Below are 71,795 nucleotides of genomic sequence, written 5' to 3'. Positions count from 1 at the left end.
TTCCTTTCCTTTTCTTGATATACCTAGATTCTGATACAGTTGCTTATAGTCAAGAGCCCTGAGTGATACAGTAAGAAAGGAGAGTCAGAAGATGGTAACTAGAGGGGATCAAGGAAAGAAAAGGAGATTTTGCTTTGTCTTAAGGGAAAGACTTGAACTTATCAGCAGGTCATTTAACTTTCTTAACGGCCGGCTGTGATGGTGAATGGCTTCACTTTTCACAGCAGCCTGCTAGTCAAAATGCTAGCGTGGGCAATTAGGTAGGTTCTAACAGGAGACCTGGATGTCTGCGACAAGGAAGTCCTGGCCAGCTACCGGGAAAGCAAGAGGCCTTCCTGGAAGCCCTCCACCAGAGCCAGATCAAACCAGACAGGCCTCAGACTGCGGCCATGACAGAAACCCCTGAACAATAAGGAAGAAAAAGTGCAAAACCCTGCTTCCTGCCCCAAAGTAATGACTATTCTACCCCCTAGTTAACAACTCAAAAAACACTAAAAACTCAACCCTAGGGGTGAGCAGGGGCCATCTTTTGAGCTCACAGGCCCTCACATCTTGAGAGTGTAGTTTTCACTTTAATCAACTTTCCCCCTTGTGTTGCTTGTTCACTGTGCTGTCCGTCCTTGAATTCTTCCTCTAGGGGAGACCAAGAACCTTTGGTGACATCTTTGGGATAGGCTGGGCTGAGGCCCCAGAGCCTGGGATCTCCCCAGTTCACTTGGCAACAAGAACAGTTATAAGCACCCCCCAAATCAAGAGTAGGAGATACAGATCCATCTCTTGATGGAGAGAGTGTCAAAGAATTTGTAGCCATGTGTCAATAATGCCACAGCTAGTGACTTTAGTAACTTCTGGAGGATTTCCTGATCCTTTGAGGGTATGGTGATTAGAGCAAAATCTTTAAAATAGAGTCTCTGTGGACATGTGTGAGAGACTGTAAAATAGAGGGAAGGAAAGAATTTTCATCTTCTCCAAGAACAATCATAGGAAGAAGGGAGATGGTTGCTTTTAACTGGAAAGAAGAAAGCCAGACAGACATTACCCAACCCTCCCTCCCAAGAGTTTGGGTACAATTATAATAGCAAGGAAACAGCAGACCTCAGGGCGCTTTCTTAGCTCAGCGCTGTGGTGCAATTGCTGAGATATCCAGGAAACAAGGACTTCTTGAACTCGGATCCATAGGAACCTCTGAGTTCTCTGTAACTCAAAAATTGCTATGACTCAGTTGACTTAACAAGTATAATATGACGTACAATGACGGTTTAACACTAACCAATATCCATCGTTCCTCCTTCCTAATACGGTGCTGATTTGATTCAGGAGCTCACATCATCCCATAGACAGAAGTGGATCCTGATTGGTCTCAGCCATGAGGGGATAGCATTCTCCTGGCTCTTATTGGGTAAGTGAGGGAAGAGGGGACATTCTCCAAAAGATTCAATCGGGCAGAAAGGACTGGCTTTATTTTATTTTATTTTTTAATATTTTATTTGTCAGAGAGAGAGAGCACAAGTAGGGGGAGCGGCAGGCAGAGGGAGAAGCAGGCTCCCCACTGAGCAGGGAGCCTGATGCGAGGCTCCATCCCAGGACCCCGGGATCAGGACCCAAGCTGAAGGCAGACACATCACCGACTGAGCCACCCAGGCGTCCCAGGACAGGCTTTAAATGTCATTGTTGGGAGAGAGGGCGTCTCTCTTGCATCAGATATGAAGGAGGGCTCGTTATGTCTCAAGGTTTGCTGGCAGCTATTGGTAAGACTTTGAGGGCGGCCAGTATGAGGCCCAAGCCAAAGTACCCAGGAGGGCAGACAGGAAGGGAGGGGTAGAATGTGGCCTTGTCACCGAACTCCTGGGGCAACCAGCCCAGATTTTCATAATTTGAGATACATTTCTTTATTGTTTAAGCCTGTTTAAGTCAGAGCTTGCTGCTGGAGACAAAGGCATCCTAATGGATACGTAGGTATTTACAGAGTACCAACTAAAAGGACACGTAACTCTTTCTGGAAAGAGCTACTCGTGAACAGGGGAGAAAACTTGGCATTTAATGAAGAGAGAATACTGGCAGGGAGGCCAGGAACTCTAGACCTACCTTCTGTGACCCTGAACAACTCACCGAATCCCACCAGAACTCAGTCTCCACATCCAGGGGAGGAGAAGGTGGACTCTATGTGTGCTAAGATTCCCTCAGACAATTCCCTTAAACAATTCTGCCTTAGTGAGTGTCAACTAGAGGAAAGATGACTCCTCACTTTTCAGTCGGCATCACTGATCCACGATGAAGTGAACAATGAAAGCCCAAAGAGAGGAAAAAGAAATGTAATTGTCTTTTGAAGGAAACATTCTACTTGTTCATTTTTTTTTTAAAGATTTTATTTATTTATTTGACAGAGATAGAGACAGCCAGCGAGAGAGGGAACACAATCAGGGGGAGTGGGAGAGGAAGAAGCAGGCTCACAGCGGAGGAGCCTGATGTGGGATTCGATCCCATAACGCCGGGATCATGCCCTGAGCTGAAGGCAAACGCTTAACCGCTGTGCCACCCAGGCACCCCTACTTGTTCATTTTAATAGCAAAATATAGTAATCTCTGGACTGTAAATACAATCGATATCAGAGTCATTTAATAAAAAAGATACACTGTTACACGTCCAGTAAAGTGAGGGAAAGAAACAGAAAAGGAAACTGGCAGAATCGAAGAGAAGGTGGTGGCGGGTGGGCGGGGGAGAGGCAGAGAATGAGACACAAGGGAGCAGAAGGTAGAGAAAACCCTGGAAAAGTAAAACGTAACAGGAAAGGTACCTGAGTTCACAGACCCGGAGTCTCAAACGTAGTTGGAAAACACACACAGCAGAAGACACGCACACAGAGGTCTGGAAACACAACCTACAATGACATATACAGAGTTGGTTGTGGGGAAAGAGGAAAGCCAACTCCAAACAACAGGAAGTCATAGGTGCAAGGGGGTCGGGGGGAGAAAACAGCACAGAAATAAAATTGGTTTTGTGGTGTGACTTTAAGCTACAGCCTGTTTACTTTGGGTGTGCTCATTAACATGATACAGCTTATTGCCATAAAAGAGGGTTCTAGAATTTTGATGCTGTCTGCTAGAGCGACTTATAAATGCCCTACCTTGTTATCCCTGTCGGAACACAGAGTTGCCCCTTGCAACCATTTAAAGTTTCAAAAGAAGTGTTGATGATGTGGTTTTGGGGAGGACATTGGCCAAGGAGGAAGGAAATCCAGGTTTCGGTTTCAGTAGGACCACTGCTAGCTGTCAAGCCACTTCTCTTCCCTAAACCCCTGTTTCTTTATTCCTCAAGTGAGGTAATGATTATTTCACGCTCCTTCTATCTCAAATAGGCTGGCTTCCGATGGTAATTTCAGACACTGCAGAACGCAGTAGACTTTGTCTTCTAAAAATCCCAAAGAAGGCCATTGGGCAACTCCGGGGAACTAAAGGAATTTTCTAGCAGAGCTAGCAAATTAGTACCTCTAAGATGTAAAAATTAATCAGAAAACCTGAACTCATGCTTTCACTCCCATGAAGACTAGTCAGTCCCCAGGAAAATAAAAGGCAACACCAAAAGAAGGTTTGGAAAAACCATTTGGTTTCATTACTCGGTGCCTTCTGTCCCTCTGGAGATGAGGGGGTTTGGAGGCCTCAGCAGGGATGTAAGCGGAGCCTGGAACCAGCCCTGGAGATTCAGTCCTTGTCCCTCTCATCAATGTTTGGTTGTTGTCCGCTTTCAACATTCCTGTTTGAAAACGTGCACATGAATTGATAATACACCCTTGGTACTAAAGAAGTGAAGCACTTCAGAGTTAATAAAGCAAAAGTGAAAGTGATTCTTAATGACCTTTCCTCCCTTCCTCAGGGGTAACCACCGAGAACATTGTGTCCTTCCAGAACTTGCCCCATGCATCCATATTTGTGTAAACACATAACTGTATACATCTCTATATTCTGTTCATTTGTTGCTGATACTGTTTACATATTGTATTGGAAGAGTTTTCTGCAACTTGATTTTTTATGGTAATTCCACGTGCACATAGTCACACACTACTCAACATTTTTCACATTTTTTTTAGTTGGAGAAAAAAATGTTAAATATTTTCAAGGAATGTGTGGAGAGGAAGAGACAGTGTTAGTCCTTTGACTTTATTCTTAAAAGACTCAGGTCATGATCGACACCAGGACAGGGGCTTTCTCCCGGAAGGAGGCTGCCTGCCCCACAGCCGTTTCTCCCTTGCTAACCGAACATGAGTTTGTTCAGATAGATGGAGGCCAGACCTCTTCCCAGCTTCTTCCCAGCCTCAGGAGGTGACCTTTAGTTCATGTAAGTCCATACTTCTCAAATCTGAGCTGCACCAGAGTCATCAGGAAGGCTTATTAAAGTGCAAACTCATGGGCCTCACTCAAGATTTTCTGATTGTGGTGGGCCTGAGAATTTGCATTCCACCCTCCCTTCCTTCCTTCCTTCCTTCCTTCCTTCCTTCCTTCCTTCCTTCCTTCCTTCCTTCCTTCCTTCCATTTATCGTTTTAGTCATCTCTACACCCAACCTAGGGCTTGAACTCACTCATGACCCTGAGATCAAGAGTCGTATGCTCTACCAACTGAGCCAGCCAGGCGCCCGAGTTTGCATTTCTTTTTTTTTTTTTCTTAAAGATTTTATTTATTTATTTGACAGAGATAGAGACAGCCAGCGCTTCCTTCCTTCCTTCCTTCCTTCCATTTATCGTTTTAGTCATCTCCATAGCAGAGAAGCCTGATGTGGGGCTCGATCCCATAATGCCGGGATCATGCCCTGAGCCGAAGGCAGACACTAAACCGCTGTGCCACCCAGGCGCCCCCCGAGTTTGCATTTCTAATATGTTTCCAGGTGATGGTGATCTTGCTGGTCCCAGAACCCACTTTGGGACCTTCTTCACTTGCCGGAGAGAAGCAGACCCCTTGCTGAGCATGGAACCTCAAGCAGAGCTTGATATCCAGACCTTGAGATCATGACCTGAGCCGAAATCAAGAGTTGTAAGCTTAACTGATTGAGCTGTCCAGGTGCCCCTCACATTCTCTTTATTAAGTTTGTAATTTTAATTCCAGTATAATTAACATACAGTGTTGTATTAGTTTCAGGTGTGCAATAGAGTGATTTAACAATTCTATACATTACTCAGTGCTCATCACGATAAGTACTGTTTATCCCCATCCCCTGCCCACCCCCACCCCNGCCCACCCCCACCCCCACCCCCCCTGCGGCAACCCACAGTGTGTTCTCTATAGTTAAGAGTCTTGCTTGGTTTCCTTCAACCCTCATCCCCCCTTTGTTCGTTTGCTTTCACATTCTTTTTCTACTCTTTGGTAACTTAGTGGATGAGAAATGGGATCTCATCATTTTAACTTGCATTTCTTTGATTACTAGTGCATCTGAACAGTTCCCATGTATTTACTGGCTGCATTTCCTCTTTTATATTTCTATTCGATTGGGAGCACTTAAGACAGTGTCTGGCACACTTAGACATTTAATGTCTGTTTAACCAAATGTCTTTGGATGTCTGTTGGTACCCCCACATCTGCCTATTGCTCAAGACTCTGTATTTTTCTCCTTACACTTGATCTTAGCCAAAAGGCCAAGAAGCAATCTATATTTTTCTCCTTAATGGCTTGTATAATAAAAATACCTCTTTGGGGGGCATAATTAAAATTTTTTTTTCAAAATTTGCAGTTGGTAGTTTATTTTAAGCTGACTTTAGTTTTGTATTACTCAGAAATTTAAAAGTTTTATGAGTATCTTTCCCTCCTCCCCCCTACCCCCAGGCTTAGAAATCTTTTTCTTCCTTGAGAGAATTTGATCACCGTTCAGCTCTATTATATTCCAGGTTTTCTATAGCTTGGTTCTTGTGGTTCACCCTGTGATCCTTCTGAAATGTATTTGTGAGTTTTGATGTTTGTCTAACAGCTTGCTTTATTAAGCTCCCTACTTTAAGAAAAAATTGTGGTGAGAAACACAGAGCATAAATTTATCACCTTAACCATTTTATGGCGTACAGCAGTGTTTAATCTATTCGCATTGCTATACAACAGATCTTTAGAATTTTCTCATCTTGCAAAACTAAAACTCTATGCCCACGGAACACTAATTCTCCCAAGTCCTAAGCAACCACTTTGTACCTTCTCATTCTATGATTTTGACTACCTTACTTACTTCTTTTGAGTGGAATCATACGGTATCTGTCCTTTTGTGACTGACGTGTTTTGCTTAATTTAACATCCTTGAAGTTCATCCATGAGGTCGCATGTTGGAGGATTTCCCTCTTTTTTAAGACTGCCTAATATTCCACCAAATGCATATGTCACATTTTTTTAGGTACTTATCTGTTGATGGGCATTTGTGTTGTTTCCATGTCTTGGCTATTGTAAATAATGCTGCAAGGAACACAGGAGTGCAGATAAAACTTCACAAACCTGTTTGAATTCTTTGGCTAAGGTGATGGTGGTGGGGTTGAGATATTCAGCAAGGAGAACTAGCAAAATTAGATGTGGATTATGAAAAAGAGGAAGAAAGCCACGATGATACCCAGATTTCTGCCTTAGGACGTGCCACTTCTTGAGGTGGGAAATATGGTGGGAAGGAATTTAGCTGGGATGTCACTGAGGGGACAGGATAAGTCCAGGTTGGGAGACTGTGGGTCTGAGGTCCCCGCGGGACACACCGGTGAGTTATCAGGATCGTTGGATATCAGGAAGGAGGGGGCTGGGCTAGAACCAGAGACACAGACTCGAACTGAATCGTGCTTTAGGAAAATAACTGGAAGCTGTAGAAGTGATTCCTTCATTTGCTGAGGCCTTGAGGTAGATGTATTTCCAGTGATAGGAAGAGAATTTTGAATCACTTAGGATCTCCTTTACAGTTCTTCAAACGTTCTGGTGGAATATTCACTTGCTACTGATCAGGGCAGCTTCCCTCTCCCCAGAAGCAACCCTCAGCATGCTTGGCTTAAGATGGTATTCCGCCCCCCCCCCCCCCACCCCCGCCCCTGAAACTTTACCCTCGCTGGAGACCCATGCCCTTGACACTTGGACAAAGGACAAAGCAGGTCTGAGCTGCAGGTTCTGAGCTATATGAGCTGCAGACCTTAAATGTTGGCCTCTAATTCCTAATTTTCTGCTCCAATTTCAAATCCTACCATCACCCCTAAGGACCCAAAGCCAGAGTATTTCTGAAAGTCTGATGTCAGGAGTCACTCAAGCTGAAAAGCAGAGCAAGTGGCTTTAAGTAAGAGAGTTCTCGGGTTTTCCTTGCTCCTGAACCTGATTCATTCTTACTTCGCTAGTCCCTTAGACTGGCTGTTTTTTGTGTTAAACCACTCACTCGGATCTTTCTTTCCTTTCCTTTTCTTTTTAATATTTTATTTATTTATTTGAGAGAGAGCAAGCAAGAACGATGAGAGGGGCAGAGGGACAAGCAGGCTCCCCGCTGAGCAGGGAAGCCCGACCGGGGCTCAATCCCAGGACNAGAACGATGAGGGGGGGGGGGGGAGGGGGGACGGGGGATTATGACCTGAGGCACCCAGGCGCCCCTTTCTTTAGTTTTCTTGAAAACGGAGTCTCTTTGTCCTGCCGCTGAGACTCGCATTGCCCACGTTGTTTCAGCAGAGGGCAGCAGAGAGCAGCTAACAGCTTACATTTAGAAGCTCAGCGAAAAAGTCCATTTACATCATTCCAATGTCCAGGTCCCGAAATATGGCACATTAGGCTTCATGTGTTCATGAGTGCGAGAGATCTTTGTGGAGGGAGGGAAGTCCCTGGAGAGTCAGCAACTCTTAGATGATTCCTCCTCTTGCAAACAGCAGTTTATCTCTCAGCAACTCATGGAGGGCTTTATGAAGGAGTTTGGCCTTGAAGAATGCATATGAGTTGGGGCATAGCTTTGTTCACAGAAAATAGCATGGGCAAAACATGGCAACATGTGGCAAATTTAGGGAACAGAAAGAAGGTAGGTATCAGTGGAGCACAAGATTGGTGTGGGGACAGCCGCTATAGATAGGCTCTCAGAGGCTCTGGGCTACCCTGGCGGGTACAGAGGCCATCTTGACTATCATCCTGAAGACAATGGGAAGTCACGGAAGGATCTGGAGCAGGGCGGTGACTTGATCTGTTAGCCAATTTTGGTTTTGTTTTTAACTGCGGTAGGCACTGCTAGTGTCATTTTAACTTCTAGCCCACCTGGTGGTCTATAGGGATATCTCATTGTATTTTTTTTTATTTCTTTTTATTTTTTTATTTTATTTTTTTTAAACAGATTTTTTTTTTTTAAAGATTTTATTTATGTATTTGACAGAGATAGAGGCAGCCAGCGAGAGAGGGAACACAAGCAGGGGGAGTGGGAGAGGAAGAAGCAGGCTCACAGCAGAGGAGCCTGACGTGGGGCTCGATCCCATAACGCCGGGATCACGCCCTGAGCCGAAGGCAGACGCTTAACCGCTGTGCCACCCAGGCGCCCCCTCGTTGTATTTTTAATTTGCATTTCCCTGGTAAGTAGTGTTGGATATTTTTTCCTGTGCTTATTTGGCCGTGTGGATATCCTCTTCTGTGAAGTGTCTGTTTAAATCTTTTGCTCACTTTTTAATTGTGTTGTCTGTCTTCTTCCTGATTTGTAGGAGTTCCTTACGGATTCTAGATATAAGACTCCTTTGTCCAATATACCTGTTACAGATATCGTCTCCTCGTTCATGGCTACTCATTTGTTAAATGATGTCTTCCGATGAAAAAGCTTGAGAAGTGTTTTTGGATAAGGAGAGAAGATGGATTGGAAGGAGGGAAGCTTGGTTAAGATTGTGTTTCAGGGATTTAGGCAAGGACGGATGAGGACATGAAATAAGACTTCTACTAATTGTAATAATAGCAGCCAGTACGGACATGGCGCTTTCTACGTGCAGGCTTTGTACTAAGCCCTTAAACTTATTTAATCCTTCCATCAACCCTGTGAGGTAGTTGAACTACGACCGTCCCTATTTCACAGATGAGAAAACCAAGGCATGGAGAGAGTGACTTGCTCAAAGTTTTATGCTGCGAATAACCGGCAGGAGGGAAAGAACCTGAGAGCATTTAATTATTGGTTGGATAGGAATGGAGAGTAAGGGACCTAGGATAACTTGAACGATTTGGACTTCAGTAACAGAGTAGATCATAGGGAAAGAAGTGCCAGTTTGGAGGAACAGGTGAATTTTTTTTAGAAAAAAAATGTTGAAGAGGCAATATCTAATAGGTAGCTGAATATACTTCTCTAGACTTCGGGAGAAAAGTGTTGAGTAAAAATAAAGATTTGAGAGTCTTCATCAGCCTGTAGGGAGCAGGGCAGGGTTCTGACCTCAGCACTCTTGACATTTGTGGCCAAGTCTTTGTTGTGGGGGCCCCTTTGTCCGCAGGAGAATATTCCTTGGCCTCTACCCAGTATAGGACTTGGTTTGTAATAACCAAAAAAGGTCTCCAGACATTGACCAATGTCCCCAGGGGGGCATAATCGCTTCAGTTAAGAACTACTGTGTGGAAGGAGCCATGAGTGTGGATAAAATTATCTAGAAGAAATAAGAAATGTACAGGATCAGAGTGCCTGGATATCTTAGGGAAGTGTCTGACTCTTGATCTCAGCTCAGGTCTTATCTCAGGGTCATGAGTTCAAGCTCCGTGTTGGGCTCCACCCTGGGCCTGGAGCCTATTAGAAAAAAAAAAAGGACACCTGGGTGGCTCAGTCCGTGGGCGTCTGCCTTTGGCTGGGGTCATGATCTGGGGGTCCTGGGATGGAGCCCAGTGTTGGGTTCCCTGCTCAGCAAGGAACCTGCTTCTCCCTCTCCCTCTGCCCCTGCCCCCACTCATGCTCCCTCTTGCTTGCGCATGCTCTCCCTCTCTCAAATAAATAAATAAAATCTTAAAAAAAAAGAAAGTACAAAATCATGTTTCTCAAAAGAAATTTTTTTAAGGGGCGCCTGGGTGGCACAGCGGTTAAAGCGTCTGCCTTCGGCTCAGGGCGTGATCCCGGCGTTATGGGATCGAGCCCCACATCAGGCTCCTCTGCTATGAGCCTGCTTCTTCCTCTCCCACTCCCCCGCTTGTGTTCCCTCTCTCGTTGGCTGTCTCTATCTCTGTCAAATAAATAAAGAAAATCTTTAAAAAAAAAAAAAAAGAAAGAAATTTTTTAAAGACTTTTTAAAAAGTAATCTCTGATGTGGTTTTGGAATATAGGTGAGGTTTGGTGGGGTAGAGTCCAGAGCCCACAACCAAGAAAGAATTCTTGAGACATTTTTGGTGCAAAATGATGGTTTATTAAAGCACGGGGACAGGACCGGTGGGCAGAAAGAGCTGCTGCCCGGGTTGTGAGGGGTGGCTGATTATATACTATGGGGTTGGGGGAGGTAAGGAAAGAGGGAGTTTTTGAAAGAACTTTCATATGATAAAGAAGACTCACAGGATACTGGAGGCTTTGGCATTGTCTAGTTAAGGTTGTTTTTCCCTCTAGCAAGGCATTAACGTTAAGATAGTTGGGAACTTCCTGGAGCAACATTACACTTCAAGTGTCTGTCAATGGGCTGCAGATTATAAGGACATTGAATTGTATCTACATTCCCTTCCGGAAGCTAGGTTATTGGTAGAAATGCTTTGTTTTTGTAAATTGCTAAGACATTTGTAAACTGAGGGAGACTCATGTCTTGCAGGATTGTGATCTCTTTAAGTTAACTGTCTTTCCTTAGCTTTAGGGCTGCCAGGAGTGCATGAAGAATGTCACATAGATCCCATCTGGGGGGTTGCCAGGTGTCAGCTTCTGCTTTGTCCTCAGCTTGCCTTCTGTTCCCTCCTCAATCTCTACACCCAATGTGGGGCTTGAACTCACAACCCCAAGATCCAGAGTCACAGGCTCCACTGACTGAGGCAGCCAGGTGCCCCTCTCCATTCTTTTAAGCCCACTGTCAAATATTTTAAACAAATTTTTCATCTTCCTTTAATTTTACCTTAAATTTCAAAATTGGTTTGTCAAATTTACAAGTATAAAAGTATAATAATGCTGAATAAGCTTTCCTCTACCTCTCGTTGCCCTTCCTATTCCGATACAGGTCCTGGGGGAGTCTCTCCCCAATTAGGAAATCACTGGAAGAGAGAGAAGTACATTGAGGACGGAAAGCTGAACAGACACCAATATTTAACAGATGGTAAAGACAGATGAGCGTTCAGGGAGAGTAACAAGAGTTGTCAGCGGGGCAGCAGGAACCCTAAATCACGATGAAGGAGGTGATGAGCAACATCGAAGTATTTTGGTCCTGAAAAATGCAATGAGATGTCACAAAGGACTGTCTCCTGCTCCTGGGGTTCCTAAATCACTTGTTAGACAAGTGGGAGGATTCTGAAGACGTCCTGAGCTTCAAATGGAAGGAGCCTTTCCAGTGACAGAACCCAAGGCAGCGTCTAGGACAACTCAGCAGGAGGAACCTTTGAGCTTCAGAAAGAAAAGGGACTTGCCTGTGGCTCAGTCAGTGAAGCGTCTGCCTTCAGCTCAGGTCATGATCTCAGGGTCCTGGGACTGAGCTCAGTGGGGCGTCTGCTTCTCCCTCTCCCCCTGACTCGTGCTTCTCAAATGGATAAATAAAATCTTAAAGAAGAAAGAAAAGAAAAGAAAAGAAAAGAAAAGAAAAGAAAGAAAGAAAGAAAGAAAGAAAGAAAGAAAGAAAGAAAGAAAGAAAGAAGAAAAAGAAAAGGGACTTCCCCTCCAAGGCAAAAGGGAAAGAAGGCAGCCTTCCCGCAGCCAGCTAGAGCCAGAGAGGACCTGAAGTCTTCATCTTGAAGGGAAGGCTGGAAAACAAAGTATGGCCAAACTGGAAGGAGACTATTGTGTGGCATGCTCTACAAACTGGACTCTGCCATTCTAATTTTGCTAGTTTCTATTTTTTTTTTAAGATTGTATTTATTTGTCAGAGAGAGGGGGAGAGAGCACAAGCAGGGGGAGCAGCAGGCAGAGGGAGAACCGGACTTCCCACTGAGCAGGGAGCCCAACGCTGGACTCGATCCCAGGACGCTGGGATCATGACCTGAGCCGAAGGCAGACCCTTCACCGACTGAGCCACTCAGGCATCCGTTCATTTCTATTTCTTAAAAAATTTTCTTTTTAAACCTTCTAGACAATTGTGAGTTGGCCAAGAGAAGGATTTAGATGTCTTGATGTCTACGATAGCCTCTGGAGCAGTTATGATGAGGTTGGGGAATATACGTGAGGTTCAGTGGGGTGGGGTCCGGAGCCCGATGACCGAGAAAGAATTCTTGAGGCGTCTTTGGTGCAAAATGGTGGTTTATTAAAGCACGGGGACAGGACCCGTGGGCAGAAAGAGCTGCTGCCCCGGGGTTGTGAGGAATGGCCTATTTTATACCCTCAAGTGAGGAGGGGGCTAGGGATAGCGGAAGTCTCTAAGGAATTTTGGAAGCAAGGTTTCCAGGATCCTGAGGGGGGCTAGCTACTGTTGGGAAAGGGTCATTTATTACTGTCTAATAAAACCTGAGTCATGAGACCCTTCAGATGTATATCGGTGGGCCATATGCTTGGGGATGATTGCCAACACGTATCTTGGAGGGTTAGAGATAAAGGAAGTTTCCAAAGGAATTTCTATAGTTAAAGTAGACTTACAGGATCTTGGTGGAGGGGAGAGGGTCAGGGCAGGACCAACTTTTGCCCTTAGCAAAGTATTAACATCGAGGCAGCTGAGTTCCTAGAGGAATGTCACCATGCCTGTTTCAAGGACTTGTCAATGGGCTGTAGGTAGTAAGGACTGTTCTTTGTCCTTTAGGGGAGCCAGGAGTGCCTGAGGAATATTGCATACATCCCATGGGGGCGAGGGGGTGGGGTGTTTGCAGGGTGTTAGCTTCTGCTTTGTCCTCAGCTTGCCTTCCATTCCCTCAATTGGCCGTTGGCTAGTGGCCCGATATCCTGGCTCTCTACAATTTTAAAAAGAAAGGTCTACTAGTATTTTAATGACCTTCTCTTTCTCCTTGGTTTTCAGGAGTTTGGATAGGGTGTGTTTAGGTGGTGTGTGTGTGCTTAGTCTGCCTACGGTTCTCTCAGCACCTTGGATCTCTTGTTTGATCCATTATCTCTTCAAATGTTTCCTCTGCCCATTCTTTCTTCTTTGGAATTTTAATTATACATACATTAGAGCATTTTATATTGTTCCAGATTTCTTGGATGTTCTATTTTCCTTTTTTTTTTTTTTCTTCACGTTCTTTTCCTTTTGAATTTCAGCTTGGTAAATTTCTATGGACCCATCTTCAAGACGATGATTATTTCTCAGCCGTTTGGGGTCTGCTGATGAGCCTGTCGGATATATCCTTCCTCTCTCTCGCCATGTTCACAATTTCCTTACATTTCCATTTGACTCTAATAGTTTCTATCTCTCCACTGAAATTTCTTTTTTTTTAATTAAAGATTTATTTATTTGCTTATTAGACAGAGAAAGACAGCCCACAAGAGGGGGAACACAAGCAGGGGGAGTGGGAGAGGAAGAAGCAGGCTCCTGGTGGAGGAGCCTGATGTGGGGCTCGATCCCGGAATGCCGGGATCACACCCTGAGCGGAAGGCAGACGCTTAACGACTGCGCCACCCAGGCGCCCCTCCACTGAAATTTCTTATCTGTTCATGCAGGTTGTCCATGTTTTCCACCAGAGCCTTTAACATATTACTTATATTTTAAATTCCTTGTTTGATAGGACTGTATCTGGATTATCTCTGAGACAGTTTCTCTCGCTTGCATTGACTTTTGACCCGGCTGTTTTTTATCCTTTTTGTGTGGTTTCATAATTTTTTTTAAAAAAAGATTTTATTTATTTAAGAAATCTCTACATCCAATGTGGGGTTCGAACTCACAACCCCAAGATCAAGACTTGCATGGTCTACCGACTGAGCCAGCCAGGTGCCCATGTAGTTTCGTAACTTTTTATTGAATTCTGAACATTAGATATAGGAGCGTAGAGACTGCAGTAAATGCTCTTTATGCTTGGAAGCGAGCACCCCTTCTTCTGTTAAGCTAGGAGCTGTGGAGGATTGAGGCAATTTAGTCAGGAGTAGAGCTGGGCTCAGTTTTCTTGTTGCTGTGGTTAGCTTCAATTCTTCTAGTGTTCCCTTTGCTTGTGGTGAGGGGCTGGATCTCCTGGAGGGTTTTTCTCAGTGTCTCTGCTCCATCCTCCACTTTAGGCTTGCTTCTGTGCCTGTACCCCAGGCAAACTCTCCGCAGGGGTGGAGGGCTGTTGCTTCTTATTCAGCACTTGCTAGCCTGGGAGGTGGGGACGGGATGTCGCTGTTGACTTGGACTTTGGACTTGCCTCAGGCTTAGGCAGGCTCTGTGTCCCTGGAACTTGAGTGTAGGACTTTGTCCATGATCCTGCACCCTTTGCGATGGAAGAAGCCTTCTTGAGGTCTGGTCCTGGGATGGTTTCGAGGCCCTCCCCCAGGGGTAGAAGTTTTCTTTTTATTCCCCTTTTTCGGGTGTAATGGTTTTTTACCTATGTCCTAGGCCCTTCTCCTAGTGATGGAAGGCTGCTGTTCCTTACAGAGAAGGGGTCAGGTGGGCTTCTTCCCTTCCCACGGTGGCCCCTGCTCCTGTTATTTAGCATGTGCCACCAGGGAAGCTTTCTCTGATCTCCCTCCCGGCCCCTATTCTTTTCATGAGCACCAGGTGACTCCACAGGGAGGACCCTTCAAGTGGCTGTGAACTCCTCTTGCATCAGCAGCTCTCAGCTCTTGGCCATGCCTGGCTTCTAGCCGTGTGTTCACAATTTTAGCTGAATTTTTCTAACCCATTCTTCTGGCAGCGCCATCTTCCTGCCACGCTCTGGTATAGGTGACCCTGCACTCAGGCCCCAGCTCTCCTTTTTGAAAGTACCTCCTTCATTAGATTTCAGCCCTCTGTCACTCAGCACTCTGATCGGTTCAAGAACTATTCTAGGTATTGTCATCTGGCTTTTTTTGTGGCTCTAATCAGGGTAATTTAATGTGGCTTGTTTTCGAAGCTGCGTTTACACCACTCAACCAAAATGGCCAAGTCCAAAATGAAAAATCACCAGGATGGCCAGGCACGATGAATTTAGGCACAGGAATTAGATGAGCATATCTGTTTCTTATATGACTTGGTAATCTGAAAAGCTAAAAGTGAAATGTTTTGTAAAAATTGAAATATATGTGACATATAACATCATATAAATTGAAGGTATATAGCATGTTAATTTCATATTATATTATAATTTTATATATTATAATATGATTGCCATTGTAGTGAGGATTATCACCTCTATCATATTACATAATTATCCTTTTTAGGGTAATTTTTAGGGTAACCCCCCTATTTAGAGCACCTGGGTGCTCAGTTGGTTCAGCAACTGCCTTCGGCTCAGCTTGTGATCCCAGGGTCCGGGCTCCATGTCAGGCTCCCTGCTTAGCGGAGAGTCTGCTTCTCCCTCTCCCTCTGCCCCTCCCCCCACTCATGCACTCTCTCCTCTCTCTGTCCCTATCAAATAAATTAATTAAATATTTTTTAAAAATTATCCTCTTTAGTAGTTGGAATAACTAAGTTCTAGTCTTTTATCAAGTTTGATGATTATAATACAATATTTCTATCTATATTCACCGTATTGTGCATTAGATCTCTAGGGCTTTTTCACTATTCATTGTAAGTTTGTACCCTTAAATAACATCTGTCTCAATTCCTGTCTCCACCATTTTACTGTTTTTATAAGTTTGGCTTTTTAAAATTCCACATATAAATGATATCACACGGTACTTGTCTTTCTCTATCTCACTTAGCATAATGTGCTCAAGGCCCATCCATGTTGTCACAAATGTCTGGATGTCCTCCTTTCTCATGGCTAAATGTTATTCCATCATGTGTGCATGCATGCATGTGTGTGTGTGTGTGTGTAGCACATCTCTATCCATTCATCCATTGATGGGCACTTCAGTTGTTCCCATGTCTTGGCTATTGTGAATAATGCTGCAGTAAACATGGAAGTGCATATATCTCTTCAAAATTCTTTCATTTCTTTTGGGTATTTGGCCAGAGGTGGAATTGCTCAATCATACGGTAGATCTATTTTTAATTTTTTGAGGAAACTTCATATTGTTTTCCATAGCAGTTGAACCAATTCGCATCCCCACCAACAGTGTATAAGTGTTCCCTTTTCTCCACATCTTCAGCAGTGCTTGTTATCTCTTGTTTTCTTGATGAAAGCCATTCTAACAGGTGTAATGTGATATCTCTCTATGGTTTTGATCTGCATTTCCCTGATGATGAGTGATGGTGAGCATCTTTTCATGTCCCTGTTGGCCATTTGGAAATCTTCTTTGGAAAAATGTCTGTTTAGTTCTTCTGCCCATTTTTAAATCAGGCTGTTTGGGTTTTTTGTTTTGTTTTGTTTTGTTTTGTTTTTGCTATTAAGTTGTATGAATTAGTTGTATGTTTTGGTATTATCCCCTTATCTGATATATGGTTTGCAAAATTTTTCTCCTATTCTGTAGGTTGCCTTTTATTTTGTCCATTTTTTTTTTTTTTTTTTTTTTTTTTTGCTGTACAAAAGCTTTTAGTTTGATGCAGTCCCCCATTTGTTGATTTTTGCTGTTGTTTTTTGGGCTTTTAGTGTCATATCCAAAAAATCATTTCCAAGGCCAATGTTGAGCGGCTTCTAAGTTTTCTTCTAGGAGTTTTATAGTATCTGGTCTTATGTTTAACCCCTTGATCCATTTTGAGTTAATTTTTGGGAGTGGTGCAAGATAGTAGTCCAATTTCATCACTCTGCATCTGTTTGTCCAATTTCTCAGCACCATTTGTTGAAGACAGTACCCTTTCTCCATTGGGTATTCTTTTTTTTTTTTTTAAGATTTTATTTATTTATTCGACAGAGATAGAGACAGCCAGCGAGAGAGGGAACACAAGCAGGGGGAGTGGGAGAGGAAGAAGCAGGCTCATAGTGGAAGAGCCTGATGTGGGGCTCGATCCCATAACGCCGGGATCACGCCCTGAGCTGAAGGCAGATGCTTAACCACTGTGCCACCCAGGCGCCCCCTTTTTTTTTTTTTTAAAGATTTTATTTATTTATTTTGACAGAGAGACAGCCAGTGAGAGGGGGAACACAAGCAGGGGGTGGGAGAGGAAGAAGCAGGCCCTCAGCAGAGGAGCCTGATGCGGGGCTCAATCCCAGAACACCAGGATCACGCCCTGAACTGAAGGCAGACACTTAACAACTGAGCCACCCAGGCACCCCTCCATTGGGTATTCTTGACTGTGTTGTTAAATATTAGTTGACCATACAAACAAGGGTTTAATTCTGGACTCTCTTGGTCTATGTGTCTATTTTTGTTCCAGTACCATACTGTTTCTATTACTATAGCTTTGTAGTATAGTTTGAAATCAGGAACTGTGATACTTCCAGTTTTGTTCTTTTTCCTCAGGATTGCTTTGGCTGTTTGGGGACTTTTGTGGTGACATACAAATTTTAGAATTTTTTTTTCTTTTTTAATTCCTGTGAAAAATGCCATTAGTATTTTGATGGGCATTGCATTGAATCTATGCATGGTTTGGGGTAGTATGGATATTTTAACACTATTAGTCCTCCTGATCCATGAACATGGGATGATTTTCCATGTTTATGTCTTCTTTGATTTCTTTCAGGAAAATCTTGTAGTTCTAGTTGAACAACCTTTCACTTCCGTTGTTGACTTTATTCTTAAGTATTTTGTTGTTTTTGATGCTAACATGAATAGGATATTTTTCTTTATTTCTTTTTCAGATGTTTCATCAGTTGTGTATACAAATGCAACTAATTTCTGTATGTTGATTTTGTATACTGCGACTTTACTGAAATTACTGATTAGTTGAAATAGTTTTATGGTTGAGTCTTTGGCATTTTCTATATGCAAAACATCAGCTGCAGATAGCAACAGTTTTAATTCTTCCTTCCTGGTGTGGATGCCTTTTATTTCTTTGTCTTGATGACTTGCTGTGGCTAGGACTTCCAGTACTACACTGAATAAGAGTGGAAAGAGTGAACATCCTTTCTTGCTCTTCATCTTAGCGGAAAAGATTTTTAATTTTTCTCCATTGAGTAGAATGTTAGCTATGGGTTTGTCATATATGGTCTTTATTATGTTAAGGAGTGTTTCCTCTATACTCAATCTACTGAGGGTTTTTATCATGAAAGAATGTTATCTTTTGTGAGATGCTTTTTCTGCATCTATTGGGATGATCATGTGATTTTTATCTTTCATTTTATTAATGCAGTATATTACATTTGTATGTGATTTGTATGTGTTGAACCATCCTTGCCTCCCAGGGATAAATCCCACCTGGTCATGATGTATAATCCTTTTTATGTGTTCTTGAATTTGGTATGCTAATATTTTGTTGAGAGTTTTCACATCTATATTCATCAGGGATACTGGTCTAAAGTTTTCTTGTGGTGTTCTTATCTGGCTGGGTAATGCTGGCCTTGTAGAATGAATTTAGAAGTGTCTCCTCCTCCTCCTCAACTTTTTGAAAGAGTTTGAGAAGTATTGGTGTTAAGTTCTTTGAATGTTTGGTAGAATTTTCCAGTGAAGTGGTCTGGCCCTTGGGTTTTCTGTGTTGGACAGTTTTTGATTACTGATTCAATTTCTTTACTTGTTACTGTTCTGTTCAGATTTACTATTTCTTCCTAATTTAGTCTTGGTAAGTTGTGTGTTTCTAGAAATGTATCCATTTCTTCTAGGTTATCTAATTTGTTGGCATATAATTGTTCATAACAGTCTTTTATGGTCTTATGTATGTCTGCAGTATCAGTTATAATGTCTCTTTTTTATTCCTAATTTTTTTAATCTGAGTATTCTCTCTGTTTTCTCTTGTTAGTCAGATAAAGGTTTGTTAATTTTGTTTATCTTTTTGAAGAACCAGTTTTTAGTTTCATTGCTCCTTTCTGTTTTTCTGATCTCTATTTCATTTATTTCCACTCTGATCTTTATTATTTCCTTCCTTCTAACTTTGGGCTTAATTTGTTCTTTTGATAGTTCCTTGAGGTGTATAGTGAGTGAGTTATTTGAGAGCTTTCTCATTTATTAATATTTGCTTTTATTGCTATAAACTTTCCTCTCAAAACTGATTTTGCCACATCCCATAAGTTTTGATATGGTGTATTTACATTTTCATTTGTTTCAAGGTTTTTACTTCCTTTTTTGTTTCTTCTCTGACCCATTGTTGTTTGGAAGTGTGTTGTTTAATGTTTTATAATTGATACATGTCAAGGTTCTCCACATAAAATGATTTAAAAAGTTTCACCAAAGAGGGATGTATTTCTTGCTTATATTTTGTTAATAAAATGATCAAATGCTCATTGAAAAAAAAGAAGTGTGTTGTTTAGTTTCTACATATTTGTAACTTCCCAATTTTTTTCAGTTGTTGATTTCTAGTTTTTTTCCATTGTGGTCAGAAAGGATAGTTGGTATGACTTCCGTCTTCTTAAATTTGCTAATATTGTTTTGTGTCCTATCATATGATCTATCCTGGAGAATGTTCCATGGGTACTGGAGAAGAATGTGTATTCTACTACTGGATGAAAAGTTCTGTGTGTACTTGTTAAATTTATTTGTTCTAGGGTATGGTTCAATTCCAAGATTTCATTGTTGATTTTCTGCCTGGATGACCTATCCATTGCCAACGGGGATATTGAGGTCCCCTACTATTATTGTATTATTGTCTATTTCTCTCGTTAGATCTATTAGTATTTACTTAATACATTTTGGTGCTCCAATGTTGAGTGCATATATGTTTATGACTCTTATATATTCTTGTATTGACCCTTTCATCCTTGTATAATGGCCTTCTTTGCCTCTTGTTACTGTTTTTGGCTTGAAGTCTGTTTCAACTGATGTAAGAATAGCTATGCCCACTTTCTTTTGGTTTCCACATGCATGCAATAATTTCTTCCATTTCTTCATTTTGAGCCTGTATGTGTCTTTAGAGTTGAAATGGGTCTCCTGCAGACAGCATATAGTTGGGTCTTTTTTTTTTTTTAAGTTTTAATATTTTTAAATAATCTCTACACCCAGCATGGGGCTCAAGCTCACAATCCGAAGATAAAACGTAACATGCTCTACTGACTGAGCCAGCCAGGCACCCCAGGTCTTGTTTTTTAAAATCTATCTAGCCACTCTCTACCTTTTGGTTGGTGAACTCAATCTACTTGTATTTAGAGTAATTATGGACATGTAAAGACACTACTGCCATCTGTTGTTTGCCTTCTGGTTGTCTTGTATCCCCATGTTCCATTCTTCCTGTTTCTGTGTAGAAATGGTGTGTTTTATAAGTCCTCATCCAGAGGTGCCTGCGTGGCTCAGTCAGTTGGGCACCTGACTCTTGATTTCAGCTTAGGTCATGATCTCAGGGTCATGAGATTGAGCCCTGTGTTGGGCTCCAAGCTCGGCACAGGGTCTGCAGGAGATTCTCTCTTCCCTCTCCCTCTGCCCCTCCCCTGCCGCTCATGCTTTCTCTCTCTTTCTCTCTAAAATAAAGATAAATAAATAAATAATCATCCAAAGTGACTAAGAGTTATTCCCCAATTATGACTAGGAGCTTATGCGAGCAGGAGTCATGCTATGGTGGTAGGCTTTTCTGTATGTTCCTCTCATCACTATACGTTCAGTTTGCAGTCTCTCCTATGCTAAGCTCTCACCACTGCATGATATTGGTATTTGTTTTCCCCGAGGCTGTGTTGTTTGTAATATAAACATAATGTCAATTTTATGACCACCCTAACATAAATGGTCCAAGCCTCTCTTAGCTACTGTGTTCTTCAGGGTTTTCTTAGATTTATGTTATTACCGCTTGATACTCAGACCTACCTTGCAGCTAACCTGTAGATGTGCCCAAAATCAAAACCCTTTTGGTGAAATACTTTGATTCTCTGATCAATAATCATTTTTGCTAACATTCATACTTTCCCTCGATTTTTGATTCAGTCATAAATTCAAAGTTCCTTTGTATTCTGCTAATACAGGTGAAGGATAGGATGTATTCATGCTGTTTTTATATCTGTCTCCTGCATGCATCATCTCTTCCCCATTATACTGAGAATTCCTCAGGGCAGAGACTGTTGTCTCTTATTTCTTCATCTCCTCCTCCCTCCCCCACCGCACCTCTTTTATGAGCATAATGTCAACACAGGGTTAGAGGACTGGGTATTGACTGAGTCACTCGGATTCTAGTAAACACCCTTGGGCAAGTTATCCCTTGCTCAGCATTTGTTGTTATTGCTAGCCTTAGTATCATTTCCCTCCAGTGGTTCCAGAAGACTAGCTTCACTTCCGCAATTCTGCCAGGGTTCAAGTTCACTCTAGCCTGCCCACCTGCCCTGCACCTTCGCCAGAGTAAACTCTTTTCCTGGAACTTCTACTGAGACTGGGTGCCACAAGAACTGATGCTGAGCAGGTGACTACCACTGTCTTATTCAAAATGACTTGTCCCAGTTTCTAGCCTAATAAACTAAAGCCGACTGGAGGTACTTTTCCTGAAGTCTCCTCAATGAACAACAACATACCTTTTATATTTGCAATTTCGCTCAACTGCTATGGTCAGAAGAGATCTTCATTTACAATCCTGTCCTTTTAGGATTTGTCCTTTCCTAGCAATCCTCCAATCAGTGCATAAAAAGAATGAATTGTGGGACCTTTGTGTTGATAAGATTTGTTCCAGACTGAGTCTAGACCCACCACACTTCCATTTGTTTCTGATTCTTCATCCTCCAGTACTTTTGCCCTAGAGACCTCATTAAGGGGCTTCTCTGGCACCAGACTTTTCTGCTTTCTGTCCAGGTGATGGCATACATCTTCCCTCCTGGCTCAGTGCCTGTTTAGCTCTCCTAGTAAGTGGTATCTTAGTTCCCACCCTTCTGTTTGTGGCCTCAGAAGACAGCCTGCCTGGGTGTGATCTGGGATCCCAACTCTCTCTTGTTCCCAACAGGTTATGAAAAATTGGTCACTGTCAGGCTGGGAATCAACATTAGAGAAAGTCGAGTCTGGAGCCTATACTGGGTAAAGTTGGAAATGAGTGTAGGGGAGCAAAATATGCATCCCAAAACGTGCCTCTTTGGCATGTGGATTATTTTATGCAAATTACTTTTAAGAAACAGAAGGCTCAAGCAGAACCTTTGACCTTACACTACCTGCCTAAAGGAATTTAGACAGAGTAACTTCTCCAGGAAGGGAGCTATCACCATAATTTTCTATAGTATAATATGAGCTAGATGTGGTAGACAGGGAGGAACTTAGCAAAGCCTGTTTGTTAAAATTCCTCTGTATGTCCCATTGCTTCTGTATGGTCCAACAGACACTTGGTTACCCAACATTTACTGTTTTTCATCCTTCTCTGAATTGGGTTCCTTCCCTTTGAAGTCCCAGACACTGCCCCCTTCTCCTTAGCTCTAGATGGCATATAAGCCTCAATTGCCTGACTGCCTGGAGGCTTCCTATTCTGATGGAACCCCTGTATAAATGTAATTACATTGATTTTCTCCTGTTACTCTGTCTCAAGTCAGTTTAACTCTTAGCCCCATCAAAAGAATATTAGAGGGTAGAGGACTGTTTTTCCTTCCCCAACAGTTGGTATCGTTGGCAGGATAAACTTTGACTGGACACTTTTTTACCCAGGACTGCTGCAGCTAAGAGATCCTGGGACTTCTGATAAAACCTGAGCAGGTGAGACTTCTTACCAAGCCAGTCTTCTTGAAATCTGCCTGCAGGGTCTAATGGAGGTGTTAGTGGTAAGAGTACATTTTGTAAATCTAAATTTAGATTAGCAGAAGAAAATATTTGTGAAAGTAGTTCTGTGGGTAGAGCAACTTTGGTAAAAATTTGTTGTAAGTACTTTTGTTTTCTCTTGATCCTTTTTCCTCCCAGGGATGGTCATTGTTTTCTTTTGTCTACTTTATGATCAGTGAGAATATTCTCTGGTCTCCATCGGCTGGAGGGTGCACGTGCATCTGGCAGGCAGCTAAATACGCTGTGGACCCAAGCTTAAGGGGTGGGGAGGTGGTGAACTTTTGGCTTGGTAAGTCACCCTACTCTGTTCAAAAGGAGGGAAAACACATGATTTCCTGTGTTTTGAAACAGCTGTTTAAAATAGGGCCCTTCATAGTACCGCCTGTGCTTTCTTAGACTATCTATGGGAGTGAACTTTCTGGATCTTGTGAAGGCTGCATTTTTTGCACTCTCTTCTGGGATACCTCTCACATCTTCGGTTAAGCCATAAAAAGGCTTATGGGTTTAAGTCTCTTCTGAAATTAAAATAAAATCTTACTCAACCGTGGCCAGATGATGGATCTTTTAAATTGGCTATATTTGAAAGAAAAAAATTTTTGGAGAGCCCTCGTTCTAAACAATTGTCTTATTGGTGTAACAGCTAGTCATAGGGACTCCCGTGATAAGATGAAAGAACAGAAATTAGGCATAGAACAAAAATCAAAGTCCACTCAGACCCCTTCCTATTGGCCTTCAGACATTGGCGATATTGTAAAAAAATCAGTGCATTGGAAGTACAATTGTCCTCCACTTAAGAAGAAAAGAAAAAAAAATTGAGAGCAACTGTCCTTATCTTACAAATCTTTGCAAAACTAAAAAAAATGCAGCACTAAAGGCAATCCGAAGTCTATTTATTCCTTTTACCAAACCTACAACTCTCCCCATTTATCTCAAAGGATTTTGTAAATCATTGACCTTAGGAAACCAAAGTCCCTCTTGGAGGAACTAACATACTTTTTCTGTCCCTTGAAGATATAAATGTTACCATGTCTTTGAAATGTAAATATCCCAGAAACTGAAACCATTTAAAAGCATACAGTTGAACAAAAACCAAAATGGCTGCACTAAGGCTTCAGGGAAGCTCCATTTCAAAGTAACCTTTCCCCTCTCTGCCCCAAACCTCCCCTCCTCCCTTCTTAGCCTTTTGTTTCAGGAACCTGGAATCACCCCGGAAATGACCATGGAGGCTGGCAGCACAGACACAATTCCTGTGGAAACCAGCTAGATCCTATATGATGAGGGAACCGAAGGCAAGCTGAAGACAAAGCAGAAGCTAACACCCTGCAAACCACCCCCCCACCGCCCCCATGGGATGTATGCAATATTCCTCAGGCACTCCATGTTAATACTTTGCTAAGGGCAAAAGGCGGTCCTGGCCTGACCCTCTCCCCTCCACCAGGATCCTGTAAGTCTACTTTAACATATAAAAATTCCTTTGGAAACTTCCTTTATCTCTAACCCCCCAAAATACGTGTTGGCAATCATCCCCCCAGCATATGGCCCACTGATATACATCTGAAGGGGCTCATGACTCAGGTTTTATTAGACGGTAATAAATGACCCTTTCCCAACAGTAGCTAGCCCCCTCAAGGTCCCAGAGACCTTGCTTCCAAAATTCCTCAGAGACTTCCGCTATCCCTAGCCCCCTCCTCAATTGAGGGTATAAAATAGGTCATTCCTCACAACCCCAGGGCAGCAGCTCTTTCTGCCCATGGGTCCTGTCCCCGTGCTTTAATAAACCACCATTTTGCACCAAAGACTCCTCAAGAATTCTTTCTTGGTCGTCGGCTCCGGACTCCACCCCACTGAACCTCACTGATGTTCCCCAACTTCATCATATAGATCCAGTATTCTCCTATTAACCAACTCCCACCCCCACACACACATACCCCCCTTCTTCTAGGGACTTGCAGTTTTTGAAGCCCTTAGCCTTCTGCAGCCTCCTTTGCCCAGCAAAGCAATCAACTATCTTCCTTCTTTATACCCAGTCCCTGTCTTTGCATTACATTTGGCTCCGAAGCAGGGAGGTCAGTTTTCAACAACAGAAGGATCTGAAACAATCCCCATACTCACCAAAGACTAAAGAAAAAAGAAAAAGACAGAAAAAACTGTCTTTTTAAAAAATACAAACTGTATAAAGGGCTCTTGTGTCCAAACCTGACACCATAGCCTCACTAAGATTACTTCCATGGACAAATACATATCTTAAAAGTATTCTCTACAAATAGTAATAAACCATCCAGAGGAGAGAGTAAATTACGTTTATTCTAACTATTATTTACAAGCTAGTGTATTTTATATTGTTTTGAAACAGAAGCTACGGGATCTCTGTGTTTGTCTATATGTGTATGTACATTATAGATTAGGTGGGGTTTTTTTAACCTCTGGATGGTGTTGCTAACATTAATTCATAAAAGAGAGTTCTATTTAATTGGCTTAAAATTAAGCACTTACAAATAAACCATTTCTAAATCTCAGAAATACAATACAATACTAACCCAGATTTTTTCAAGTTCTAGGATCTAGGATAATTTTCAGAAAATAAAAGTTAGTTTAAGTTTGTTAACTCTTTTTTTTTTAAAGCAATCTCTGTGCCCAACATGGGGCTTAAACTCATGACCCCAAGATCAGGAGATGCATGCTGTACCAATTGAGCCAGCCAGGTGCCCCTAAGTTTGTTGGTTTAAATAATACAGACATGTAATAGGGTTACCAACATTGACTATAATGCAGATATCCAACTTTTCTTTCGAAGATTTTATTTATTTGCAAGAGAAGCACACTTAAGCTGTCCTTAACAAACCCAAATTTATCTTTACATTCTCTGTAACAAGGAGCCAAAAGTAGATAAATCTATGCTCAGTAATTAATGTTTCATTTTTATCTTCTGTAGAAATGATCTAGATGTTTGATAAATTTCCATTATTTGACTTAACTAAGCAAAACTTTAAGGTTTTAAGTTACCAAAGAGATTTGGGAAACTATTTCTAAGTATGTACACCATAACACATAATTATTGCTAAAAAAGTTCACCTAAAAGCTTTTATTCTACTTACATCTATTTAATTTACTGGTTATTAAGAATTATGTTTAAAATCTTACCCATGAAAACTTCATGAAACATTAGACAAAATCAGCCATTATTTTTTGCTCTGAGTTATTTTTGCTGACAAATTTTGCAATAGAGATAATGTAAACTTGTAAGCAAACCAACCTGAATTCCCTCCTTGGTGAGTCAGAAACTGGAACAGCTTGACTTGTCCCACAAAGAAATCTTAAATGCAGCAAATAAGGAGATCAGGAGAAATGCTTCCAAAGCCTTGAGTCCCCAAGACAGGGTAAATGGGTTCCTTTTGTTTGGAACTGGGATGAATATTTAGGTAGGGAAGCCTTGTCATTGTATATAGAAGCAGACACCCCTTAGATTTTATTTTCAAGTCATCTCTCTACCCATTGTGGGGCTCGAACTTACAACCCACAGCCCTGAGATCAAGAGTCCCACACTCAACTGACTGAGCCCATCAGGCAACCCAAAATTTGGTCTGTGTATCTGTTAGGGGGACAAAATTTTCTTGGACTATTGTTCTGCTCTCACTAGCAAGAGATTATGAAGGGTTTTTCTTTGCCTTTGAAGTAAAATGCCTAGAAAACAAAAATTTTGTGCTTATCAAATTAATGTTTGGTGCTTCATGTTGTCTTAATCAGCAGGTATAAAAGAACCTATATGATTGACTGCCATTCTTCCTGCACTTGTGCAAGTAATCAGGTCTTTGATTATGTAAGAAAACCGAATCTTCTCAATATTATAAGAGCTAAGTTTTCCCTTTTTACAGCCATTTAACATTCTGTGTTTGCCCGCAAAATCTTTGTCACCATGGTTAAATGGATAACTAAGTATCATTACATAGTTACTATGTAATAATTGTTATTACATAGTGACCTACGATCCTATTTGGCTAAGTGTTTTTAAACCTTTTCGATATTTATTTTTTCCAAAGTTTATTTATTTATTTTTAAGTAATCTCTACATTCAACATGGGGTTTGAACTCATGACCCCAGGATCAGGCATCACACGCTCTTCCAGCTGTGCCAGCCAGGTGCCCCACTTTTTTGATATTTTTGACAAACTTCCAAAAAATCAAATCCTAAATGGAGTTTTTCTTTTTTCTTTTTTCTTTTCTTTGTTTAACCTGAAAGTAACTGGGATTTTTCAGAGGGTCCTTTGGGGGAAAAAAATAAAAAGATTAGTTCTCTCTCCTTATAAAAGAGAGATATTGAACTAATTAGGTCTATTTGATATGTTACATTACATGGGAAACATTGTCAAGTAAGTGATGTGAATCTTTTTAGATGATTCTGTATGGGTAAATATTAATATAAATGTCCTAGAAATTGTATAAAATCCCTAAAATTATCATATGTGATATGTATAATATTATCAATCATAGTTCTAGTTATTATCTTAAAATATTGTCTGTCGCAGAAATAACTATATTTCCTTAACAACTGGATTGTAATGCACTCTAATCAGACTGTTAACCATGCCATTTTTAAGTCTTTTATCATTTACAGACATTTATTTTTTTACTCAGATGCTTTTATAAAAAGAATTCCTGCAAAAATGCTTCATCTTAAAGGAGACTCATGAAAAAGACTCTAAAAAACAGCTTTCTCATACCTTTAAGATCATAAAATTAACTGGGTAAACATTTCTAGAACTAATGGAAAAAAAACTGGATTCAGGCAGAACAAGAATTAATTACATAGGACTGAATAAACCGAGGAGGATGATTATGCTTTTATGACTTTTTGTTTCAAATATTGCTGGTTCTTTAATCTTTTGTTTTTCAGATATAAGGAAACGTTCTCTCTTAAGCTAATTATGACTTACAGCAAATCTATAGGTGTGGCGGGTGAAGTCTGACAGCAAGTATTTGGCTTCACTTCTTAGCCTCAAGTTTGAAAGTTCAATTTTTTTTTTGTTTTTTGGTTTTGTTTTCTTAAAGATTTTTATTTATTTATTTGACAGAGAGAGATGCAGCCAGTGAGAGAGGGAACACAAGCAGGGGGAGTGGGAGAGGAAGAAGCAGGCTCCCAGTGGAGCAGGGTGCCTGGTGTGGGGCTCGACCCCAGAATGCTGGGATCACGCCCTGGGCCGAAGGCAGACGCTTAACGACTGAGCCACCCAGGCGGCCCTGAAAGTTCAATTTGGAGATTCCTTATGAGAACTGGTAGCAAAGCAGATACAGAAGAGCCTGTATGACTAGCCGTCATTCTTCCTGCACTTATGCAAGTGATCAGGCCACGTTTGTTGAAAGTAGACTTATTTTGCAAACAAATTTGTCATACTTTGGTTACCTTTGCTAGAAATTAAGGTGATTACAGAGAGCAAGAATTGTTTCCGTAGCACACCTTTGTGATTATTAAGTTCTAATACTGTTTATTGCAAACTGGACTAGATCCCGATTCTTCAAGTTTCCTCTAGGGTCTGGCTACAATTCTGCAAACTAATGTTTTCAATTTTTGTCTCACCCGTCTGACTTGAAATCACTGGGAAATAAAGCTGCTCTTTTTTCTGAAGCCCTACGAGCGAAGTAAGAACGACTTGACATAAACTTTAGAGAAATCACCACATCAGCTCACGTGTGGATAATCTTCATGCCGGATTGCTGCTGCCTGTCCTCACTCCCTCCAGAGATGCTTCAAGATGGACATCTAAAAACTGTCTCAACTAGCTGCCTTCAGAACTCAGAAACCAAGTTGATAATTTGCTCGAATCATTAACCATTGTTTTTCTTTTATCTCCATAAAAAGGCCTCTTACTTAATACCTGATTACTTGAACCACTGGCTCACTTTGGGAACATGCCTGCATCCCTGGCCTCTGAAATGAGTTTAACTGAACTGACCTTGTCAAGACAGGGAGACTGTTTCAGGAAGATGAAATAATGTACCAACTTAGCTTCTGGACTGATGTGGAAAACAAAGGCAGAGGAAAATTATTAAATTTCCTTAGGACCTACAGCCCATTGACAAGCCCTTGAAACAGGCAGAGCGACCTACAGGAGGAACACCGCTGCCTCCTTGCTAATACTTTGCTAGGCTCAAAAGGCAAGCTTAGCCTGACCCTTCAGGATCCTGTAAGTCTAATTTAACATGAAAATTCCTTTGGAAACTTCCTTTATCTCTACCCACCAAGATGTTGGCAGTCATCCCCCGGCATATTACCCACTGATATACATCTGAAGGGTCTCATGACTAAGGTTTTATTACACAGTAATAAATGACTTTTTCCTAACAATAGCTAGCCCCCTCAAGGTCCTGGGAACCTTGCTTCCAAAATTCCTTAAAGACTCACGCTATCCCTAATACCCTTCCAAGTTGAAAGTATAAAACGGGCCACTCCTCATGACCCCAGTGCAGCTCTTTCTGCCCATGGATCCTGTCCCCATGCTTTAATAAAACCATGTTTTTGCACCAAAGACGTGTCAAGAATTCTTTTTTGGCGATCAGCTTTGAACCCTAACATCCTTCCTACATCATGGACTATGAAATTTTGGGAAGTTTCAAACGTAGGACTGTGGGGAGTAAAATTCACCACCCAAAATGTGTCTCTGCGGCATGAGGATTATTTTACAATAATTAATTTAAGAGAAGACTCAAGGGGTACCTGGGTGGCTCAGTCCGTTAAGCATCTGACTTTGGCTCAGGTCATCATCTCAAGGTTCTTAGATCAAGCCCCAGATCTGGCCCATGTTGGGCCCACACGTCCCTCCCTCTGCCCCAATCCTGAATCCCCATCCCCCGCTGTTAACATAGATAACTACAGTATAATATGAACTAGGTGTGGTAGACAGGGAGGCATTTAGGAAAGTCTGTTAAAATTCTCTATGTCCCATTGTTTCTGTGTGGCCCAGCAAACATTTGTTTACCCAATATTTACTCATTTTCATTTTCTTTCTGTGAATTGATTTCCTTCCCTTTGAAGTCACAGGCCCCTACCCCCTTCTCCTTAGTTCTGGATGGCGTATAAGCCTCAGTTGCCTGTCTGCCTGGGAGCTGCCAGTTCTGATGGAGCCCCTGTATGAACATAATTAAATTGACTTTCTGCTGTTAATCTGTCTCATGTCAGTTTAACTCTTAGACCAACCAGAAGACTATTGTAGGGTAGAGGAAAATTTTCCTGCCCGATACGAGTCAATGCTTATTAACATATAGGTTAATGAATAGGAAGAGCTGGTTAGAATAAGAAGAACTCTTTTTTTTTTAATTTAAAATTTTTATTTTATTTATTTATTTATTTTTTTACTGCAAGAGAGCACGTGCACACTTGTGAGGATTTGGGGAGAGAGAGAGAATCCTAAGCAGGCTCCACACCCAGCACGGAGACCAACACAGAGCTTGATCTCATGGCTCCAAGATCATGACCTGAGCAAAATTCAAGAGTTGGACACCTAACCAAGTGAGCCACTCAAGTGCCCCCAAACAAGAATTCTTTTTTTTTTAATTGTGCAAATACTTTTAATTGTATTATTTCCTCACAACGAATTCATTATGAAATGTTAAGTTGTACCTGATGAGGGAGAACACATGGTTTAAATTAATTAGCTTTTTCTCTTGTACCTCTCGGTTTCCCCTTTCTCCTCCCAAACACAGATCTGGTGGTTACCAGCACTGGTAAGGGCCCCCCTTCGTCATCACCACTAGAGCTGCTGCTGGTTGCACCTTGGCCCCTGGCAGGAGCAGGGTTCGCTGCACTCTGCAGACCTGGGTGGCTGGCGGGTGACTCTGGGGCTGCTCTCCCCCGTTGCACGTTCACTGAAGACACACACTCAGCAGTCTTCCTTAATAGAGGAACAAAAACAAGAAGGACTCTTAAAGGACACCTGGTTATTGGCAAAAGAATGGACAAATAGATCAATGGAACAGAATAGAGAGCCCAGAAATAAACCCACGTAAATACACTCAACTGACTTTTTGGCAAGAAGCAAAAGCCATATAATGGAGAAAAGACAGTCTTTTCAACAAATGGTGCTGGAACAATTGGACATCCACATACAAAGAAGTGAATCTAGCCACCAACCTTAAACCCTTCACAAAAATTAACTCAAAGTGGATCATAGACCTAAATGTAATATGCAAAACTATAAAGCGCCCAGTAGATAACAAAGGAGAACAATCTAGATGACCGTGGATATGATAATGACTTTTTACATACTACATCAGAGATATGATCCATTAAAGAAATAATTGAAAATTAGTAACTTCTGCTCTGCAGATGAGGTCAAGAGACTCAGAAGACAAGTCACAGACTGGGAGAAAATATTTACAAGTCATATCTGATAAAGGGCATCCTGTCTATCCTCCTCATTTTGCCGAGGTCCAGAGAAACAAAATGCTTCGCCCAAGACCAGAGAGTGGCACAGCTAGGTCTAAAATCAGGTCTCACCCCTCCCTTCCTAACTTAGGTCCTTAGAGATAAATAGCCTTTTGTGGTCGCAGACCCTCACTTTGTCATGGGTCTTGGCCTCCTGGGAAATAGCCCTTCTGTCATATTATTTCTCTCTCCTCTCATCAAAATTCTCCACACTCTGCTGTTCTGAGAAAGGGTGATTGGTAAATGAATGCACCCTCTGAAGTGAATGACCCATACCGCTTAGGGCATTTGTGTTTCTTAAAACGTTGTTAAAGGTGGCAGTGCTTTAATGCAAAGACGTGAGTTCCCAGAGGAAGTTTCCAGGCTGGTCTGGTGGTGCTAGTGTAGCACCTGGATGAGATGCCTGAAGCCAGAGCCCCCGGAACTCAATCGTTCTTTCTCCTTTCTTCCCTTCCGTGGCTGCCTTTCCGCCCAGACTTCCTCTTCTTTTGGGATCAGCAGCCGATTGTAGTGCTGCGTGGGTGGCTCAGCTCTGGAGGAAGTGGCTGTGATGAGGAAACCCGAGAGAGAACTGATAAAACAATCACGGGAATCCACTAAAAGGGTGGTCAGAGTGTTAAGAGGAAGAGAAACAAGAGCCAGCCAAGCAGAGAAAAGAGAAAAGAGCACCTCCTGAATCAAGTGGCTAGAATCTAAGGGTGTCTGGAGCACAGTCCCGGGCGTTTGTGGCATTCATTGGCCCTTTACAAATTGGGTCCACAAACAATGTTCCTCGTCGGTGTAGACGAGACTCCTGGTCTTTTAATGACAGCAATGATGAAGACTAAATTTGTATGCCAGGTGGCTTTCTTTTGTTTTTGTTTGGATTTTTCTTATTTATTTGTCAGAGAGACACAGAGAGAGAGAGTGCACAAGCAGGGGGGTGGCAGAAGGAGAAGCAGGCTCCCCACTAAGCAAGGAGCCCCATGTGGGGCTCAATCCCACAACACTGGGATCATGACCTGAGCTGAAGACAGACACTTAACTGACTGAGCCACCCAGGTGCCCCCTGCCTCTGTGTTAAGCATTGTCAAGAACGAGTTGACAAACTTAAGGTGCTAAACCCCACGTCATCAAACTGAGACTTGATTACAGTTTTGGCTCTTCCAGAAATGGTCCTAAACCAGTCACTAATCGTCTGATCTGCATAAGTTAGGTAATCTTCCTGAGGACAGCCCCCCCCCCCCCCCCCCCCCCCCCCCCCCCCNTCTGGTATAACTTCCTTCTCTCTGCTCCCTTCTGCTTATAAAATCTTTCATTTTGTACAGCTCCTCAGAGCTCTTTTCTATCTGCTAGATCGGATGCTGCCCAGTTAATGAATCATTGTATAGAACCAATAAGATCCTCAACATTTATTCAGTTGAATTTTGTTTTTTTAAACATTATCCATGGATTTTCTGATTTAATCTTAACGTTATAAGTGCTAATGTAATCTCCATTTTAAAGATGAAACAACAGAGCTTTAAAAAGATAGATAATATATCTAAGATTACAAGGAGTCTGCTTGTGTCCCTCCCCTGTTCATGTTCTTTCTCTCTCTCAAATAAATAAACTCTTCAAAAAAAAAAAAAAAGTGTGCCTCTATACCCCTATCTGTTTTCTTTTAGAAATACCTCCTTGTATTTTGTTCTTTAGTCTTCCCAGCTGTGATGGAAAAGAGAGACTCCTGTTTCTATAGAGATTCCTGTTTGGTTTTGTAAGGGAGGAGAAACAATGTTCCCCCTACCCTTCTAGGGTCTGGGCTGAGACACCTCCCCCCTCCTCAGTAACAAAAGACAGATTAACAGGAGAAAAAACAAAGAGAATTTGAATAATATAAATACCTCCTGTTTACATGGGAAATATCCAGGAAAACCGAGTGACTCCCCAAAATGCCCAAACCATCACTTAAATACTATCTTCAGCTAAAGACAAAAGAAACAAAATTTTTTTGGAGCGGGGAGGAGGAGCCAGTTATAGGAGGTTATCAGGAAAAGCTCAGTAAAAGGTCAAGTTCATACACGGATTGAAGTCTGTGCCTTCTCCATTGATAAGAGTTTCCTGTGATTCAGAGTCACCCTTCTCATCCCCGCACCGGGAGGGAAACCCCTTACAAAATGGAGATTTCCTTAAAAATGTAAATATCCCTTACAGAAGGGTAACTCCCACTTGGTTTTCAAAACTTCTCTTTTGTCTACTGTTAACTTAAAAATAACAAGCTTAACATAATCCTTATGCCAAAGAGGCATATTTTGGGACGGCGTATTCTGCTCGCCTTCACAACAAATCACAAACAGCCAATTAGGCTTTTGCAAATAATGCAAATGCTTAAGCTATAGCCAACAAAGCGATTACCTTGCACCTTTTCTCTATAAAAACCTTTTCCGAAGCTTCTGTTGGCGGACCGCTAACCACTCCCAGATTCCCAAGTGAAATTCATTTTTGCTCCAATAAACTCTTAAACATTTTAAAATATGCCTCAGTTTAGCTTTTTTTTTTTAAATATTTTTTATTTATTTGACAGAGAGAGAGAGACAGCCAGCGAGAGAGGGAACACGAGCAGGGGGAGCGGGAGAGGAAGAAGCAGGCTCCCTGCGGAGTACCCCAATGTGGGACTCGATTCCGGAACGCCGGGATCACGCCCTGAGCCGAAGGCAGACGCCTAACGACTGCGCTACCCAGGCGCCCCCTCAGTTTATCTTTTAACTGTTTCTTCATGTGCAAATGAGGATGGATATAGTTTACCTTCTGAAATTGTGGTATTAGAGATAATATATATAAAATGCCCCCTCTATAGTAAGCATTCATATGCTTACATAATAACTACTAATTTTGGTTTTTCTTAATGTGTTAATTATATATTGCTCTATGTTTTGTTTTGTTAAATGACAACGAAGGAAGAAGTTTGATGTCCTTTATTTTAGGGAGTTTGACATGTAGAGAAGGGGCTTCATTTGGTCCATTCAACTGAAGCATTGGAAATCAGGGAGAAGTTTGTAACAGGCATCACCAGCATCAGGGAGCAAGTATACTCTTTGGTGGTAAGCCAAATAATCAAATAGGTTTCCCCCTTTGCAAGAGCTCTAGAAATACAGGTGATAGCATTATGTTTCCAAGTGGCAGAAGGAGGAAGAAGAAAGGCAAAGCAGGTACAAAAGGGTGAATGAATGGAGTTCATGATGAGAGGGGAAGGGACCAGGATTCTTATGCCGATGTCTTGGGTAGAAGCGTGATGTCAGCATCTTCTCATTCTAATGAGCTTGACTTTGAAGTCTCTGGCACTTGTACAGGGCCAGATGTCAGGTGCAGCCTTCCTCAGTTGTGAAATATACACTCAAATTTCAACACTTTGTAATTTGGCAGCAGTGTTCGTGGTCAAAAATTCTTAGCAGGGTTCTTTCTATGAGTCTCACTTTTGCTAAAGTGTTAGGGAGCCCTCTTGCTCAACGGCAAATGCCAACAGTTAAAACAAGAAATAAACAAACCACTTAGCTTATGCTCTAACTAAAACCCATTGTGTTTAGTTCGTATTTCACTTTCTTGAGGCAAAGATGAAGATTTAAGATGTTTTGGAATGACTGAGAACATCCCAACTGCCCCGCCAGAAAAGCCCTAATAGCAACAGAATGCTTGGGAGACCACACATCCCCTTCGCTACGCGTGATCATGGGCTGAACACGTACCGACCCCCGCCCATGATCATGTGCCCTCAGCCGGCTCTCTTGCACATTCCACCCCCCAACCCCAACCTTTCCTTAGAAAACTCTGGGTGTCCATATTGTGGGCTAAGCAGTCAGTTGTGAAGGCTTAAGCTGGCCACCTCCCCTGGCTGGCAGCACCCAAAACAAGTTTCTCCCTTTCTTTTTTCCAAAACTTCATCTTTTTTAGTTATTGTCTTCTCTTGTGATGAGTTTATTAGATTTTGTTTGGCAACAGTGTTGGCAAACCCAGCCAGGAGTTATGATTTTGATTTTAGTGGCCTCAGGATTTCCTTGGTTGGAGCAGTTGGCCAGGGTGGTGCACCCGGGCTTACCCATTCATTTCCTCAGTTGTTAGTGGCTGTGACCCTGTGACGATGTGACAATATTAGTGGCTCAGTAACAAAAGCATCAGACTAAAACTATAATAGCCGGTAAATGCCAAGAAATGTTTAAATGCCCATGGGTAAAGATCTGATGAGAGTTCATTCGATAAGGAAATGTAGTTATTTCTGTGGCAAAAATAATTTAGGGTAATAATTGGACAATGAGAGTATTGACAAATTTCTAGAACTTTTAAACAATTTCCGGAATCCTAAAGCAGTAACACATATCCACACACATAAAACCTAGGAAGGCATATCATCACTTTTTATTTTACAGTGCTTCCCACATAATTTAACATACCAAATACACCTAATTCATTTAATATCTCTCCTTCACGGGGTGATAAATCCTTTGAGGTTTCCAGGGACCCTTTAGGAAATTTCAAAGTTACTCTGAAATAAAAAAGACTTTATTTAGAATTTGATTAGGGAAGCTGTCAAAATGGCAAAAGATTGGAACATTTGACTAAATAAAATCACACATCATTATGAAATAATGCATAATTATTTAAAGTGACAATAGAAGATCTTAAATCAAATATGGAAGGTCACATAGTTGTGAGCAAAACTTAGCTCTTCTAATATTGAGAAGACTGGGTTTTCTTAAGTAATCGAAGACCTGAGAAAGACAACATGAAGCACGGGAAATTATTTGGTAAGACACAAAATCTTTGTTTTCCAGGTAGATTACCCAGAAGGTTAAAAAAAGAGAAACTTTCACAATCTCTTATCAAGAACAGACCAATATGGAGGGACCTAGAGGGTATGCTAAGTGAAATAAGTCAAACAAAAATATCATATGATGTCAATTATAAGTAAAATCTAAAAACCAAACAAATGAACAAACAGCAGAAACAGACCCATAAATACAGAGAATAAACTGGTGGTTGCCAGAGAGGAGGGGGTGGTGGGGTGGGGCAAAATGGGGGAAAGGAAGTGAGAGGTACAGGCTTCCAGCTATGGAATGAATAAGCTATGGGGATGAAAGGTACAGCATAGGGAATAGACTCAATGGTATTGTAATAGTATTGTATACTGACGGATGATATTTACATTTGTGGTGAGCATAGCATAGAATTGTACAGATCACTATGTCGTATACCTGAAACGAATACAAAATTGTGTGTCAACTATACTTCAATTAAAAAAAAGAGCAGACCAATAGTCCAAGAAAACTTTGTCCTTCTGAAAGAGGCCTTCAACCACCTCCATTTTGACCTCAAACTTTCTTTTTTTTAAATTTAAATTCAATTAATTAACATATAGTGTATTGTTAGTTTCAGAGGTAGAGTTTAGTGATTCATCAGTCTTATACAATACCCAGTACTCATTACATCACATGCCCTCCTTAATGTCCATTACCCAGTTACCCCATCGCCCTCCTCTCCAGCAACCCTCAGTTTGTTTCCCGTGATTAAGAGTCTTATGGTTTATCTCCTTCTCTGATTTTGTCTTGTTTTATTTTTCCCTCCCTTCCCCTATGATCCTCTGTTTTGTTTCTTAAATTCCACATATAAGTGAAATCATATGATAATTGTCTTTGTCTGATTGACTTATTTCACTCAGCATAACCCTCTCCAGTTCCATCCACTTCAATATAAATGGTAAGTATTCATCCTTTCTGATGGTTGAGTAATATTCCATTGTCTATATATACGAATTCTTCTTTATCCATTCATCTGTTGAAGGACATTTGGGCTCTTTCCATAGTTTGGCTATTGTGGATATTGCTGCTATAAACATTGGGGTGCAGGTGCCACCTCAGATCACTACGTGTGTATCTTTGAGGTAAATACCTAGTAGTGTAATTGCTGGGTTGCTCTATTTTCAACTTTTTGAGGAACTTCCATACTGTTTTCCAGAATGACTGCACCAGCTTGCATTCCCACCAACAGTATAAGAGTGTTCCCCTTTCTCTGCATCCTCGCCAGCATCTGTCATTTCCTGACTTGCTAATTTTAGCCATTCTGACTGGTGTGAGGTGGTATCTCATTGTGGTTTTGATTTGTATTTCCCTGATGCTGAGTGATGTTGAGCATTTTTTCATGGGTCTGTTGGCCATTCATATGTCTTCTCTACAGAAATGTCTGCTCATGCCTTCTGCCCATTTCTTCATTGGATTATTTGTTCTTTGGGTGTTGAGTTTGATAAGTTCTTTATAGATTTTGGATACTAGCCCTTTATCTGATAAGACATTTGCAAATATCTTCTCCCATTCTGTCGGTTGTCTTTCGGTTTTGTCGACCGTTTCCTTTGCTGTGCAACAGCGTTTTGTCTTGATGAAGTCCCAGTAGCTCATTTTTGCCTTTGTTTCCCTTGCCTTTGGAGATGTGTCTAGCAAGAAGTTGCTGTGGCCGAGGTCACAGAGGTTGCTGCCTGTGTTCTCCTCTAGAATTTTGATGGATTCCTGTCTTACATGTAGGTCTTTCATCCATTTCTAGTCTACTTTTGTGCATGGTATAAGAAAATGGTCCAGTTTCATCTGCATGTGACTGTCCAATTTTCCCAACACCATTTGTTGAAGAGACTGTCTTTTTTCCATTGGATATTCTTTCCTGCTTTGTTGAAGATCAGTTGACCATCGAGTTGAGGGTCCATTTCTGGGTTCTCTATTCTGTTGCATTGATCTATGTGTCTGTTTTTGTGCCAGTACCATACTGTCTTGATGATTACAACTTTGCAATACATCTTGAAGCCTGGAATTGTGATGCCATGAGCTTTGTTTTTCTTTTTCAACATGCCTTTGGCTATTCGGGGGCTTTTCTGGTTCCATACAAATTTTAGGATTATTTGTTCTAGCTCAATGAAAAAAGGTGATGGTATTTTGATAGGGATTGCATTGAATGTATAGATTGCTCTAGGTAGCATAGACATTTTAACAATATGTGTTCATCCAACCCATGAGCACGGAATATTTTTCCATTTCTCTGTGTCTTCCACAATTTCTTTCATGATCGTTGTATAGTTTTCAGAGTACAGATTCTTTGCCTCTTTGGTTAGGTCTATTCCTAGGTATCTTATGGTTTTTGGTACAATCGTAAAGGGGATCGACTCCTTAATTTCCCTCTCTTCTGTCTCATTGTTAGTGTATAGAAATGCAACTGATTTCTGCGCATTGATTTTATATCCTGCCACTTTGCTAAATTCCTGTATGAGTTCTAGCAATTTGGGGGTGGAGTCTTTTCGGTTTTCCACATAGAGTATCATGTCACCTGCACAGAATAAGACTTTGACTTCTTTGCCGATTCAGATGCCTTTTATTTCTTTTTGTTGTCTGATTGCTGACGCTAGGACTTCTAGTACTATGTTGAATAACAGTGACGAGAGTGGACATCCCTGCTGTGTTCCTGGCCTTAGGGGAAAAGCTCTCAGTTTTTCCCCATTGAGAATGATATTCGCTGTGGGTTTTTTGGATATGGCTTATATGATATTGGGGGATGTTCCCTCTATCCCTACACTGTGAAGAGTTTTAATCAAGAAAGGGTGGTGTGGGGTGCCTGGGTGGCTCAGTCGTTAAGCGTCTGCCTTTGGCTCAGGTCATGATCCCAGCTTTCTGGGATAGAGCTCCGTGTAGGGCTCCCTGCTCAGTGGGAGGCCTGCTTCTCCCTCTCCCACTCCCCCTGCTTGGGTTCCCTCTCTTGCTGCCTCTCTGTCAAATAAATAAATAAATAAAATCTTTAAAAAAAATAAGAAAGAAAGGATGGTGTGCTTTGTCAAATGCTTTTTCTGCATCTATTAAGATGATCATATGGTTCTTGCCCTTTCTTTTATTAATGTGGTGTATCACATTGATTTGCAGATGTTGAACCAACCTTGCAGCCCAGGAATAGATCCCACTTGGTCGTGGTGAATAATCCTTTCAATGTACTGTTGGATCCTATTGGCTAGAATCTTGGTGAGAATTTTTGCATCCATGTTCATCAGGGATATTGGACCTCAAACTTTCTAATTGATTAAATTCTTCTTTCAGCTTAAATCAACTCAGGCAAAAGACTCTGTGGACAAAGCATCCCTTAATGGGAACTTAAACTACCCCTCAAGCAATGAGGACTACTCTGAGCCAACAAGACCCTGGCCATGATTGACCCCAAGATAATGATCAACATGACCTTTACTGACCACTTACATGTACTCACTGAACTTTGTCTCACATTTTTCTTATCTAAACCTGGAAGTATTTTTAGAACTTTGGAGACCGTCTTTGAGACATTCCTCTATTGTCTTCCTGGTGGTGGCCTTGGTGAAATAAATTCCTTTCTCGTTTAACCTCCACTTACCTCTCTGTCTTTGGATTTTTTCAGTGGTGAGTGGCCGGACCTGGTCTGTTTGGGACCTCCAGAGCCAGCTACAAAGAGAAAACCAAATTCTAATTTGGCAACAGTGTATTTTTTAAATTAAAGTTCTTAAAAAAAGCAAACGAATCTTAATAGACACATTCCAATCTTAGCCAGCTTGACCACATCTAAAATTACTTTCCTGGGGTACCTGGGTGGCTCAGTCCTTAAGTGTCTGCCTTTGGCTTAGGGTGTGATCCCAGTGTCCTGGGATCGAGCCCTGCATCGGGCCCCTGCTGGGAGCCTGCTTCCTCCTCTCCCACTCCCCCTATTTGTGTTCCCTCTCTTTCTGGCTGTCTCTCTCTCTGTCAAATAAATAAATGAAATCTATAAAAAAATAAAATAAAATAAAATAAAATAAAATTACTTCCCCAGATTCCTTTTCCACAAACCAATTAAACTTTTTGTATCCATTTAAACTTTGTTTGATTTTTTTCCCTCTTTCTCATTCTGGAACAATTATTTTACTTTAGGACAAAATTACTCTCTTTTTCCCTTAACATCTCCGTATCTCATACTTCTTTCTTTTTTTTTAAAGATTTTATTTATTAATTTGACAGAGAGAGACAGCCAGCGAGAGAGGGAACACAAGCAGGGGTAGTGGGAGAGGAAGAAGCAGGCTCCTAGCCGAGGAGCCTGATGTGGGGCTCGATCCCAGAATGCCGGGATCACGCCCTGAGCTAAAGGCAGACGCTTAACGACTACGCCACCCAGGCACCCCTCCATATCTCATACTTCTTACCAAAAAGACATCCTATGTTCCTTGCATGGAGATGTTTCCCTTATTATTTCTAGTAGTATTATTACATATATTAGAATGTGTAACCCTCAGAATCCTTAACTTTTAGTGAAAACTAAGAAGAAACAATTGGGGACTGTTAGACTAACATTTGGTGAATTAGCAAATTTACAAATACATTTCATAGTTTCTAGTGGTGTATTCTTTCTCATAGTAAATGTTTTCAGTGTGGCACCCAGACATCTTTACTTACTCTGTAAAAGGAAGCCAAAAGTGGATAAACCTATGTGCTGGAATTAATATTTCAGTATTTTATTTTATTTGGAAATGATCTAGATAGTCAACAAATACCCGTCATTTGACATATCTTAGTATAACGTTAAAATTTCAAGTTACCAGAAAGATTTTGGAAACTATTTTTTTAAGATTTTATTTATTTATTTGAGAGAAAGAGAATGAGTGAGTGCAAGTGGTGGGAGGGAGAAGGACAAGCAGAGTCAACACTGAGCACAGAGCCTGATGAGGGCCTCAACGAGGGGCTCAATCTCATGGCCCTGAGATCATGACCTGAACTGAAATCAACGTTTGACACTTAACTGACTGAGCCACCTGGGCGTCCTAGAAACTATTTTTTAAGTAGATATACCATAAAGCATAATTATTGTTGAAAAGTTCATTTATAAAACTTTTATTTTACTTACATCTACTTAATATACTTGTTCTTAATAATTATGTTGAGATTACTCATGAAAAATGCATGGGACATTAAACAACTAACCATCGTCTGAACTTATCTTTCCTGCTGACAAATTCTATAAGATGATAGATGAGATAAAATGAGCTTCTGTGACTTTTAGTAAACCTCAGTAGAATAGAAGTATTATATTTAATGCTGTTAATTCTAAAGACGTCCTCATTTTAATTAAATCAATAAATAAAAACTAGATTTTATTTACCGAAGATTATCCTAAATCATGTGAACTTGAAATACATTTGGGTTAATTTCTATATTTTTTTTTAAAGATTTTATTTATTTATTTGACAGAGAGAGAGAGACAGCCAGCGAGAGAGGGAACACACACAGGGGGAGTGGGAGAGGAAGAAGCAGGCTTCCAGCGGAAGAGCCTGACGTGGTGCTCGATCCCTGAACATCCGGATCACGCCCTGAGCCGAAGGCAGACGCTTAACGACTGCGCCACCCAGGCACCCCTAATTTCTGTATTTCTGAGAACATATTTGACTTATACAAACACTTAATTTTCTTTAAACCAATTAAATAGAGGTCTCTACACAAATTCATTTTGGCAATACCATATGGAGGTAGGAAAAAAATCACACGTTTATAACATGCACACGTTTAGACCTACAGATAGATGCAACCAGAGATTTCATAACTTCTGTTTTGAAATTTTAGCCATGAGGCAGCTATGATAAAGCAGAAATTATCATATGATTTTACTCATATGTGGAATTTAAAAAACACTTGGATCCAAATTGTTTTTGTGGTAGATGGAGTAAGTTAAGGTTAACTGCTCAGATAGTTTAAACTTTTTATTAATATTGGTGAAAACTTTAAAGATTTTTCATTTGCTTAGTTTCCAAACAGCCTTTCCTCTTTTTTTTTTTTTTTTTTTTCCTGATAAGAATTACATTCCTAAATGCAAGCTGGTGCAGCCACTCTGGAAAACAGTATGGAGGTTCCTCAAAAACTTAAAAATAGAGCTACCCTATGACCCAGCAATAGCACTACTAGGTATTTATCCAAAGGGTACAAATATAGGGACCAGAAGGGGCATCTGCACCCCAATGTTTATAGCAGCAGTGTCCATAATAGCCCAACTATGGAAAGAGCCCAGATGTCCATTGATAGATGAATGGATAAAGAAGATGTCGTGCATATATGTACACAATATCACTCAGCCATCAAAAAGAATGAGATCTTGCCAGTTGCAATGACGTGGATGGAACCAGAGGGTATGATGCTAAGCGAAATAAGTCAATCAGAGAAAGACAATTATCATATGACTTCGCTCATATGTGGAATTTAAGAAACAAAACAGATGAACATAGGGGAAAGGAAGGAAAAATAAAATAACATGAAAATTGAGAGGAAGGCAAACCACAAGAGATGCTGAACTCAAGGAAATAAACTGAGGGTTTCTGGAGGGGAGATGGAGGGGGAGGAATAATTGGGTGATGGGCATTAAGGAGGGCACTTGATGTAAAGATCAATGGATGTCATATGCAACTGATGAATCACTAAATTCTACCTCTGAAACTAGACAACCACAACAAAAACCCACCAAAAAAAAAAACAAAAAATGAATTACCTACCTAAAGTTTGCATTTCAAAGAGATAGCCTGGATAGGAGTTCCTAGAGAAGAGTGGGTAGTATGTTTATATCACGAAAGCACAGGGGAAGAGTGCAAGGTCTTCCAAGAAGGACTTCCATTCCCTAAATTCAGAATTTGACAATACCACAAGCCTTTTGAAATGAATACAGGTGGTTTTGGAATTGGCAAAAAGGATAGGTGGGCTTTGAATTGCTTGTAGAGCTGCGTTTCTGTTCTTGTAAAGAGTCAGCTAATAAGACAAAAACAGCTGTTTTTAATTCCTCAAAAAATTAGGTTGCAGCCTGAATGACGTTGAAAGGCTGACCCACTCAGCCAACTACATTTTCTTCAATTTGCTTCTTTATATCAGGGAAATATCTTCAACTAATTTAGAAGTCAAAAGAATCTATGTTCTAAATGTTTTGTCTTTGGAATGTTTTTCTTCTCTTAGTATATGGTTTCATTTAGCTTGGGAGAGAAAGCCTTAAAAAAGTTTCTACTGGGCTCTGAATATCAGCTTCCAGTGTAGTCAACTTCTGACCATAGAACTACTTAAAAAACCCTTTCAAGGGTGCCTGGGTGGCTCAATTGGTTAAGTGACTGCCTTCAGCCCAGGTCATGATCCTAAGAGTTCCCCTAAAAGTCAGATAAGGGCTAGAGGTAGATTGGGGTAGGGGCATTGAATGGGGCCAGTAGTAAAAGCCTCTGGCTGATGAGCTGAGGCATTTGAGGTTTCTGAAAATGACTGGTACGAGAAGAGATTTTATAGTGTTATTTCCTTGAGTCTTACAGCTTGCTTCCTGTGAGGCATTTGGGAAAGAGCCCCAGGAAGGAGCCCCAAGAAGAGCATTTTATATTCTGGGGATGTTGAGGGTGAACAAATGGTGATGATGACGATGACAGAAAGCAGGAAAAGGAAACTAGCCTTCATTGGATATGCATGATGCACCAGGTACTTTGCTAGTCCTCGAATTTTCTTCTCTTTTCCAAAAATCATGAGTGCAGTGATTCTCAATCAGGGGCAATTTTGCCTTTGAGAGAACATTTGTCAACGTCTAGAGACATTTTATTTTCACAACCAGGGGTGCCACTGGCATCTAGTGGGTGGGGCCAGAGAGGCTTCTGATCATTCATCAAGGTACAGGATAGCTCCTCGCAATGAAAACTGGCCCAAGATGTCAAAAGTACTGAGGCTGACAAATCCTGCTTGAAGGGTAGGCATGATTACCTTAATTTTTACAGACAAGCAATCTGAGGTTGTAAGAAGCTAGCTGGCATTCAAAACTAGACTTACATAGCTCCAAGGCCCATGCTCCTTCACCGTGCCATAGTGATAACAGTGATGGTATTGACGATTGTAAAGTTGAAGAACCAGGGCACAAGTTGGTGTTCAAAAGATATCTGTTGAAGGAACAAGCAAAAGAGTGAATGTGAGGGGTGCCCGGGTGGCTCATTCAGTTGGCTGTCCAACTCTTGATTTAGGCTCAGGTCATGATCTCAGAGTCATGAGATGAAGTTCCATGTCTAGCTTTGCACTCAGTGGGGAGTTGGCTTCTCTCCCTCTCCCTCTGTCCTTCCCCCTCCCCCTGCAAGTGCACGTGCATGAGCACGTGCTCTCTCTCTCAAATAAAGAAATAAACCTTAAAAAAGGGGGGGTGGGCACCTGGGTGGCTCAATCATTAAGCATCTGCCTTGGGATCAGGTCATGATCCCAGGGCCCTGGATCGAGCTCCGCATCCGGCTCCCTGCTAAGCTGGAAGCCTGCTTGTCCCTCTTCCACTCCCCCTGCTTGTGTTCCCTCTCTCACTGCCTCTCTCTGTCAAATAAATAAATAACATCTTAAAAATAAATGAATGAATGCCAGAGGGGAATGAGAGGATGAGTGTAAACATCCTACTGCCACCCTGACACACGTCCTTGTTCTTGCTCCACACTCCAGGAGTGAGTCAGAGATTATGATAACAAAGAAAATCAAATAATGGTGGGTGGCCTCAAGCCCACCATCATCAGCTTCAGGAGCATCTGGGCCTCCAAATGAAGCTAGAAGTCAGAGAAGACTGGAGGCACATTCTGCTCCATTGGCTTTTCTAAAGAGATAGGAATAGATAGGAGGGTCTGAGCTGAATTCGGGTGACCAGTCCCCTCTTACTCCCAGAGGTTGAGCCTAGCTGTGTCCCAAAAGATGAGGAAGAACTTGTTTCCCAGTTTCTAAAATTTCTGTGAATTTGGAATTGGGCTGAGCCAGACCCCTTCTGGGAAGCTCTGAATCTTCTGGGAGGGAACAGTTGAGAGGAAAAAGGGTGGAAGGGGAGGAGCCTATGATAAAACAACATTTCTTTTCACTTCCTCTTTTGGACTTCATAATTTGTCCTCTGGGGTGGAATCTGTCAAGTCTCAAGAGAAGCCTCCGCCTGCCACACCAGTGCTGCTGGAGCCAACGTGAGCCAGCAACTGATGCGGATCCCCTCGTCCCTCCCCATCCCTGCTGCTTATCGTGACTGGGTTGACTGCGTGCCCTGCCATCCTTTGGGTGACATGCTGCTGTGGACGGCTCTGCTCTTCCTGGGTGAGTCGGTGTCCTCATGAGGGACAGAGGCAGGTGAACTTCCCTAACTCAGCTGCTGCTTCCCCAGGTTGGCCTGAGCTTTGGCAAGGACGAGGGGTAGCATGGGAAGCATTCAGGAAAATGAGGAGGGTGAAGCAGGCTGGTGAAGATCAAATTTGGACCACCCCACTGGTCTTGGCAAATGATAAAATTGGCAGAATTTTTGTTGCAGTTTTTAGTGTCTTTTGGCCAATACCACTGGGTAGCCAGGTCCCTGATGTTCTGCCACCACCTACATTTGAACCTGCTGAGGAAAATCTAGTGACCTAGACTTGAGTGACTAATGAGCGGCCAGGGTGTTTCCCTCCCTTAGAAATTTGTGTTTCACAGGGACCAAATCTCAGGTGGAAGGGCTAATGCTGTCTTAGACAAGGGATGGGGAGGGAGCAATAGGACACTTGGGGGGGGGGCAGTAGCCAGTCTCTGTCATGCAGCAGAAGCTTATTCTGTTCATGTGTTAAATTTCCCTGGGAAGAAGCAAAGATGGTCTGGGTTATCCAGGGAACAGGGGTTCAGAGAACACACAACCTGGGCAATTCTGGATTCGTCAATTGTAGGACTGGAGGAATCGCACATGCTTCCTTGTACACACACACGGGGATAGGTCCTGGCTGTCATCACAGAGAAAGTCAGAGTCTTAGGTCAAGATGGAGGGCCAGGGACTGATGGTGCCAGGTGAGAGGAAGTTTAGGGAGCCCAGCCAGGGGAGCCCTATTACCAGGATTGTCTCTCCAAGCTCAATTCCTAGAGTTTCCACCCTCAAATACATCTTAGGATGGCCCCAGAGGAAGACACGTAGCCACTCTCGAGTTAGGCGCTGTGACTGATAATAAAATCTGGTCATCTCTGGGAGCCCTCGGCCCTCAATGCTGAATGATACTGGGATAGGAAGTGGAGGTGAGGAAGAGAGAGTATTCCTTCATGAGCAGGATAAAATGGACTGAAGTTGAATAACATGGGAAAGGAGCATTAAACTATCTCATTTTTCACATGAGGAAGTGCAGGCCTGGAGAGGTGATATGCTTCTCCACGTCGAGTGCCATCAATGTGCCAGGCACCTGGGCAAGACTCCTGGGCAAGGCTTGATATTTTCTTCCGTTTGCCTTTTTGCTAAGTCACCAAGGATTTGCTCCATTTTTCCTGTTCTTATTTAGACCACCATATTTAGGTCTTCTGCCCTCAATATCCCAGCTTTGACAACAGCCTCTGACCCCATCTCGACTGCTCCTGACTCTCTCCTCTGAATCTGTGCTGCACACTGAGGCCATGACATCTTCAAGTGCAGCCGAGTCACTACTTCCGAAATGCCTCCAGGGCTGCTCCATTGACTACTAACTAAGGCTCCCATTCCACCCTCTTAACCACATTTCTGTTGCCCCAAGTGGATTTCCTCTATAGCCAGGCAATGTGGACACTGCATTTCCTGCTCTCTACAGATTCCACAAACTGCCTTGTTCTAAACATTAAGTAAATGCATGAACAGGCCCTGTTCTAGGACTTGGAGATTTACCAATGAACAAGACAGACAGCCTTCCTGACCTAAAGCATAAGGTCTTTGTCTCGCTTACAATGACTCTATTGAGTCTGTATTCATGACCATTTGTTGAGTATGGAATGAATAAATGACTGATGACTTCTCTCTACTCTTCTCATCTCTTTCTTGTTTCTTCTCTTCCCCTCCTCTCGGGTTCTACTTCTTTACTTGCTCCCCTACTGCACTGTCCCCCTTGCCAGTCCAACACACTCTGGTTTTCAGCTATCACTTCTATGTCAACAACTTCCAAACCTGTCTTTCTTGCCTATGTCAACTACAGTTTCGTGTTTCCACTGCTGGTTGGACACCTCCACATTGATATGCCTCCTCAGAAACAAAACATATTCGAACTCAACTTACCATCTTCTCCTTACAAATGTACTCCTCTTCCTAACATTTATATTTGTGTGAGCATGAGTAACCTTTCCCCTGGCCATCCAATTACATTACCCCCACTCTCATCAAGTGCCCGCTTCCCCAGTTTTGCCTCTTAAATTTCTCTCATGTGGGGGCGCCTGGGTGGCTCAGTTAGTGAAGAGTCTGCCTTCAGCTCAGGTCTTGATCCTGGAGTCCGGGGATGAAGCCCTGTGTCAGGTTTCCTGCTTAGCAGGGAGTCTGCTTCTCCCTCTCCCTCCCACCCAGCTTGAGTTCTCTCTCTCTCACTCTCAATCAAATAAATAAAATCTTAGAAAAAAAAATTTCTCTCATGTGCATGTTTTCTTCACTTCCTATTGTCAATACAACCGTGGCCCCTCTTATCTCCCACTTAGACTCATTCAGTAAGTGATTTCCAGAGCACTGGCAAATAAAATTGATATGGCCACTGCCCTCTTTGAGCTTCCATTCTCCTGGGAGATATAAGCAACAAATAAACAGACACACAGGCATAAATATAAATTGGAAAGGGCCATGAAGATGTAAACAGGATACTGTGATTAGAATAGTCTTTGTGGGGAAGAAGACAGGATGATAAGCAGGATGATACAGAAAGCCTTTTCTGAGAAGGTGACACTTGGGCTGGGACTTTGAGCTGGCAAAGATATAGCCATTTGAAGAGATAAAGAAAGCAATTCTAGAAGAGGGATCTGCATACACAAAAGCCCCAAGTGTGAAGAATTTGAAGAGGGCTAGTGTTATGGGTGCTCAATGAATAGGAGAAGAAGGGCTTGAGATGAGGTGGGAGAGGTGAGCAAGGCTCTTGTCCCGTCCTGTGTGGCCTCGTAAAGATGTACTTTTATTTCAAGAGCAAAAGAAATGCCCTTGAAGGTTTCTAAGCAGGGGAGTGATATTATTGGACCTGATATTTTAAAAATAACTGTAGCCTTTCTGTGGAAAGTGGATTGTGGGGAACAAGGAATGAGGAGAGGAGTTAGGACACAGAGAAAAGTGGTGGTGACTTAAACTAGCATGGCAGCCACGAGCAAAGAGCGAAGTGGATGGACTTGAGGCCTGAGCTGGAAGCAGAATCAACAAGATTCACTGAGGTGAAGGGGGAGGGGGCCTGGGAGAGAGAGGGGAATAAAGGTGACTTACAGTTTTCAGGCACGTGTAACTGGGGAGATGGTGAGGATGTACACTTACCTGGGGAAGAACGAGAGAGAAAAGTTGTAGTGAACTGGCAGAAGCAGAGTGCAAATTGTGGAGAATGAAACAGTACATGGAAGGAGTAGAAATGAGCCCAGCACATGTGGGGAAAAAATTGAGAAATCTGGCTATGAAAGGGAGCAGAGAAATAATTTTGGAATTATATGTGGGATCAAGTGAGAAACTTTTTTTTGTTTTAATGAAAGATCCCGGAATATGCTTCTGCTGATGGAAAAAATCGACGAGAAGGAGGAATTGGTGGTGCAGAAGAGCACGGGAGTAACAGAGAGAGGGGAACCTTGTGAGGGTGACAGGGATTGTGAACCAGCAGAGACTGACCGTGGAGAGGAGGCTGACTTTCCCCAGTGAGCAGCAAGAAGGGAAGTTGGGCAGAGGGGCACCTAGGTTACACATTTGAGTTGGGGGAAGGTGTGAGATTTCCTGTCCAACTGCTTTTGTTTTCTGTGAAGAGTGAAAGAAGGCATCCACTTTAAGCAAGAAGGGATTGGAGGCAGAGGACAGGAAAGTTTTGGGGAGTGAGGAAAAGGTTAGTGTTGCTGCCGAGAGCATCAGAACAAATTCACTAGAGAAAAGTGTCAGAGTGGCAGCTCAGTGACCTTTTGAATACGGTGACCACAAATTTATAGAGACTCTGATCTGTCTGCCTGTGTGGTCATTTTAGCAACACGCAGCCGAACAAGTAAAGGGATGGACAGTACAGATAGATTTAACAGAGATAGGCAAGGGCCAGGGAGTTAAGGGGATTTGCATGGAGGGAATTTTTTTATTTTTTGGGGGGGGTGTGATTCTTGTAATGATGAATCATCAAATCTAAACTCTGGGCTGATCTTCGCTTTCTCTCTTACAGCTCCAGTTGCTGGGACACCTGGTAAGTACTCCACCCACATCCTCTCTCACCCCAGCTACCCTCTTCCTCTGCTCCCGGCACCCCACCCCGCCTTGGAGGTGCCCTGAATGCACCAGTAACCCAGTACCGAGGTCGAGCCAGGAAGGAGTAACGGCTCCCAGAAGCTGCCCTGCACCCCCCTTTCCCCTCCTCCCAGGGAAGCAGAGGATAGGCAGCCATGATGCACAGGTGCTTTAATCCTCCTGGTTCTGTTAGGATGAAACATCACAGATATGGTCACAGAAAATAACTCGTCCTCTCTCTCAGTAAAATCAGGAGCCCAGACATTTTAGCCTCAGCTGTGCACAAAATCCCATCATCTGCCCAGGTTATCTCCCTGTGTTGAGAAGTCCCCCAGTTTTCATGTATCTGATGGCTTCAGGGCCTGTTTCCCTGGACAGAACTAGGAGGAGATACCAAGGATTGCAGCTTGGTGAAGTAAACTCTGCTGGGCACTTCTTTCTCTTTACCAATCAGCTCCCTGCCTCCCAGGGCTCCCAGGAGTGGGGGGGGGGTACGGTTCTCCCTGGGGCACTGACCCCAGGGCTCCCTAGACTGGCTCTTCAGCCTTTTTCTCTCTTTATCCTTCTGAGGCCACAGAGACTCCTCTGTACTTGGGTGTGAGGATAGGTCTAATCTAAGGGACAAAGATTGACATCAGGTCAGAACAGAAACCTGATGTCTGACTCATGCCGGACACCTGCACCAGATGCCTTCATCTGGCTCTGGAGAGAGTTTATCCACTAGTATCCAAAATGCCTCAGTTTACAGGGGAAGAAAGTGAGTTCCAGAAAGGTATGTATATGTCGTATGCATGTGCGTGCGTGTGTGTGTGTGTGAGAGAGAGAGAGAGAGAGAAGGAAGAAAGGAAGGAAGGAAGGGAGGGAGGGAGGAAAGGAAGAATAAAAGGAAGAAAGAACTGTTTCAGATGCCCCTGGTGAGGTATACATATACTTCTAGAGTGTTTGCCTTGCCCCTGCTCCCTTTCTCTTACCTTGCCCTCTCTTCCTGAGGAACGGCCAAGCTCCCTGAGCAGACCTGGCTGCCCAGGGGCCCCTGTGGTGGGACACATGAGTAAGAAGAATTATCTACAGTTACACAACGGTTCTAGGCCAGGTTCCCCTCTCGATGACCAGAGGTGCTTCACTGTCTGAAAATCAGGGCCTGCTTAGGCTCTTAGGGCCCCCTTTCCTCCTGCTTCCTCTTCTCTCTGCCCCTCAGCAGATCTCCCGAAGGCTGTGCTGGACCTCGAGCCCCCATGGGTCAATGTGCTCCAGGAGGATCCCGTGACTCTGAAGTGTGGGGGGGCCCACACCCCTGCCAACCACGTCACCCAGTGGTTCCTTAATGGGAGCTCCATCCCAACCCTGGTCAAGTCCAGCTACAGCTTTAAGGCCAGAAAACAGGACAGTGGGGAGTACAGGTGCCAGATGGACCAGACCAGCCTCAGTGACCCTGTGCATCTGGACGTGACTTCCGGTCAGTGGAGGAAGGGCTGGGAGGGTCTGGGAGGACAAGGAAAGATGAAATCTGCTCACATGGCAGAAGTTTTTAGGGAAGGGGGGTAGCCTACTTCCTGGGAAGCTGCACTGTGAGTTGTTGGAAGATGTTTTTGTCCACTCACTTCCCTTTTCACCCACCCCCTTTGCTTAGTATGTGTGATGGCGATGGACGGTCCTAAGAGAGTCCTCAGAATAGGTTGTCTTGCCTCAATCCTGATGGAGCAAGAAGCTTACAAGGGTACAAACAAGCACGTAGGGTATGAGAGAAGCAGAAGGAAATTCTGACTGCATAAAAACCCATTTCTGTAGCCATCACAAAGCATAGACTATGGCTGAGTCTTCGGCCTAGACACCACTAGCCATGTGAATATGGTGATTCATCTGCCCTTGGATTTGATTGTTTGTCTGCTCGTGGGGGTATTAATGCCTCCCTCCCCAGGTCCTGGTGGGAATCAGCATTTCCCTGCCCCCCTACGATCCATGCAACTTGACCTGAAAGTTGTGTTGAACTTTTTTTTTTTTTTTAATTAGAGAGAGAGGGAGGGAGGGGCAGAGGCAGAGAGAGAGAGAGCATCTCAAGCAGGCTCCACACCCAGCACAGAGCCCGACACAGGGCTCAATCTCACCACCCTGAGGTCATGGCCTGAGCCGAATCCAACGGCTGGACGCTTAACTGAGTGAGCCAGCCAGGCGCCCCCTGAAAGTTGTGTTTTAACTATCTTTGCATTATCAGCCCCTGACAGGGGCAGGGTTTAATAAATGTTTGCTAAACAGATGAATGATTTTACAAAGCTTCTGGCAAAAAGTAGTTTCTCCGTAAAGAAGAGCCACCATGTGACTATGATGACTGTTTTCACTATTACTCTTCATGTAGTCCCTTTCCCTTACTGGATGCCTAAATTTTCCTCAAAAGCACACAGCTGGGGGCGCCTGGGTGGCGCAGTCGTTAAGCTGTCTGCCTTCGGCTCAGGGAGTGATCCCAGGGGCCTGGGATCGAGCCCCGCATGGGCTCCCTGCTCCGCTGGGAGCCTGCTTCCTCCTCTCCCACTCCCCCTGCTTGTGTTCCCTCTCTTGCTGGCTGTCTCTCTGTCAAATAAATAAAATCTTAAAAAAAAAAAAAGCACAAAAAAGCACACAGCTGGCCTGTCACCCCCACCCACTCAGTGCAGCTGGAAGTGACAGGCTGGAGGGAAGGTCCTGAGGCCTCTCATCTATGTCCCTGCCCCTGCATGAAGGCGAGGAGGTGAGAGCATCTCACCCCCGAGCTTGAGTGTGTCCCCGCGTAGCCACGGGCGTGTAAAGGAGATGTGAGCGTTTATCACTTCTCTACAAGGCTTCCAGGAGATTCCAGAGGAGTTTGTTCCCAGATGGATGGGAAGGCCCTTTGATTACTTGAAGAACATCTCCTGAGTGCCACAAACAGGAAGCTGGCCCCTGCTCTCAAGATCTCCACCAAGATAAATGTCCTCAAGAAGAGCTGAGGTGGCCCCTTGCACAGACCAGCCAAAGGCAGATACTCCCCATTATCCAGGTTATAACCTGGTCCCAGCCGAGACTCTGCAGGGAAGAAAGAACCATTCCAGCCATGTAGGTCTTCTGTGTGGGGATTACTTAGACAGAGAAGAGAAGTGCAGGAATTGGTTGCTGGGGCTACATGGCAGCTTTGGCATTTTCTCTGGGTTCTACTTTATGTTTTCAAAGCTTTACAATTCTCAGCATTCCCACCTGCCCTAATCCAATCTCACGAGAGAGGCAGTCTAGGGAACCGGGACAGCTCAGCCTCATCCCGGCGTGCAGTGTCCAGCCAGGGTCTCAGTTCTCCAAGAGGAGGAATACAGAGGACGGTAAGGCAAGGAACGGGTGGAAGGTAGATGTGCCTCCCCAGCAGGAGAGGTAGGATTTTCCAGCTTGTGGCACCCAAGTAGCAAGATCTGGTGTCCCCTCCGCCCCTGGATTTCCCGCTGCAGCTGTGGCTGACTTTCCTCTGTGATGGCACTCACTCCCTTGGTATTGAGCGTCTCCTCCGGCATCCGTGGCCACGTCACCAGCCAGTGCAGAGACTTGGTTGGCCACATCCTGGCTGGCTGCATGGAGTGCTTGCTGGGCACATGGGTGGCTGTTGTCATTCTTCGTGCACCCCGCCCCCTACACCCCCCAACTCCCACTCCCTTCTAATTCATTTTTTAAAATATATTATTTATTTATTTGAGAGAGAGAGAGCATGAGCCAGGCATTGGGGGCAGAGGGAGAGGAAGAAGCAGACTCCCCACTGAGCAGGGAGCCCCACAGGGTCTCAATCTCAGGACCCCGGGTTCAAGACCTGAGCTGAAGGCAGATGCTTAATTGACTGAGCCACCCAGGAGCCCCCCTTCTAATTCTGCTGTTGTCTTCTACCCTACCTGTCTTTCCAATTCCAGCTCTGCTCCGTCCTCCAGCTCTAGGAAAAAGGAGAATGTGGGCTGAGGTCAGGAGTACAAATACAGGCTTTATTCCCTATACAACGAAAATACTAAATATTTTTTTCTTCCTCAGTAGAAGGATGCACACTGGGAGGGAAAAAGTACACAGCAGGCTAATGACCCACCTTCAGACAAAGACCCTGATGAAGTAAATCTCCACATTTACCAACATCCATCAAACAAGCTAATACTGGCCGGATGTCCATGACTTCCCACTCTCCCGAAAGACATGTCTCTGCTGTGTCCCCTCACATGTCATCTCCTAGGTCAGACTGCACCCTGGGCTCTCTTGTATCCTTCCTGCAAGAGCCTGTTGGGCACGACAGGGCTGCAGCTACCTTCTCCCAGGATGCGAAAGAGAAGACAAGCATATCCTGAACACCTCCTATGGGCCAGGGACCACCGTAGATGCATGGTATTGTTATGTCCATTTTCACAGAGGAGGAATCCAAGGCCCAAGACTACAGAGCTCCCAAACGATGGAGCCAGCATTGGAGACCAGGGCCGTTGGATCCCAAACTTACGCTCTTCCCTCCACACACCGTGTCCCACCGGTAAGGATGGCCTCAGAGTCAAGACCTCCTGGGTCCTAGGGTCCCTTTGTGTCTTTCAGACTGGCTGCTGCTCCAGACCCCGCGCCTGGTGTTCCAGAAGGGGGAGCCCATCATGCTGAGATGCCACAGCTGGAAGAACAGGCCTCTGTACAAGATCACATTCTTCCAGGATGGAAAATCCAAGCAGTTTTCATCTCTGAATTCCACGTTCTTCATCCCAGAAGCGAACCTCAGTCACGGTGGCGACTACCACTGCACAGGGATGATAGGGCAGATGCTGCGTTACTCACAGTCTGTGGCCATCACTGTCCAAGGTGGGAACTCCGTCAGGATGGAGGAAGGATGACAATTATGGCTAAGGTCATATGGGCCTCCTTGGAGATCTGAGAAATGCCAGAGCGCAAACAACTGGGCCCTGAGGCGAGGCAGGGAGGAACCAGGGCGTGATAAATATTGGCCCTGGGCAGCAGGAGGGGCTAGAGCTTGGGACCCTCCACTTCAGGTCACAGGTGAAAAGGCTGTGTGCCCCTGAAACGCAGGACCTGTCCTAAGGACAACAATGGAGCAGAGCCCCCACACTGGGGCGGGGAGGGGGGGGAACGCTCCGAGCCGTTCCCAAGAACTGAGGTTTTCTTGCATCTTCTTACGCCCATTCAGTCCCCAAGGCATGGCATGTCCCGGACAGTTCAGGGCCTTGTGGGATCCAGTTACAGCGCCTCTAACTAGGGGAGGCTTCCGGTCCCCCTCCCTTCTCTCCCGGAGGGCCAACAGGGGCCCTGCCCTTGGCCTCACACATTCAATAGTCTGCCTTTACTGGATGGGCGGAGACCCCTGTGAGGGGAGAGGCACAAATCCAGTCACACTGCAATCACACAGGTGAGGTTGCGGGAGGACCCGGACAAGGGACAAGGGACAGGGACAAGGGACCCAGACACAAAGCAGCTCCAGGGGAGAAGCACTGGGGTACAGCGTGGGAGGCGGGACAGTACTACACGTCCTGAGGTCTGTCTTCCCCAGAGTCCAGTTGGAGCACCTCCTCCGTGGTGATGTCAGTCGTGGCTGCCGTGGCCGGCTTGGCTGCAGTGGTCATCCTCGCTGCTGCAGTGGCCTGGTTCCGCCTCAGACAAAAGCACACTACAGGTTTGTGGCTTCTCCAGGTTCCTCTTGTGGTCAGTTCCTATTTGGCCAAGGCCCTAACCCCAAACATCACCAGTAGCCTCCTCCTGGGGCTAAGAGAATCCTTGTGTTCAGACAAAGCCCCATATTTCTTTCATTCATTCATTCATTCATTCACTTATTGATTTTTAAAAGATTTTATTTATTTATTCATGAGAGACAGAGAGAGAGAGAGGCAGGCAGAGGCAGGCTCCCCTGAGCCCAAGGCAGAGGCTTAACCGACTGAGCCACCCTTCATTCATTTATTCAACAAGGCTTGAAAAAACTTGCTCCTGGGTTGGGCCCTGTGCTAGGCACTATGGATGATGAGAAGTCCAGTCCCCGCTCTCAAGGAGCTCACAGTGTGGTGGGGAACACGGAAGGACAAGTAAATCATCAGAATTAGGTGGGATGAAAGCCATGATAGAGTCACAAAGGCTGTGATGGGGGAAGGGGCACAAGAGCCCACGTGACCCAGTGGGGGGCAAGCGGTTGGAGAAGCTTTCACAGCAGGTAGTGGTGTATGTAGTTACCCAAGCACACGTGGCGGGGCGGGGTGGGGGAGGCCCACCCCGGTTTACATCTCAGCTCCACAGCGCACCAGCTGTGTGACCTTGGGTGAGTTCTTCAGTATCTCTGTGCCCGTATTTCTTCATCTGGAAAATGAGGACGCGAATAGCACGACCTCGCAGGGCAGCGTGAGGATGGATGAGGCGGAGGGCTCAGCCCAAGCGGAGTGCATCACAGCACACGAGAGAGGGCTGTTGAGAGAGGGCTGTTCTCATGACGGAGGGGGGACGTTGGAGGGTAGCAGTCAGCCAGGCAGAGAGGCCTGGAAGAGCATTGCAGGTGTGGGGGCCAAGGCACAGAAGGGAGGAGCACTGCAGCGGGGACCGGGCTGGGGGAGAAGCAAGGAGGGCTCCGTAAGGGGTGTGATGCGTCGAAACGGTAAACTGCCAGGCACAGGGAGCAGAGATGAGGCGGGGCAGACTAATGGGTAAGGCCAGGGTCATGCAGACCCGTTAGAGAACTGAACTGTGTTCCAGACTCCAGGAGGGAAGTCACCATGAGTCACCGTAAGTTCTCAGTCACTTCCCCCCTCGCCCCAACACCCAGCACGGTTTGCCAGGCAGGGAGACCTCACTAAACCTCTGTTCACAGACGGGTGCCCTGAAGAAACTCGACTCTTGGAAAGCAGTTCCTTCCCCCTTAGTACTACCCCGAAGGAGCTGAGAGAGGAGGCAGGGCACCCTAGAAATCGAATAAGCAAATTGTCACAGTTCATCGCACTGGAGAGCTAGCTTGCTGGAGAGAAAGTCTGAAGACACCCAGAGAAAGAAGGGGAAAAAAGACTCTGAGGCACTGAGAGGGAGAAGAGTGTCCTCACAAGACACTTGGACCTCAGTGCACAGCCTGGCCCACAGTTACTGATGATAAGTCAATAGGGAGATGCACAGAGCCTCTGAGAGGGAGGAAAAAGAGCTTTTAAAAAGGCAGAGCAAGTCTGAGAAAGATGCAGCCAAGTGCCTTTCTGACAGTCCCAGGGGTCCCCATGGTTAACTCCATGGTCTTTTTACAGGCTGGGCAGGCCCCGGGCAGGAAAGCCGGGAGTGGGGAGGCATCTCCCCGGGGACAGGTCTCTGTTGGTTCTAACCCAATCCTGCCCCTGGTCCTCGCCTGAGGACTCAGGCCCCACCCTATGACCCTACTAACCTCCTCTGTGCCCCTCATAGCTCCCCTAGGAAACCCCAAGCACAGGGAAATGGGAGAGACCCTCCCTGAGGAACCAGGTGAGTGCAGCTCTTTGTCTGGGAGCTCAAGGTGCCCTGCTTGGGCTGCCAGGTGGATTGGAGCCCGCAGGAAGTGGCTTGTGTGAGTTCAGCTGGGAGCACAGCAGAGGGAGGGGGCGGTGGGAGGAGGGCAGGGGCTCAAATCGCTTGGTCGGTTCTGAGACTAACTCCTGGGCCTAAAGAGGACCTCACTGGGGATGAGGGGCAAAGGCCCACCTGCCGCAGATAGAGAGCAGAGGGCTGTGTCTGAATTTTGGAGCCAGGAATGCTGGGAACATTTCAGAGCAGGACATCAGAGACATCTGGGTCCTTCTGTGGGGTTTGGCAGACCTGGTACAGGACAGAGGTTAGGAGTGGTAAGGCTGAGACACACGGGATTAAGAGGAGAAGAGAGGGAGACCTAGGGAATAATCCCTGAACATGTCGAGGAAGTCTGTTTCAGGGAGTGATGGGGGAGGGGTGGAGCATTGCAAGGACATCTGGGCTGGAGAAAGTTCTAGGGGACTGCGCGCCTTCGTGGGCTACACTGCTGGGCAAAGTTTGGCTCTGATGCCCGCGTATGTAAGTTTATGAAACACAGGCCTGGCCCCAGCTCTGTCAGGAGCAGCAGGTGGAATCTTGCACATTCCCCACCATGGGGTACAGTCACCTCCCTGAGGAAATGAGTGGATTGGCCTCGTGACCTCAAAGCCCTTCCGGGTCTGACGTTCTAAGAGCCAGTGACTGTTCAACCTCGGGCCCAGGCAGGAGCCGGAGTATCCCAGGTGACCTCCTGACTGTAACAAGCCAGAGCGCAGGAACCTGGACCTTTCTTGAGGGGCTCCTGGACCACAGGAACAGAGGGAAAAGAGGCCCTCGAGGACTCTGCGTCAGGTGGCTGGAGTGTGACTCAGAGCGGAACCAACAGATTCGAGAGCTTGAGCAAAACGGCCCTTGTCCCGCTGTGCTTTGAGCAAAGCCCTTGTGTTCTTGGCCACGTCGAGTGGGGATGCGGGCCTGAGTCCGCACCAGGCCAAACCAGATCTAGAAAAAAGCCCAAACACAACCGGAAGAGCCAGACCTTGGAGGTTTGGCTCTGTCTACACTGGCACAAATGCATTTCACAAGCACTTATGTCGCGAAGCCGAGCACAGGACCTGAGGGTTTCCAGCAGCGAGCTAGTCGCTAGCATTGCTGAGAAATGCATTAGAAGGAGAATTCAGGAGGTGGTTTGTTCCAGAAACTGGAGCATGGCAAACAGAGACTCTCTGTCTGCAGGGGGTGAGCAGAAACACTAGATGTATTGTCTCACCCCCGCCCCCCTGGCCTGACGAATGCTGCTTTGCAGATACTGAGACTACTTTTCACGCTGGCAAAGTGCATTTATTGGCAAAAAACATGTGGGAATTTGGTGTGTTTTAGCTATTTACCAGGGAAAGTACTGGCTTGAGGCCTTGCTTCCCTCTTTCCCTCCCTCGCTTTCACTGTTGCGCTTTCTTCCCTTTTAATGTCACCGAGCGTCACATTCTTCAAAGTGCCCCCGGGACCGCCGCATCTGGCCTGGCTGAAACGGCCCGTCTTCTCTCCTGAAGACCGTGGTTGGCAAAAACCTGGACTTGACTTCCCTGTGATACTGGACATCCCCCCCATCTCTTCCCCAATATCTCAGATCCCTAAAGCTGGCTGGTTGCCTTCTAGAAAAAGTCAGCAATTCTCTGAAAAGCATGCAGCACAGATGAGGGCCTCCCTCTGACAGCGTGGCCAGGAGGGGAGGCTGAGTCTGGGCTGTGAACGACGTCCTTGGCCTACGGGTCCTTGTGCCATGTCTGGTTGGGGGTTTCGTGCTGTGGCCTCCACGGCAGTGTGGTGGGCCCCTCCTCTACTCCCACACCCTGTCTCATCTCTGTTCTTCTTCTTTTTTTTTTTTTAAGATTTTATTTATTTATTTGGGAGAGAGAGAGAGAGCACGAGTGGGGGTGGGGGGCAGAGAGGGGGAGAAGCAGACTCAGGACTCGATCCTAGGACCCTGAGATCATGACCTGAGCAGAAGGCAGACGCTTAACTGACTGAGCCCCCCAGGCACCCCTGACCTCCGTTCTTTTTGCCCACAGCCAATGTCACTGATACTGAAGAGGCTGCCAAAATTGAGGTGAGCCACCCCAGCCATCTCCTCCTTCCCCCTCCTCCTCTGCTGCCTTCATTCTTTTGACTGCTCCCTTCTGTGTTCTCTAGGCCGAGAATAGCATCACCTACTCGCTTCTCTTGCACCCGGAGGAAGAGGCAGAGGCAGAGGCCTCCGATTACCAGAACCACATTTAGTCTCCGTTGTCTTGCCTGAGACCCCGGGCAAGAGAATGAGAGAGGCCAGGACGCCTGGCCTGAGTTCTCCTCAGGGAGGACAGGAGGATGCCACAGTCCCAAAAAGGAGAAGACCCTTCCAGGGTCATCTGCGCGAATCCTGAAGCAAACTGTCCTAAAAGTCACAGACAATATGGTCCCAGATGACTGACTGTCCTGGTTCCTTCTGTGCTCAGCACTTCTTGCCATCAGGAGTCTTCGGCATACAACCACACGGCAGATAAAAATCACTTTTATTAAGAGATTGTAGCAACATGGGAAATGCTTATGTTACAGGTTCCCTGAGAAAAATACAGTAGGCATATATGTTTCAGGAATGTCGAAACAGACTAACAGTTATTTGCCAACATATTAAAAGTGATGTTTCAGGGTGATGGGATTATTGGTGATTTTCATCTTCTTTATTTTTCTGTACAGACCATGTATTACTTTTATAATAAAATACTAGAAAAACAACATGTCCTTTACCTTTCAAAGGCTGTATTATTTGGAGCGTGGACTGACCGGTTTCTTTTCAAGGATAAAAATCTCGGGAAGGTCATAATGGGTAGGAGGTGGAAGAGAGGGAAGATTTGGAGTGTAGGATGAGTGCCCTCCTCTTAAAACTGAATACTGTTCTTTAAAAATCGTCTTCTGGTTTCCATGTGTTCTTCCTCTTCCTCCCATGACAAAGAAAACAATCACTTTGTTTTGCAACACCAGTTCTCAGGAAGCCAAGCTTCAGATGAGTCCTCCATGGAGATTGCTGACTCTTCCTGCCCCTGCTATTCTCCTCTATTTACAAGAAGGATGTGACCTTCTCAGGGAAGCCATCCTGGCAGGTTAAAAACATGACTGACAGCTTCTCCGGGGGTTTGGTGGGCATCCTTATTTTCCTGGGACTCTCTCATGGCTTCATTGTGCAGCATTCTTGCATTCAGGATTCAGCAGATTCCTTTCCTGTATAGTTTCCATGGCTTTCTGTGATACCTTTTATTTTATTTGTTTGAGAGAGAGCAAGAGGGCAAGAGTGTGTGTGTCTGTGAGTGAGGTTGGGGAGGGACAGAGGGAGAGGGAGAGGGAATCTTAGGCAGGCTCCATGCCCAGCGCAGAGCCTGATGCAGGGATTGATCTCATGACCCTGAGATCATCACCCGAACTGAAATGGAGTTGGATGCTCAACAGACTGAGTCACCCAGGTGGCTCACCTACCCCTACGATACTCACATTTTAGTGTCCCACAATCAGATTTCACACTCACCTATTGTTATAATAAGGAATCGTAGTAACACAATTACTAGGTTATTGAGGGCTTACTTTATGCCAAACTATGTGCTTTAGAATTAGAGAGTTTCAGAGTATCAGCCATTCATATTTCTTCTTTTGTGATTTTCCTGTTCACATATTCTTGCCCATTTTTATAGTAATAATGTATATCTATTTATAAATTACATGGTAGCAACTTATCTCCAAAAGGAAATAAAAAGTTCTATGTAAATTATTTCACTACACTAATATTCTTTTTATAAAATTAAAATACAGATAAGCAAAAGAGATAATTAAGATCATCTATAAGCCTATAAACCACAATCAATGCCAACATTTAAAGGGTGCCAATCCATGTTCCTCTCAGTAGCAATAGGTGCATGTATTTTAAAAATTGGATCACATCATATTTTTACATGTTCATAAACACACATAAGCAGAAATTCATGCTCACTGTAAGCATGTAGTTCAAACACTACAGAAATATAAAGAAGTAAAAGTGAATGTTCCTTTTCACCGCACCCGGTCTTGTTTCCCTTTCTGTGGGTAACTGCTGTTGAACATTTGGTGCGGATTTGTTTCTGGACTTTTTGGTGTGCATCTGACACATATTTATGGTTTTTTATGGTTTTTTTAAAGACCATAAGTGGGACCATATTTTACATATGCTTACGCAGTTGGTTTCTTTTGATTAACGATGTATTATGGAGCTCTTTCCATGGAACTTTTTTCTTTTTAAGGATTATATAGTATCCCATAGTACAAATAATATACTATATTTTATTTAACCAACACTTTAAATGTTACCACTTGGTCAGTGTCGCACACAATGATGCAGTAAACAACGTTTTTGGATGATGACTTTGACAGCACATGTCACTATTTCTGAAGGATTAATTCCTAAATTAAAATCATTGGCTTAAAGGATACTCTTGTATTGTCTTTAAAAAGCAGCTTACATGTCCCCCAAAAGTATATTAGAGTGACCATTTCCTGATACCCTTGTCAGTGTTGGGCACTTTAAATTTTTAATTTTTGCCAATCTGATTAGAATGGACTCTATTAGGGGCGCCTGGGTGGCACAGCGGTTAAGCGTCTGCCTTCGGCTCAGGGCGTGATCCCAGCGTTGTGGGATTGAGCCCCCACATCAGGCTCCTCCACTATGAGCCTGCTTCTTCCTCTCCCACTCCCTCTGTGTGTTCCCTCTCTCTCTGGCTGTCTCTATCTCTGTCAAATAAATAAATAAAATCTTTAAAAAAAAAAAAAAAAGAATGGACTCTATTAGTGTTCCCTACTCAGCATGAATTTCCCCTGATTTTAGTAACAAAGACTGCTTTTGCTTTGGCAAAACAGCTCTACTGCCCTTCTCAGTCCATGTCGATAGGTTGGTGGACTTCAAACCTGATTCCAGAGGACAGTGTGCACCCGAGCTGGTCAAGCAGCTTGCGCTGTTTCCCTGCAATTTAAATCTGAACACATTAGACCTTGACTGAAGGCAGGTGAAGTTCATTCATCCCAACGGCACTGCCTAGATGAGACCACCTCCCTATATCTTTAAATCTGCCCTGTTTCTTGTAGTTTCTAAGGCCTGTCAACTTCCCCTTATAGTAGATAATTTAGGTTGATAGACTCCTCCTCTAATATCCTACGGGATTGATACCTTTTTGGGGATAGGTCGTTGACAAACTTTTGTGTCTTGTCATTACTGGTCTCATCAGGCTTTTCGATCTTTTTTGGAGTCAAGTTTGAAAAATCATCCATTTTACTGGTATGTAGATATAAACTACATTTTTTTTTCTATTTTTTGGTAATAATTTATGTGTCTGTACTTACATACCTAGCTTTTGGGCTTTCTTTCTTCTATCAGTTAGATGATTTCAGCTGGAAATAACAGGAAAGCATGATTCAAATTGGCTTAAACAATAAGGAAATGTATTATCTCACATAACAAAAAGTCCAGAGACAGGATGTCTCCAGGACATCAAGACTCTGGGTCCAGTTTTCTGCAACTCTCTGGGCACTGCCCTTGGGCTAGCAGCAAGATGATTATAGCAGCTCTGAGTATCATACCCAAAAATCTAGAGAAAGAAAGGGACTAACTACCTCTTCTATGTATCTCTTTCTTAAGAGTGTTGAACTTTCTCCAGCAATCTTGCCATATCATATTGGTCAGGACTGAGTAACATGCCCATTCCTAAATCAATCACTAGAAAGGGGAATCGCCCACCATAACCTACTTAGCTTAATCCTTCTGAGGTGGAATGACTGTTGGAGAGGCAACCACCTGGACCACTTTATCTGTTTATCTTAATCAGACATGCCAAAGGTTTGTCTGTTTTATCAGCCCTATCACAGATTTTGTCTTATTGATCAGGTCTTTCTTTGTCTTTTGTTGCCTAATGCACTGTTTCTTCTACTTTATTTAGATTTACTGCATTACTCATTTATTTCTAAACTGTTTATGAACAAATTCAAAAAGGCTATAACTTTTCCTCTTTTTGCTATTTTGGCTACCTCCACTGGATTTTGATATGCCTTCTTGTCATTGTTATTGGTTTCTAAATTATCTATAACTTTAGTTTTACTTTCTTCTTTTTTTTAAGATTTTATTTAATTATTTATTTGAGAGAGTGAGAGAGAAAGCGTGAGAGCACAAATCAGGGGAGGGGCAGAGGAGGAGGGAGAAGTAGACTCCCTCCTGAGCAGGGAGCCGATCCTAGGACCCCGAGATCATGACCCTAGCCAAAGGCAGATGCTCAACTGACTGAGCCACCTAGGCATCCCCTAGTCTTACTTTCTTCTTAAGTTTGATATGGACAGCTGTTTTATCCCTCTGCCAAAATCACACAGTCTTGCTGACTACAGCTAGACAGTAAGTTTTGAAATCAAGTAGATGGATTCCTCCCACTTTATTCTCCTTTTCCAAAATTATCTTTGTTCCTTTGTCTTTCCACATACGTTGCAGAATAATTTTGTCTTTATCTACAAAAAGGTCTTGCTAGGGTTTTGACAGGAATTGTGCTAAAACTATGTGTTGGTTTGAGGAGAAATGACTTCTTTGCTATGTTGAGTTTTCTATTTTGTGAACATGATATGTGTCTTATTTATTTATATTTTTAAAATTTCTTTCATTGTGTTACATAGTTTTCATCATATCAGTCCTGTACATGCTTCATTAGACTAATGCTATTTTTTTTAAAGATTTTATTTATTTATGTGACAGAGAGACAGCCAGTGAGAGAGGGAACACAGCAGGGGAGTGGGAGAGGAAGAAGCAGGCTCCCAGCGGAGGAGCCTGATGTGGGACTCGATCCCGGAACGCCAGGATCATGCCCTGAGCCGAAGGCAGACGCCTAATGACTGTGCTACCCAGGCGCCCCTAATGCTATTTTTTTAGTGATTATAAATGGTATTGGATTTTAAATTTCAGTCAATGTGTTTATTTTTAAATAAATAAAAATGTAATTGAAATTTGTTATGTTTACCTTGTATTTTGCAAACTTATTGGATACTCACTTATTACTTTTGGTTTTTTGGGGATTCTTGAGATTTTCTACATAGGTGATAATATTGCATACAATTAGGGATATTTTTATATCTTTCTTTCCAGGCTGAAAGACTTTTCTTATTTTTTTCTTCTCTTTTCTTTTCTCTTCTTATTCTTGAACTAGCTAGAACTTCCCACATTATGTTGAATAAGGGTGGTGAAAGCAGTCATCTTTGATTTCCTGTCTCATGGGGAGAACATGCAGTCTTTCACTGTTAAGTACGATGTTAGCTGTAGGTCTTTTGTAGATGCTCTTTATCAAGTTGAGGAAGTTCCTTTCCATTCTCTTGTTTTTTTTTTTTAAGAGTTTTTATCATGAATGGGTATTGATTTTATCAAGTGCTTTCTTGCACTGATTACCATTATCATGTGACCTTTCTTCCTTAACCTGTTAATACAGTGGGTTAAATTGAATACTTTTAAAATATTGAACCATCCTTGTATTCAGGAATAAACCCTACATAGTCATGAGTATAATTTCTTTTATATGTTACTAAATTCTATTTGCTAATGTTTTCATAAGGATTATTGCATATATATACATGAGAGATATGAGTCTGTGGGGTGTGTGTGTGTGTGTGTGTGTGTGTGTGTGTTAAGCCTGTATTTGTTTTGGCCCAGGTTATGGTCTATCTCAAATATGTTCCATGGACACTTGAAAATAACATATATTCTTTGTTCGACTTTGGTATCAGGGTAATACTAACTTCCTAAAATGAATTAGGATGTATTACCCCTTCTATATTCTGAAAAATTGTGTGAAATTGAAGTTCATTCTTTAAATTTTTAGCAGAATTCTCCAGGAAAACCATCTGGGCCTTAAGATTTCCTTTTGGGGAGTTATAAAATTATGAATTCAATTTCCTTTATAATTATAGGGTTATTTGGGGCGCCTGGGTGGCTCAGTCGGTTAAGTGCCTGCGTTCAGTTCAGGCCATGATCTCAGGGTCCTGGGATGGACGACCATGCCAGGCTGTCTGCTCAGCAGGAGTCTGCTTCTCCCTCTCCCTCTGTACTCTCTCTTGGTCTCTCTCACTCTCTCTCAAGCAAATAAAAATCTTTTTAAAAATTATAGGGTTATTCAATTATATATTTAATTTTGGGTGAATTGTGGTAGTTTGCACTTTTCAAGGAGTTGACCCATTTGATCGAAGCAGTCAAATTTATGTGTATAAAATTATTTGTAGTATTTCCTTACTCTCCTTTGATATCTGCAGTTTCTGTAGTGATATCCTCTGTTTTGCCCAGATATTGGTGATTTATGTCTTCCTCCTCTCTCTTTTTTTCTTTGTCAGTCTTGCTAAAAGTCTGTCAGTTTTATTAGTCCTTTCAGGAAAAATTACTTTTCTCTTTTTTTAACTTCACTAATTTTCTCTATTATTTTTCCATTTTCCATTTTATTGTTTTTCTGCTCTTTATTATTTCCTTCTTTCATTTTGTTTGGATTTGTTTTGCTTTTCTTTTTCTAGGCAACTCAGATCACTGATTTAATATTTTTCTCTTTTCCAATGTATGCAGTTAGTGCTATACATTTCCCTTTCAACACTGCTTTAACTATGTCCTACAAATTTTGATATGTTGTCTCTTCATTTTCATTCAATCCAGTGTATTTTTTTTAATTCCCCCCTTTTAAAAAATATTTTATTTATTTATTTGAGAGAGAGAGCGAACACACAAGTAGGCAGAGTGACAGAGGGAGAGGCAGGCTCCCTTTCCCACCGAGCAGAGAGTCTAATGTGGGGCTCAATCCCAGGACCCTCGGATCCTGACCTGAGCTGAAGGCAGATGCTTAACCGACTGAACCACCCAGGCGCCTCTAATTTCCCTTGACTCATGGATTATTTGGGAGTATGTTGCTTAGTTTCCAACTGTTTAGAGATTTTTCTGTTCTCTTTCTGTTACTGATTTCTAGTTTGATTCCACTGTGGCTGGAAAACAGTGTGTTTTCCACACAGAGTGTCTATGTGATTTTAATTTTGGAAAATGTGTTGAGCAGTTTTTTTGGCCCAGGATATGGTCTATTTTAGTATATGGACACTTAGAAACAATGTATGTTCTCCTCTTATTGGGTAGAGTGTTCTATAAATACTGATTAGATCTTGTTGGATGCTGGTGTTCTAGGTTCTTCTATATATAATGGTCTGTGGTAATTTGCTCTGCTCTGAAGTCTACTGACGCTTTTTCTAATGCTTTTGTTTTTGTTTTGTAGGTTTGTTTGTTTGTTTTTAGTAATCTCCACACCCAACGTGAGGCTTGAACTCATGACCCCAAGAGGAAGAGTCTGACTGAGACAGCCAGGCACCCCAGTTTTCTAAGGCTTTTGGAGGTGGTAGTAGGGCCATATTTTTTTCCTTTGACGTTGTTGAAGTAGAACATTTATTGTCTAAATGTTTTCAGTCGGGGCGCCTGGGTGGCACAGCGGTTGGGCGTCTGCCTTCGGCTCAGGGCGTGCGTGATCCCAGCTTTATGGGATCGAGCCCCACATCAGGCTCCTCCGCTATGAGCCTGCTTCTTCCTCTCCCACTCCCCCTGCTTGTGTTCCCCTCTCTCGTTACCTGTCTCTATCTCTGTCAAATAAAATCTTAAAAAAAAATGTTTTCAGTCATGCTAAACTGTCTTTTTTCCAGTCCTTTGGCCAAAGAGAGCAGGTTTTGCTGGAGATTTCTTTTCTTTCTTTCTTTCTTTCTTTCTTTCTTTCTTTCTTTCTTTCTTTCTTTTTCTTTCTTTCTTTCTTTCTTTCTTTCTTTCTTTCTTTCTTCCTTCTCTCTTTCTTTCTTTCTTTTCTTTGCTTTTCTTTCTTTCTTTTTCTGTGCCACTGCATTTCTGGGTTGCTGGCTCTTTCAACTCCAAGTCTGGGATATAGAAAGCAAAAGGAAAATCTAGGGAACTTACCATCATTTGTTCCTTGGGTTCCAAGATCCCTAGCTGGTTTGCCTTCTTCTTTACATTTTTAAGGGTTTTATTTTTACATGTAATGTCCAAAATTTTTAGTTGCATTTAGTAGGAGAAATAAGGAAGAGTGCCTCTACTCCACGTTCCCTATTCCAGATATCTAGAGTTTTAGATATATTTTTTTTAGAGCTTCATATTTTTGTTTGTTTGTTTGTGGGGGTTGTTTTGTTTTGTTTGTTTTTAAGTAGGTTCCATGCCCAGTGTGGAGCCAAACACAAGGCCCAAACTCATGACCCTGAGGTCTAGACCTGAGCTGAAAGAGTCAGACACCCAACCAACTGAACCAGCCAGGCACCCCGGAGCTTTATGTATTTAATATACATAGTTAAACTTATATTTTCTACCAGTACATAAAATTAATCATAGTCTGTGTTTTCCCTCTGAGTTTGCTGGGTGAGGGGAACACCTAAGAAGAGAATAAACCGAACTATCGATAGGAAAAGTCTCTGGGTGAAGAATTACAAATGATTTTTACTTCTTCATTTCCTTTTTCTGTATTTTCTACACTTTCTTCAATGACCAAGTATTGTTGCAAAAAACATTTGGAAGCTTGATGTTCTGTGTGCCTTGTGTTGTTATATTAAGTAAAATCTTATTTATTTCTACCAGTAGAATAGAGTTTTATAGGCCTTCTTTTTGATTACAGTGATAACCAACAAAATTGCAGGCCCTAAACTTCAAAATGAGAGTCTTTGTAATTAATAAAAGGAGTCTTGAAAGAGATGAAAGAAGTGTCCCTTCTCTTCTGAATCAACAGAGGGAGCATTATCCTTCTACATCATAAAGCTGGCCCAAAGAATCCAATGTGATAAGGTGTTAAACTAAAGAGTTTTATGAGAATATCAGGCTTGTTTTCTTGAGCAAAATAGAGGCTTGTGTGAATATTCATAATTGTTTACCAACTTGCTGCGTTAATATCCACCTGTTTTTGGAAGTAACATTTGGCTAACGGGGCCTTGTGGGAGAACGTCCTAAAAAATTGCCATGTTCAATGAAAATCACCTTCAAAAGGAAACCCACGATTCTACTTGGTTATCTTGTTTTCGAAGGTGGTGTCTGGGCAATAACTGTTGTAATTGACATCTCTGTATTCCTGCACAGAATAAACAGTTGTAAAATTTGCTCTGTCAGGTAAGACGCAGTTACTGACACTTTAATTTTTTCATGCATGTATGTTGGGGGTGGGGGAAGACCTGTGGTTCCGCTCGACAGCCTACTTCAACAAAGACACTGAGAGATGTATTTCAGTTAATTAACAAATTACATGAAGCGAGACACCGAGCAGCTGAGAACCGAAGGCTGTGCTCTGTGTTGACAGGCCCAAGTAAAGCAGCAAAGAGAAGGGAGACAGATCTTCGTCTCGGGCCCCAGCAGGAGCCTGCCTGCCTCTGTGCTGTACCTCTTGCCAGCTCAGAATTACTCTGTCTTGCTGGATGAATCTGCAGACCCATCACAGAAAGAGTAAGAAAAAAAATACACACACATATATTTTTCAATCCTCTCTGGCCCAAGAACCTCAACCAGTATTAATTTCTCAAGGAGAAAAAGCTCAGGGCACTATCCTCTGTGAAATATCCTTACTTTTTTTTTTTTTTTTNTTTTTTTTTTTTTTTTTTTTTGCTGCCAGCAGTCAAGTTAAAGGAAAAGCTCAGGGCACTATTTCCAGGAATATGGGCCTTTTCCTTATGAAAATGAGATCCACCTGGCAGCAGAGTGAGTTTCTCATACTTCCAGTGTCCTCGGGGTAAGGGATTAGCATTCTTGAGGAATTGGAGCCATTTCCTGAAAGAGAAACAATTGAGCGAGAGGTTTCGTGCGTGGGAGACTCAGCACATTCTCGTGCGTGCTTTCTGAATGCATGTTCTGAACTGTGCACGAAAAGCGTGCATCTAGGGCATGTCAACTCATGGCTGGCTTATGTGGACTCTTCCAGCTTCTGCTTGAGCAACCTGAAACTAGACCCGACCGTATTCTCTTTTTTGTTTTCCCCTCCCCTGCCTCTCTCCTTTCTTCCCTTCCTGCTTTCTTCCCTCTTTCCTTCCCGTTTTCCCTCCTTCTCTCCCTCGCTCCCTTCCTTGCTCCCTGCCTTTATTCCTTTTGTCTTTCTTTTGGAAGAAATGAATAAGCAACTGGAGCTCTCCTACACTGCGAGTGGGCTTGTAAAATGATTCAACGACTTGGAAAAAAAACAGTGTGACAGTTTCTTAAATAGTTAAACATATTAGACTTGAAACTATAAAACCCTTAGGAAAAAAAAAACATAGGGCAAAATTTCATGGCATTGAATTTAGCATTGATTTCTTGGATATGACACCAAAGGTAGAGGCAACAAAAGAAAGATAGAGAAATGAAACTTTATAAAAACTTAAAAATTTTGTGCATCAAAAGACAATATCGACATAGCAAAAAGGCGACCCACAGGACGAGTGAGACCATTTGCAAATCATAAATCTGCTAAGGGGTTCATGTCCAGAACAGGTAGAGAACTCCTAAAACTCAACAACAGCAACAACAAAATCAAATTTTAAAATGGGCAAAGAATTTTTTTTTGTTGTTTTAAAGATTTTATTTATTTATTCGACAGAGATAGAGACAGCCAGCGAGAGAGAGAGAGAGAGAGAGAGAAGGAACACAAGCAGGGGGAGTGGGAGAGGAAGAAGCAGGCTCCCAGAGGAGGATCCCATAATGCCGGGATCACGCCCTGAGCCGAAGGCAGATGCTTAACCGCTGTGCCACCCAGGCGCCCCTAAAATGGGCAAAGAATTTGAATAGACATTTTTCTAAAGAAGATAAACAAATGGCCAATAAGCACATAAAAAGATGTTCAATATCACTAATCATTAGGGAAATGCAAATTAGAACTCTAATAGGTACTGCCTTATACCCGTTAGCACGGCTGCCAGCAGAAAAAAACCAGAAAATGACAAGTATTGCTGAGGACTTGGAGCAATTGGAACACTTGTGCCCTGCTGGTGGGTATATAAATTAGCACAGCTGCTGCGGGAAGTGAATGGTGGTTCCTCAGAAAGCTAAAAATAGTATTATATGATCCAGAAATTCCACTTGTGGGTATATACCCCAAAGAATTGAGGGTCTCCAAGCGGTATTTGTACACCCATGTACTCAGCAGCATTACTCACAATAGCTAAATTGTGGAAGCAGCCCAACTGTCCATCAATGGATTAGCAAAATACGGTATATACCTACCGTGGAATATTTATTATTCAACCTTAAAAAGGAAGGAAATTCTTTTTTTTAGTTTTTAAAAAAGATGCTATTTATTTGTCAGAGAGAGAGAGAGCGAGCACAAGCAGGATGGAGGGGCAGAGGCAGAGAGAGAAGCAGGCTCCCCGCTGAGCGGGGAGCCCGATGTGGGACTCGATCCCAGGACCCTGGGATCATGACCTGAGCAGAAGGCAGACATGTCACTGACTGACACACCCAGGTGCCCCCCATAAAGAAAGGAAAATTCTGACATAGGCTTGAACATGGATGCATCTTCAAGACATTATGCTAAGTGAACTAAGCCAGTCACAAAAAACAAATACTTTGTGATTCTACTTATCTGAGGTACTTAGTCAAAATTACAGAGATAGAAGGTAGAATGGTGGATGCCCTTCTACTTGGGAAAATGAAGAGTTCTTGTTTAACAGGGACAGCGTTTCAGTTTCACAAGATGAAAGAATGATGGGGATGGATGGTGGTGATGGTAGCACAATATTATGAATGTGTTTAATACCACTGAACTGGACACTTAAACATGGTTAAGATGGTTGACTTTATGTTATGTGTATTTTATGACAATAAAAAATTATAGAAATACTCACATAATACATACTTACATCAATAAATAAAAATTTAAAAATAAAAATAAGAAAATGAATCATACACCTATACCTCTATGAGCCAGCCAGTCTACTCTTGGTTACTCAATAAAAATGAAAGCTAGTAAACCCTGGGAATATAACTACAGCATGGTGACTCTAGTTAATAATGTTGGATTGTATATTTGAAAGTTGCTAAGAGAGTAGATCTTAAAAGTTCTCATCACAAGAAAAAAATTTGTGACCATGTGCGGTGGTGGATGCTAATTAGAGTTGTGGTAGTCATTCTGCGATATATACAAATATTGAAGAATTATGTTGTACACCTGAAACTAATATAATGTTATATGTCAATTATAGCTCACTATAAATAAATAAATAAGTCTATGTGTATGCAACAACTGGTATATAAATGTCCATAGTAGTTTTATTTATTTTATTCTGGGCTAAAAAAATATGAGCCACCAAGCCAGAAAAAGACATGGAGGAAAACCAAATACACATTGCTAAGTGGAAGAAGTCAATCTGAAAAGGTTACACACTGTATGATTCCATCTCTGTGACATTCTGGAAAAGGCAAAATTATAGAGACAATAAAAAGACCAATGGTTACTAGGGTTTAGGATGAATAGCAGAGCACAGAGTGGTTAAGGCAGTGAAAGTACCCCACGTGATACTATAATAATGGATATCTGTCATTATGCATTTGTCCAAACCAACAGGATGTAAACACCAAGAGTAAACTCTAATGTAAACTATGGATTTTGAGTGATGATAATGTGTCAGTGTAGGTTTATCAGCTGTAACAAATGTACCACGCTTGGGAGAATGTTGATAATGATGAAGGTTATGGGTGTGTAGGGGCATGGGTACATGGGCACTCTCTACACCTTCCCCTCAATTTTGCTGTGAATCTAAAACTACTCTTAAAAAATCGTGTTTAAATGTCCTACACACACACACACACACACACACACACACACACCTGACCTGAAGGATGACAGATAAGGAATTAAGGACCAAGCAAAAGGCTAATAAAAGAAATTCACAAGAAAAAAGAAGAAAGCAAGTCTCAGA

The 71,795-nt window shown here is 43.0% G+C and overlaps 1 protein-coding gene across 4 annotated transcripts; it reads left to right on the top strand.

Moving 5' to 3' along the window:
- Positions 1–45,082: 45,082 nt before the first annotated feature.
- On the top strand, positions 45,083–59,612 carry LOC100479420 (low affinity immunoglobulin gamma Fc region receptor II). 4 transcript variants are annotated; one of them, XM_002920105.4, is made up of 8 exons: positions 45,083–45,289; positions 49,315–49,335; positions 50,578–50,832; positions 53,928–54,182; positions 54,886–55,008; positions 56,757–56,813; positions 58,904–58,941; positions 59,025–59,612. In XM_002920105.4, the coding sequence occupies exons 1-8, from the start codon at positions 45,178–45,180 to the stop codon at positions 59,109–59,111; spliced, it is 948 nt and encodes a 315-aa protein (XP_002920151.2). In that variant the 5' UTR covers positions 45,083–45,177; the 3' UTR covers positions 59,112–59,612. The 4 variants fall into 4 exon arrangements, with proteins under 4 accessions (XP_002920151.2, XP_011224371.2, XP_011224372.2 ...); XM_011226069.3 differs by having other exon boundaries at positions 50,575–50,832; XM_011226070.3 differs by lacking the exon at positions 56,757–56,813.
- The last annotated feature ends 12,183 nt before the right edge of the window (positions 59,613–71,795 follow it).

The sequence above is a fragment of the Ailuropoda melanoleuca genome, chromosome 8, assembly GCF_002007445.2.
Source record: "Ailuropoda melanoleuca isolate Jingjing chromosome 8, ASM200744v2, whole genome shotgun sequence".
Classification (NCBI taxonomy): Eukaryota; Metazoa; Chordata; class Mammalia; order Carnivora; family Ursidae; genus Ailuropoda; species Ailuropoda melanoleuca.
This window is presented reverse-complemented; position numbering and strand designations above follow the sequence as displayed.

Bases quoted from the DNA above. Each gene is read 5' to 3' on its own strand.
- LOC100479420 (XM_011226069.3), top strand. From the start codon at position 45,178: ATGCGGATCCCCTCGTCCCTCCCCATCCCTGCTGCTTATCGTGACTGG. The intron at 54,183-54,885 runs GTGGGAACTCCG...TGTCTTCCCCAG, and splicing joins TGTGGCCATCACTGTCCAAG to AGTCCAGTTGGAGCACCTCC. The intron at 58,942-59,024 runs GTGAGCCACCCC...TGTGTTCTCTAG, and splicing joins AAGAGGCTGCCAAAATTGAG to GCCGAGAATAGCATCACCTA.